The sequence below is a fragment of the Papaver somniferum genome, chromosome 7 (genome assembly GCF_003573695.1).
Source record: "Papaver somniferum cultivar HN1 chromosome 7, ASM357369v1, whole genome shotgun sequence".
In the NCBI taxonomy this organism is placed as follows: Eukaryota; Viridiplantae; Streptophyta; class Magnoliopsida; order Ranunculales; family Papaveraceae; genus Papaver; species Papaver somniferum.
Window position 1 is genome coordinate 157,992,507 of NC_039364.1, and position 72,089 is coordinate 158,064,595.

Genomic DNA, 72,089 nt, shown 5'->3' on the forward strand with positions numbered 1-72,089 from the left:
TAACCCAATCTAAGCGATTGGAGATCCCATGGTCTAGGTTCAAAAGGGCAAACTAAGTTGTGAGGAACTCGCCAGATAACACTTGAAGAGATTTTCTCTTTCCCATTCCCAGGATAAGAGTCAGTGTTGCATGTCACGTAAGAGGTTGATATTTTCTCTTAATGATTCCTATAGCTTAGTCTAACTAAGAAAAGTATGGCATGATACTTTCAAATAGGAGATCACCTATATGAGTGAGAAGTGGGGCCGCTTCTATGGTAACCTGAAAGGCTAGGTTAATCTAGAGCACTCATAGAATTCCAAGAACGTTTAGGGCCGAAATGAACACAACCGAGAATTTGACGATTATAAGGAGGTATAATGTGTGAGATTTATTGTATCGATTTACATCAACGGATGACAGTTCAACGACATCGCGTCCACTGATTGGCTAGTAAATCCGGTAAATTTTCACTAGGTTTGGTTCAAAGACAAAAGCTATCATTTACTGATGCATTATACTTTCTGCTTGTGCTCTTAAAAGTTTGTAAGTTTTGTTGAGTCCGTAATTTCACTCATGTGGGGGATTGTTGGAACTTTTAGTGAAAAATAAATATGTGAGTGAAAATTGGTTTTCAAGATTTAAATCCAAGAGATGTGTTTGGGTTATGCCTTTTCACCATAAGACACCTAGTCATGAATAGGTGTTATGTAGAGTCACCATTGGCCATGGAGAGTCACCTATTAGTGAAAAGACACCTTGTAGAGTCACCATTGACTCTATATAAACCAATATCTTAGTTTTGTTTTGTACGGGTTGTACAAGCTTTTAGAGAAGTAGAAAACAAGTTTTGAAGTCAAGAGTCATAGTCATTTAAGAGCACAGTAATTGTCAACATTCGCTGGCCTAATAGTATTGTAGTGCTACTTACTATAAGGCGTGATCTTTGTATCTTGGAAGGCGACATCCGTAGAACTGTGAGCACCATATGTGGGGATGAATTGTCTTTAAGGAAAGAGGAGTACCTCTCCTCGATCAACAATCCGATAAGTTTTCTAACTCTTTTCTTTGTTAGTATTTTGTTTGTCGCATGAACATATTTCCGAGAAACCGAAACCGCATATTATTTCCAACAAGTCTACTCATAAATCTATTTATGTGCACTGAGCGCAACAGGAGAACTTGCAAGTTTCTTCCGGGTAGTTGGGAATTCTAATTGCTTTTTTGACACACACAAAGTACTACACTCATCATAACCTGACAATGCATTTGAACCCATCATGTTTCATTAAGATTTTCAGTTCTGGATGCCAAACTTGAACCCACCATGTTTCATTCAAGAGTGGACCAGATTTCAAGTATCATGTTACGTTCCACCAATACGTCGAGAACCAAAGCACTATCCACTTCAATTTGCATAGAAAGATTACCTTCACACTCTAACTTGTCCTTCCCGATGTGCGGCAAACCATAATAGAATTCTTCACGAGATTTCATAACCTCCGGCATGCATAATCGGTGGGTCAAAAAGACTTTATTGATGATCTGTGGTTCCATATCGTTGTAAGACTTTTCTACCGCCACAATAAGCTCATCAATGTTATTTAGACTTTGACGATGTTGTATACTCTAAATTATATTGAAGTAGCCAAGGTCCAAAGTATTCGTCTCTGGACTTTTTGGAGGCTGACACATCAGTTGAATATCGAACCCATCCGGTGATGTCGCCTTCTTAAATTTTTCATCATCCGTAGACGTATTAGGGTTCGAATTATCTTGCTGAATAATATGAAACGTGTATTCCCAGTAGGCCATTTAACACGAATTTCCGGTAGGACTCTGTCAACTAAAAAATCCATTGAAATCTTTTATCAACCGGATCAATCGGTTTGGTTTCAAGTGTACCGGCTTCTCTATTCTTACTGTTTCGTGCTGCCGATACTTTTTCTACCATTGGCCAAATAACATTTTTCCCATCAAAAATACAATTCCCCAAGGAATCATATTGGGGGAGTGCAACTGCAGTTGTAAACATAATATTAGGAATAAATCTCTTGCTTTGGCACTCACAGTGAGGTTTGGGTTCATCAGAAAGAAGATAATATTTGTGCGATGTTTTTGTCATGTTAAACCACTTTTCGTAATCAAACATATCCTTAAACACTCGTTTAGAATCAAAAGTACTTGTATCAAGCATGTCAATACAGTAGTTTCATCGTCTTTCAAAACTCTTGAGTGTGGCTTGATGTTGCTTTCTTTTATCCTCTTATGCAATGTTGTTGTTGACATCTCTATATCTGCCGCAAATGTGCGAATATTGGTAGGGCGATGGTATGGAACTGCCAGTACCCGTCTCTATCGATTTCCACACGTTTGCGACCAACTCTTATTGGCTTCCTAGAAGATACATCAGCAGGCATGTTTGAGTTTTGATTTTCTTTTGATCGATTCCAAATGTGAGAAACAGTTCCAATTGATGTCTAGAATATACCAGCAACTCTTCCATTGTTGTTATGGCTCAATAGATAATGATGGATAGCTAAATGTTCCTCATTTTTGAGTTCTCTTGATGTTCTTATTATTGGATTATTAAGAACCACGTCGTCATCACTGGATACTGCCGCTTCATCACTAGTTTCTTCACCATCATAATTTGATAAAAAAAGGTAAGCTTGAGTATTTTCCATAGAAGAATCCATTCTAAAGGGAAGAAGGAAAAATGAACAGATGGAATTGGAAGAGATAAAAGGATACTTGGGTTTTATAGGCGAATGGAAAAGAATATGAGCAAAATAATTTGGGTCAAAAACATTTAAATTTTGATTAAGTATTCAAACTGATAATTTAGGCAAAATATTCAGAGGGAATTTTTTAGTGTAGATTTTCAAGTGGCGTTTTATCGTTCATCTTGTAATTCTACGAATTGGATTTGGAGGGAATATTTGGTCTAATGAGGATCCTTGGAGGGAGTATTTGGTTTATCCACTTTCATTTGATTAATTTTAGAATTGAAGGGAATATTTGGTTGAATCAAAACCAAAGATTTGGATGGAATATTTGGTAGTACCAGAACCAGAACCAGAACCAGAGCTCGTTTTCTAGTAACAAGTACCGGGTTGAGCGAAGATAAACCGCGTAACGATTTTATCTCCAGAGATGTGACTAAAGTTTTTACACAGGCTGCCTGCAGGCCTAGACGCAACTTATCCGAAGGCAAGAGAGAATATTTGGTAGTACATCCCAATTAAATTACTACGGGATTGATAACTTTTCCTAGAATCTAAAAACACAAAACGAGGTCATTTAACTCTTTATGTATGAATTAATATGGATATTATTGGAAAGATTTTACTCTCTCTCTAATATTTCTTAATATTCATGAAAAACTCTACAACGTCAAATAAATCGGAACGAAAGGAGTATAAGTACAAAATTGATGAAGTACATTAAGGTGACCTGGTGGAAGCAAGAATATCACTGAGACTCGCATACAAGTTTTAATTAATGAGTGAATGCTCAACAAAAGTGTGATATAAAATTGGTTAACTAATACATAATCCTACAAGAGAGTATTTTACTAAGATGAGTTGTACACTTCCAGAGAAAAAGAGGATTTTACCTATTATAGAGATAGTGTGATTTTATTTTATTTAATGTCCTCAATCTTACAAGTAAAGGCACACACGTGTTACCCAAAATATTTCTGATATTCTATAAGGCTAACCCCTATGGGCTAGATAGAACTGCTAGATTGGCCAAAAAGTGTTGCAAATCATGAAAAAAGTGTGGGAAAAAAGTTAACACTACCATTGGATAGTTCTCTCTCCTAGAAAGTGCTCGCAGTTCAACTAGCAGCGAGATTGAAACGCTGAATGGTTCAGCGCTCAAAAAGTGTTTTTAACGCTGAATGGTTCAGCGCTGGGAGAAATTTTATGATCTAACGGCTGAGACTTAAAACGCTGAACCAAACAGCGCTCAGGCTGAACCAAACAGCGTTCTATAGTGGTCCCAGATGACGTGGATGACCAATCTAGCTGCTAGATATCTAGCCCATAGGACTTAGGAGGTTGCCCTAGCTGACGTGGATGACCAATCTAGTTGCTAGATATCTAGCCCATAGGGGTTAGCCTAAGGATAACTTTAAGGTGGTCGGTTCTCTTTCAAACACAAACCTAAGTTTAAATATCAACATGATGATTAGATAAATATCTAAGAGCATGCCTAACCTTAACTAGTTAACAAATATTCTCATGGATTATGTTCTCGTCTCTTGCTTAAGAGTCAGATAGGAAGGGTGAATAATTTGCTAAGAGCACAAGACTTGTTGATACTAAGATCGATTAATTACGTTTTGGACTCAATGTTAGTGATATGGTAGCACCCAAGTCGCATTAACTTTCTTTTATAGATACCGGTGCAAATGAGACAAACATGGCACCACATAGGGATTTATGTAGAGTTACATCTTTATGGAACAATGCTCAACATACAAGAAGGATCTTTTAATGTCCACACTATTCGAAACAAGGGTCTTTTAATGTCCACGCTTCATTCGTTATCATGTGTAGAGTATCAGATAATACTGAGATCCCACTAGAGACACCTGATAAGATATAAAACGGAAAGATCACAACAAACCAAAAATATAACAAACCAAAAATATACACAAAAAAAATTAGGAGCTACTTATATGTTTCTTGCCCCATTTCAATCTATATAGATGATGGGATGGTGCCAAATTCTTGTTACCAAGAAGTTGGGTGAGCAAGAAGACGCTTCCGAACCATCTCAGAATGATAATATTCATGTCTCGTGCTTGGATCTTAATCAATTGGATGAGATTTATTGACTTAGCTTGATATCTTCTGTTCAGTTCCCTTTCAGTTGAAGATGTGATCAATTGATTGAGTTCCATAACCAATTGGAGTAGTCAATGTCCATGCAGTTTTCTTTTTAGGGATTGTGCAAGACTTCCTAACATGTTCAATTTACCCGCAATGATAACATATTTTGTTAGATTCGGAACTTTGCGAGGTATTAACCTCATTCTTGATCAAGGAAAGACGTTGTAAGAATTCAAGAGTATCTCTAATGGCATCGAAGAGATCTTCGTCCATAGACCATCCTTTATCGCATTCCTTTAAAAGATTGAGAAACAACCTTTTAAGACAACAAAGCCCAGTACTCTTGGCTGTAGATTCTTGATTTTACCCTTTGTGAGGGAACTTTTCTTTTATCCTTAGATTTTTTTTTCCATCAACTATTCGATCAGAAATCTTAGTTGAGTTGATAGCATCTAGAGGGACAAAACAATCAGTTGATCCCCTAGATAGAAGACTCTGAAAAATCGTTTAAGGTATTCTGGTGTACGTTATAGGTGAATGGAATAAGCCCCCCAAAACAGTTTCCTGTTAGGATAGAACTTTTGGGAACAATACAAACACATACTTATTAGGTCTAACTGTGGTTGCCTGTTTTGATACCAATTGAAAAGGAAAGGTTACCAAGTACACCACCAACTGTTTCGTTCGTACAACATATATAGTATTTCTCTTATATCTTTCACAATCAATATGTCCAGACTGATAAGTCTGTGAACCTGATTGTGTAGAATAGTTTTTGGACGATCTCACAAATCAATATTCAAGATCAATCTAGTCGTATCCAAATCAAGAGGATCTGAATTCTGACAAGTATGAAACTTGTAATATATCTTTCAAGATACAAATTCAACTAGAACAAGTTTCATTATTGATCAAAATTAATAAGGACGTAAACTACCTAGATTAAATACGTACTACTTATGTTATTCATACTATAAAGGAAAAACACAAGACACCAGAAATTTTGTTAACGTGGAAAATTACACCTACAGAAAAATCGTGGGACCTCACCCATCTTTGAACACCAAACTGTATTAAGCCGCTACATACACTAACATACTATCAGACTGGAATGTAGTTGAGACCGAATTAACCCTCCAAGAAATTCAGATGCAGTCAAGCTCCACACGTCTCCTGAACCTCAGTAGCTGACGTTAGCCTAAGAGTTGCTTCAACCTAAGTGGAGACTTTCGATACTATTTGATTTCTCTTTTGATTTTTCGTTATAGGTTTGTAAATATGTTTGCAACAGATAAATCCAGCAAACCTGACGAATCCGGAACACTTACACTTAACCAGTTGAGAAGCCTGGATCACTAACCACCTTTCATGAACAATCCATAAAAATCAAAGAAGAGTTTAGTTTTTTTATCTTGAGGAATCATAAAGTTTGAGGCAAAGAGATTTTTATGATTTCTATATATCTCGTTCGTAGTCTAAGATAACAAGAAATTTGAAGATCAATAAGTACAAGATCAGGATACACGAACTATCAGGTAAAAATTAATCGGACCTGGCTTCACGAATCCCTAAGTAAACTGTTTAAGTCGTAACCTAATTATATTTCTCAAAGAAAGCCTAGGTTTTAGAGGATGACTCTAGCAATAAACTGGGACACAAATGCCAGGGGTTGAGAAATCTTGTTGCATGAGTCTCTCTATTTGTAGATTTTAAAGGCTCTACGTAGCTTTGAATTCAAGCTAAAATAACTTGAGATTCAATGAAACACTTTCTCAGTTTAGATGAAATTCTTATTAGGAAATCATGTAAGCATATGAGAAGTTCACCTTAAAATTACATAGAAGAATATATATTATAGTTCAGGGTTCTGAAATTGTGTATAATGATAGTTCGTATTGGCAAATATACCTTTTGAACTTTCAAGCAAAAGTCGTGTTCATTAACAATCAAGACTTAAACCATGATTTATAAACACATAGTGATTTAGTGTACAAAGTTGTCTTATGGTGTTTACGAGAGTTGTAGCAATGTTCAAACGTATTTTTGAAAATAATTTATGAGCATCAGCTTAGTTCCATACTAGGTAGGTATGTGTAAGGTTACATATACTAATGGACCAGTCTGTAAACTCAGGCTGTTGGGTACGCGTATTGGATATGTATACCCTTAGCCGTTCACGAACTCGGATCCCAGGGGTATGCATACCGGGTATGCGTACCTCCCTCCCATTCATGAACTCAAAACTTTCAGGGTTCGCGTACTGTGCATGCGTACCTATCATGTGTCCATAATTCCAGTAAGTTCTGAAAATTCTCTTTAAACAATTTGGAACATTCCCAATCATCATAGATAGTAAATATCATTGCTTGGGCAATTTCCAGATGATTAATTAAAACAAAATAGTTCATGAATAATAAATTGTTCTTAACCAAGATTGTTAAGAATCCATGAACATCCATTGCTTGAATTATATTTAAAGAGATTTATCAATACAAGTTTGACTCGAAATTTCTTCTTTGTAATATTAGTTCTACTGTAATGATACAGCATAGTCTTGTAATATAGAATAATAAATGTCGTGAGTAATTAAGATGATTCAGTTTTCACACACATCTTTGTCAATGAAGTTCTCCAAATATCTACGTTTGATCGCCAGTCTTTAATCTTCGAGGGTTATTCAGTGATGTCTGATACTCAACTTATATACCATGCTGTAATCTTAGTCTGGGACATGACTTTAATAGACTATAAACCAAGATATAGTTTTGTGTCACTAACATCGACAAGATAGCAAAACTTGCGAATTCGACCAAGCAGTGCTCTAACAGTTTTCCTCGTTAACAAAACTTCTGGTCTCCTATGTTTTAGCTTTTCTGCATCATATTGTTTTATCTTTATGATAGGAAAGAACAAGTAGTACGTCTTTAATCCCAATAGTTTAGTTATTAATTAATTGGAATTAAGATTAGCTCTTGTTGAATTCGTATCTTGAAAGATAGATCGCAAGTTTCATACTTATTAGTATTTGGATCCTCTTGATTTGGATACGACTAGTTGATCTTGGATATTGATTTGTGATATAGTCAAAGAACTCTTTTACACAATCAAGTTCACATAATTTTTAACTAGACATATTGATTGTGGAAGAGAAAGAGAAAAACTTCATATTATCATACATATTGTTCAAGGACCTTTAATCTTTATCTACTTGCAATTATATTAGGTTTTGTCTATACAAATTGTCGAACGAAAAAGTTGGTGGTGTACTTGGTACCCTTTCCTTATCAAGCTCGACATGTGATCTTCATTTTCTCTCGGTCTCCAGGTCCTGACCATGACAACTTTGGCCCTATCTTCGCTTCCTGCATTCATGTCTTACACTTGTTATGATATCAGTTGTCTCGTTCTCATATTATGTTGACTTATCATCTCTAGTTGTTACTCGAGCTAAGAATTTATTATCTTTGACTCGACCCAAACTTTTTCTTTGCATCGAGCTCACAACTTTTAGTTGTTGGTAGATGTTATATTTGGTCATCAATAATGCTTTATGCTTTATTCGACTAAATACTTGGAATTGATGTATATAATTATAATGGCGAGGCAACTATATGGATAATACATTAAGCACCTAAAATAGGAATGGAAAACATGAAATGTACTATTTATACATTTTGAATCGCCTGGTAAACATATTAAGATATGCGAACACAACATCGTTATTTGACTTACAACGCTCATACATGATTAATTACGGTGAACGATAATCCATTGATAGTGATGATACATTATTCACTTAAATAGCGAGTGGTTGGCAGGTATTTTCTGGCGGAGTTTCACTCTCATCCAGAAAATAGATGATGCAGAGTATGAATGCCTTCAATTTGAAACTTGAAGCAACTACTTTCCCAAAGTGAAGGCTGCTCAAGATTTAGAACCTATGGATTGACTGCTTACGTGCTATGAGTAAGTTGAAGATAAACTCTCTTCTTGCTATCCCACTATATCTATGGATTACTTGCACCTAACTGTCATTATTTAAATTCCTAGTTACATTAGAAAATGTACATGCTTTCTTAGCTCAAATGACGAAGCACGTGGTTCTCAACCATGAAGTTTTGGGTTGGACTCCCACATACTGCATATATAGTCATTTGAGAACGCTAAAACCTTACATGCCACGCTTCTGAAGGAAATACTAAGCCAAAGTGCAACATATGCCTACCATATGTCAGCTTGGTCATGATTCATGCCTTGATGAATTCAATCAGAGTTGTACCGGTATCCAAGGAGCACCAAAGATGGAAATCCTAGCATTAACAAAGAAAGAATTGTTGCTTTCTTCTTTGACAATGAATTGCAAAATTTATAATCCCAGCCCAAAAATATCCTATTACGTCTTACTATATTCTTATTCTTGTGTTATTTGTGATGAGCAGCATCATGACCTGGAAAATGGTTTGAACTTAACCCAATGAGTGATATTTAATATTTTAATCAATTGAGCGGGAGAAAGGTTGATTATTATTTCTTATGGCAACATCGAAAATAGAATACTTACCTTTTAAAGACTATACCGTAGTTGGTTTACGTACAAAATGTAAAATTTTCTTAGCGATTAAACTATATATTCTTTGTAGCATCACTCTTACTCCCCGAATGAAGGACTGCACACTCTCATAGAACTCGGTTAGGAGAATTGATATGTGTTGTTGATGTATATATAAGGAATCCATGTTTTGGATGTGGTGATTATGTGGATGCTTACAAAGAAATGTGATAACTCCAGTTTTATTGGTCATCTTGTAGAGAAAATTGAAGATCCTTAGAATATTTTCATAATTCAAGTTTTTATTTATTTTCATAAAGGTAGTTCTCCTTATTTCCTATCAAAACATAATTCATTCACAACGTAATAAATTTAACGCCAAAATAATTAATACTAAAACAAAATTTTATTATCATTTTTACTTTAGCACGTACAAGTTTGGAAGATGGCGGCGTACAAACTATGTAAATCAGTAAATACTAAGGTCGGGGCAATAGTTGCACGAGTGCACCACTAGTTTCTCTAAGTAGGAAAATAATAGGATTTTTGTTGGGTGGCGTGAGAGAGATAAAAGGTGGTGGCCAAGTTGTTTTCCGTTACTTTCGGGCACAAAATGTTAAAAAGTCGATTTTATTAGATAAACACCTCAAGTTGCTTTTTATTATTTCCTGGCTTACGGGGAATCTACACAACTCTATATTTGGTATGAACTTCTTAAACATTAAAAATTATTGCTTGTTTTGATATAAAAAACAAATTACGAAATGAGTAATTGGTAATATTTTGTTATCTGAAATCCTGCTTATATTCACTTTCACTACATTATTAATATATAAACCATAGATAACCTAAAAATAACAAAAAAAAAAAAACAGAGTTGTGCTCCTTAAATATCTTCTTTCAAAGAACCTTTGCTTCCTTTAGAAATTTCTTAGTAAGTAGAGAATATGAGAAAGTATGGCATAACACTACTTTCATTCGAAGCAAAAGGAGGAGAGAGGGGTGCAACTCATGAGATCGTTAGAAAAGGTATTTTTCCTCTTCATTTTTTTTCCTTTTCTCTTCCAAAGAGCAAAAAGAAACAAGTTTTTTTGTTTCCCAAGAGGTTAAACAGAAGTTCTTACTTGATTTTAAGTTGGATCTGGGACCCCTAGGCGCCTATAGGCCCCGACAACAAGGTGTCCCAATATTATTACATTCTTTAATCAGTACTGCAAAAAATATTATAATAAATAATAGTGACAAATCTTGAATATGCGTTCGCAATACTGTAACTTATTTAGATTATACATTAATACTAACTTAATTATGAAAATGTGTCTGATGTGTTAAAGGAAGTATTTAATGTGAATTATTGATTAACTAACAAAAAGTGTCTCATATTTTAAAAGAACAATTTATTGAAAACATAATAAAGAGGCTACAACAAAATTGACTTTCGAAGTGATATTAAGAATGCTATTTTCTTTCTTAATAAAAGTATGGATCAGATTAGCTGGTTCAACAGCTCTATTTTAGAGGAATATTGTCACTTTATTCTAAATGATTTTAGTTATATCGAAAGTCGAAAATGAGTTTGTTAATAAAGAGTTTAATAGTTGGGCTAATAAAACAACTAAATATAATAGAAGATTCAATGTTTCAAGTGAATGGTTTGACAAACAATCCTCCATTTGGCATATATATGATGTAATCTTTTTCTATGTCGATATATTTTTCTTTCCTAGCAAAAATAAAAAATAAAAAATCTTGCAGGTAGAGGATCACAAAAAGGGGTCAGGACATTTCTCTTCGTGTTCGAGTTGAGTGATATCGTTGTATTTGGTGTTGATACTCGTGCTTTGCATGGTACAAAACATCACAAGTATGCAAAATATGAAGTAGTTGGTCACCATAGATTCGCAGTAAGTTACCCTTTAGTTTGTTTATAAGTTACAGTTTTATTTGTTTATCATGTATAGCAACGACATTGTAACACGTATTACTAAATCTCTATCTGTGATTAATAGGGGAAAAGGTGAATAAAAAAATTCTGGTTGCTGGAAGATTGGTGATGGAAATTTACGGAGTGGGGATTTTGCTTACGAAGTTCATAAGATGCTGCTTGGTACGGTAAATTCTAATATTTGTTATATTTTATGTTGGGACTTTAATATAGACTGATTAAACATTTTCGACATTAAGAACAAAATGAGCATTAGTCACTGAGTAATGATATGATGATATATACTTAAGTTTATATGCATATGTTGCGTACTTGTGTACACCAGTCAATGCGCATGCACTTTAGACTGTATCCTCGGTCCCTTGGACTTTCAAGTAAGCGTAGCTTTCAGTGATATTAATAGGTTATACATCAGGTTTTTGTAGCCTTGGAAGCAGTTTAAAAAAAGAAGAAAAAAAATGTACTTGGTTCCCAAACATCATGGAACCATTACACCACGATAATAGTATTAAAACTCATTTGGTGAAATCGATATTCCAAGTTCCACCTCTAGCATTAACAAGTTCCAGTTGCAAACTATGCCAGATCGATTTTCTGAATAAAATTCTAATTCACAACTTTCTTATAGACATGATTCTAGGTCTAGTAGTAACAGGGGGATCATGAATATTGATATAGATGAGACAAATGATGACTTACTCACTGGACCATCATATATGAAAAACCATGAGAATTCAGTTATGTTACCAAGACAAGAAGTAGCAAGTGTTGTCTTTATTATAGCTCAAAACTATTGGATGGATGATTTTGATTTATGGTTATATACAATTTTAATCACAGTGTAAACTCTTTTTTTTCTCGAGGATCACTTTCTTATAATAAGAAAAATCTATTTATTTGACTATGACTTGTAAGCTTTCTCGGTTTCTGAGGAATATAACTCTCGGTTAACATATCATTTTCTTTTAAAAAATAGAAAAATAGACAATGACACAATTGTAGATAATTTTGAGTGTGGATTGAATTTTGGATCGATTTTTATCCTACATACCAGGATTTTTCGGTATTAATGTTCTACCTAGTTTGTTTGACTGATTAAATGGTCTAACCAAATCAGATTAAGTTTTTGGTTTATGAGTTATTATAAATTCCATGTAAGTCCCGCCTTATGTGATTAAAAATCCACCTTGGTTTAGATTTGTGCTTGTCTTCAAAATTCGATCATAACTAGTTAGTCCACCTTGCTAGGATTGTATGTTGTGTATTATTGTTGTATGAAATCTTTACGTGTAACTCCTTTGTAAGAATCATTCCCCACTTTTGTGCTACTATTGTAACTCAGTCTTGTTTTTTTTTCTTCTTATACTTGATAACACTTGATTTCTAGAATGATACCATGAGCATCAAGAAGATCTACAACTTCAAACTAACTGGTCATGTCTCTTAAGTTGAACTTGACATATCTACCATATATTGAAGTGACATTTCTGCACATAATTAGATAACACAAGTTTGACTTTGTGAATCAGGAACCCTCCAATCTTTGTTAAAAATAAATATTGGTTTAAACTCTGATATTGGTTAATCTTTGTTCTTCAAAAGATCTCATTTATCTCTCTCTTTCAACTGCTTCACTTCTGTAGATGCTTTGTAATCACAATTATATCTCTTTTAGGTGCCTGATCAAGATACATCTCAGTGAAGAAGAAGTAGCCATACTTAGAAAGCACTGGTTTATTACTTGGTTGGTATGACTTTGATGTTCAAGGCCGGGATAACTGCCGTACTTTTTGATTGCAACTCATATGATTTGTAAGTCACTAAACTGATAGAGGATATTCATCTGGGGGTGCTTGTCACCGCGATATCCATTCATGGACACAACTCCATTATTCTCCCAACATGACACAAAATGCCACACTTAAATTGGTACACAATTGTGTCTTTATTTTTGCAGGGAGAGCAAATACTGAGAGGAGGAACAAAGCTACATGTGATGAGGATTATGTTTAAGGGATATACCATGCTCGAGTTTTGTTGGCAGTTAGAGAGGCTAGGCCATCTCCCTTAATAGATGGCTGACCAATTGTACCCCTTCTCATTCACCAACGAAATGTTTGGATGGCTTCGTAATCATAAGAATTGTGTTTATAGGCATTTTGATATTAAAAATGAAAAACAAAATTGATTATTAAAGAGAAGTAGTACTCCTTCTGTATTTTTTTTATCATTCCTATTTGACTAAGCCAAAATATTAAGGAGACTGGATAAAATGTCATCACTACCCTTATTAAATGCTAGATTATTACTAAAATTAAAAATAACATGTGTTGCATATAAGAAAAACATATATCGGGTAGTTGTATCATATTTGGGAATGTTTAAAAGAAGATAAAAACAAACATCTCCCCATTAATCTTGGTTATATTAATCGATCGTATAGGAAATAAAAAATATTAAATAGATTTGGTTCTTTAAAAGGAATGAAGATTAATAGGAAAGATATTGAATAAATTTGTTTATTTATATATTGGAGATAATACTGTCTGAGATTTGGGATTGGGTTATATCAAAAATGATTTTATATTATAAAAAAGTGAAGGTATATTAAGAAAAATATGTCTATAAACAGAAGTTGACAACCATTTTAAGAGGGACCAAAATAGAGGACGGAGGGAGGGAGTATACTTGAAAAACAATTATATTTGGCAATAATATTTTGAAACAACAAAGAGATTTTGTATCGGAATATTCTTAGGTTCTTTTAAATTATGGTGGTTAAACTTCTTTTTGGTATGATATTGTTGGAAAATAATAAGCAAAAATAATTTTTACAGCTTTTAAGAAAATATTAAATTCTTGTTTTCTTTTGTGAATGAAAAACTTATTAGTCCCACATCGAGGAATTCTCACTTATTAAGTTGTTTTAAGAGACTATATAAACTTATTAATCCCACTTATCGGGAATTCTCACTAATTAGATTATACATACTACTCCCTTCGTTTCTAAAAAATAGGCAGGTTTGTGTGTAAATTTGCACACAAACCTGCCTATTATTTAGAAAAAGAGGGAGTATTAAGATATCCGAGGAAAAGGGATTCTCTATATTTTTAGAGGGGCCAATAGAACAGTGTTTTTATATTTGTTTTTCTTAAGTTTTTGAATTTTTCTTTGAAGGATTTTCCGAGTTGCCAAGCTCAAGTTGAGCATTTACTACTGTTAGAGCATAGCTCGGTTGAACCCACCAAGCGTTGGTATGTCAAGTTTGGTTGTCATATTTTAGTGAATCAAAACTCATTTAAAGAGTCGCTTGATTACATACTAGAGTCAACTTCGTATAGGTTAGCTTAAAAGTGTTAGGATATGAGACTTACAAGTATTACATGAAGACTTGAAGAATGTGAAGAAGTATGAAGCTACAACGACAACATCATCCTTCCTCTTGAGGTTAGTAATATTTGACTTGAACTGTTTCTTTCCCTAACGTATCTTTCAAGTCGTGCATATTGAAAACATAACTGCGAAGTTGTGTATGAAACTCTAGTTAGACATAGTATTAAGGAATACAATACGAGATTTATTGCTTAACCATTAAACTTTGTATATAAGACATCGACATGATCGTATGAATGATATTGTGATTATGTATGGGTATGAGTGAAGATTTCATCATAGGAAACAATGTTTTACTTTCGTTTAAAGGAAGTAAGTTCACAAACTTGTTTTGTTAAACGAAAGGGAAATCGCTAGGCTTATTGGTATTGTTATTCATTGCAAATCTATTTTGAATTACCGATATGTGTGTTTAGTATAACCGCTCATAAACTTGTTTATGTATCTTGGTAATTAAAACTATTCACAAGGCCCGACTTATGTATTGGTATGACTTTTATTAGTGAAACCGATCTTAAGTAATCACTCAAGATGGTATGATTGATGCCTTGTAAATAGCAACTTTTATCTAGTCATTGGGGAACGGATCCTAGTAAGAGGTGCAACAAATTTGCAAGAGGGAATCGATCCTTGTAAGAGATGCAAAACGTTTTTAGTAGATGGGGGAACCGATCCTATGAACATGTGCAACAAGTTTGTAGTTTTGGGGGAACCGATCCTATGGACATGTGCAACCGAATACAGGTAGTTACCATAAGTTGTGGGGAACCGATCCTAGTACCTAGTCAACCGAATTTTGTTAACTAGCGTGACTATGCACAGTACTCACATGGAGGTAGAACCGAACTTGTTTTGGTAGAACTGAGAAACCCATAATTGGTGATTTGATAGGATAATCAATCACATAGTTCTTGGAATTCAGACGAACCAATTCTAAACTTGCTTGGAAGTGTGGCAAATCGTTTCCAAGATTGTAAGTATGAAAAAGGACTTGCAAAGTAAAGATGTCGACATACTTTGAACATGTGCAGTAACTCTTATCATTAATTGTTCAAAGATATTCCTTAATAGCTAAAGGAGAATCCCATGATCGAAATAAATTGAGAATATTTTATTTAAGGTTTCTTAGTTTTTACATGCTATTTAATCTCCAGCAATTAAATGCATATCTTTGGAAAATAATAATTAGTAATATGCATTTACTAATTATAGATTTTTCTATTGGAATTTCGGTCAATATTTGGACAGTGCATTTCCAGGAATTATGAAAACCGATTTTGTGTTTATTGCATATCTTTGAGAATATTCGGTTTTGGAAATTCCTTGGTGTCCAAACTTCTTTGTCTATAGATATTGAAGTTTGCATTTCTAGCAAACTAATCCTCAGAGCCAGCAAAACTACCTAGTTGTGTTGTTACTAATGGAGCCGCCTATTCGGAGAGGAAAGTAACCTAATTAGGTAAAATCTCTTGCAACCGCTCAATTTAAAGACTTATTTGGGATTGAGAAGCTCTATTAGTACCGTTGGTGGGAAACTAGATAATTGCGGTTTATTATTAGTTTTTGATTGATTTGATTGACTAACGGTTGTTGAACTTTGATTGCACCTAATTTGTTTATGCTTGCGAATCTTCTCTTCTGATATAAGATTCACTCAAACTAGATCGAAGTTTCGACGGGGATCTTTAGACTGTTTGTAGATCTAAAGACGTCTTGTGATAATCCAACGTTAACAGACTCCGTTCTGTGCGTGATTGATGACAAGAGATTCAAGTTGATTGTGTGCAGGTACTGATTGAAGATTAAAGAATATTTGAAGACAAGAAGACTTCGGTAGTTGTTGAGAGATTGATCTAAGGACCCGACAAAGGAGTTTATTGGTTAAACGGAAGATCCTTTGTCAAACTCATATCACGTTGTTTAAAAAGAGTTGTTACCGAACAGATTTGTTGTTCCTTTACTTTTTGGAATACGAACCAAAGGAATTGTTCCAAGTGCGTGACTTATTAACAAGTTGGAGGCGCAGGGATACTGAGGAAACTAGGTGAACTATAGGTTTAGTTGCTTGGTCTCAACTATACAAAGTTGGTTTGATTTTGTATAGCGGCTTAATTCTGGACTAGGTCCCGGGGTTTTTCTGCATTTGCGGTTTCCTCGTTAACAAAATCTTGTTGTGTCATTTACTTTTATTTTTCGCAATTATAATTGTTGTTATTATAATTTAAAGTAAATTACACAAACGTTAATTCCTATTTTACTTGATAGACAATCCCTAGAGTTTTGTTAAGTCCGAACCTATTATCAAGTTAACATACTTCGTTGTTGTATTGTCTCGATCTTGTATCCATAGTAAATCACACAAGTTATCTTGTTGTCGTATTGTCTTGATCTCGTATCCATAGATGATCACATGAAGTGTGAACCGATTAGTTGTATTGTCTCGACTCAGTCTATAGACAATCATTTTCGGAAAAATTACTATTTCATGCCCTTGTTTTGTCCTTATTCAGCCTTCAACAAAACTCCCACTCCATCCCCAACAATAGGATTCTCATTAATTAAAAAAAAATAAACATCATACCACTTCCTCAAAATCTGATGGGAGAAGAGAAAGTGACAAATAAAAACTTTGTATAACCGTCACATTTAAGCAAGTGGGATTAGCCCAATTGGCTAGGAGTCTGACTCTCAAATAGGAGGTCAGCAATTCGAGTCTCCGTTCAAACATAATTATACTAACTTTAATATGAGTTTAAAAGGGCCGAGTTTGCTCAATGAAAATAAGCCGGTGGCTACGTGCTATGAGGCAGGACGGACCTATGCCTAGCATTAAAAAAAAAACGTCACATCACATCTAGTGTTCGATTTCATTCCTCCGGTGTCAGTTGGTGTAACCTATGTGTGAGAAAGGAAAAAACAAAGATTACTCATTTGTCCCGAAGACAAAAAAGAAAACAAAACAAGAAAAACAACGTCATCATGCCACTTCAACAAAATCCCCGTAATAAAAAAGAATAAAATAGAGTCAGACGAAGACTTGTTTAACCGTCACGTCTAGGGTTCGACTCCTAATAATAATCAAAATCAATCAAAATCCAGGCATTTCTTTGTTTTTACTCATTTTTCTCTTATTTTTTTCTTACCGAAGAAAAACCAAATCGAAATTTAATCGCGTTAGATCCAAAGAGAGAGAAAGAGACAAATCAACCGACACATCGATCAAACAAAAGCGTTTCGATTTCCAGGGTTTCATCCTTCCCACACTTCAAAATCTGGTATGTATTTTAACTTCGATTCTTATATTCAGTATGTTCTGCTGTAATTATGACCGAAATTCTTTGAAGAAAACGATCCGTAGTGATAAAAGTTCTAAGTTGATTGGAATTGTTTGATTGAATTAGGTCTGTTTTGTTGTTCTCAGTGTTTTTTTTTCTTCGGAGGGGTGATTTGATGGTGAAGGAAGGATATATTTGATATTTGAAGTCTTGGGTAAAATTGGGGGTTTATAGATCTGATGGACAAGAATAAGAAGCAGGCTGATATGCTTGCCGCTGGAAGAAAAAAGGTTCGTTCTAATTGAATTGAATGCGTAGTGATTAAACATTTTGTTTCCACTTTGAAACTCTAGGTTTTCAATTGGCATAGCTTCGGCATTTGATTGATTGTTTTATTTTTTATTTTGTTAGCTTCAACAATATAGGAAGAAAAAAGACACTAAAGGAAGTAGTAGTAGTAGTAAGACTGATAATAAAAAAGAAGCGGATTTGCCGACTTCTAAAGCCAAAGACAAGAACCAATCAAAACAGGCTTCGACTGCTAAACTAGATTCTGTTGACTCCTCAACAACGAATTCTGTAGAAAACTCGGTTCCAGTAGATCATAGTGTGTCAGAGGTTGATACTTCTGTACCATCTGAAACTACACTACCGCGTGATGGGGAGTCGGGGAATGTTGATGTGGAGATTGCACAAGGTAGGCTGCAGGAGAGTTCTGCCGTTGCAGTGGATGTTGGAGGGGGGCTGCCATCTGATTCTGATTTGGCACAAGAGTTTGGAAAGAAAAATCAGGTAAGGAAATATGTTCTGCTCAGTGTGTTTGTAGTCTGTTATCGATTATTAGTCATGGAGCAAGTCAAGAGTGAAAGAAGTAATGTAATGCATGGATTTGATGTATAATTGAATTCTCATTTGTTGCTGGGTAGGGACAATGTAGGAAGCTGAAGGTTCAGGTTCGACTCAATATGATGGTGGAACTGGTGAAAAAGGCCACGATACTTTACAAGACGGTGACAGTATACAAGTTGGAGTTGTCATGTCAGAGGAGAATATAAGTGGCCAAAGTCTTGCAGGGGTATCTCATGACAGGGAGACGATAGGCGAGTCAAAAAGAGATCACGCTGATGGTTCTTCTCTTCAGTCTGATGCGACCCACAGAGAGGAAGGAACTCTTGACATGACTGCATCGGCTGAAACTACCATAGAGACAGGCAGAACTCAGGGCATAAATCTTACAGACGATCCAGATCTGCCTCCAGGAAATGCAGGGTCAGATTTGTCTTATTTAGAAAATCCGGAGTTCGCTGATGCTTTAGAGCATGATCCAGTGCATGAGTCAAAAGCAGATATTGAGTTAGAAGGAGCAGTTGGCTTTCCTCAAGAAGATGTTATAGTTGTTAGTAAGAGCCTGGATAAATCGCTGGAGGCGGAAACGGAGGTCTTATCTGGACGGCGGACTACTTGTTTCCTCTCAGACGCTGGGTCAGTGGATCTCTATCAACTGGCAGAAGTGCTTGGAGAGCTCAAGGAAGAAGATTATAGATTATTATTCAGCTTGGGACCATCAACTTTTAAGGCAGAATTGAAAATTGCGCTTCTAACCCAGGATGGCTTTGCAGATTCTATGGAGCAACTCAAAGAACAACTCTATGTATCAAATGTGGCAAAAGATTTCCTCTCTTTGCAACTTGCTGAGCAGAATGACCTCCAAATGGAGTTTGATGCACAGAACGATCAGTTACAAAATGAAGTCTCTAATCTCAGGTGTTTGCTCAGTGAATCTGTGGAGTCCAGGAAAACCCTAAGTGAGGAGCTTGGACAGTGTAGGACTGAGCTCCAGGCTGTGTCTGCTGGGAAAGAGGATCTTGAAACCCAGTTTCTTATTGCGAAGTCAGAGGTTGAGGAAATTTCATTTAGGTCTACTGAGTTGCAGTCGAAGCTTGAAAGGTCGAATGAGGAGTTGACGAATGTGTCAGTGGAGTTGGCACAGTGCAAGGATTTACTGGAGGCCTTACAAACGGAGAACTCAACATTAAATGGGAATCTAATTTCAGTGGCAGACGAAAGAATGATGCTTGAAGAGGGTAAAGAGTATCTTGTTCATGAAAACGAGAAACTTTCCACTCAGCTAATTGAACATCAAGAGCACTTTGCAGCAGAATGTGCTAAACATGTGCAGCTTGAAATCGATCTAAAAGAAGCAATGTTGCATATCGAACAACTCACCGAGGAAAACATTGTTCTCTCTAGCAATCTAGATATACATAGAGCCAAAGTAGAAGAGATTGAGAGTGATAATGTCCGGACTTCATCGCGCGCTAGGGATGTAACGGATCCCCAAGAAAGTACCCATGTGCCTACTTTAGTCCCATCTGGTGCAGTCAATGATGCATGTTCTCACCAAAGCACTGAGAGGTGTGAAGAAGAGGTTACTTTTGGTTTGGTGGCGGATTCCACAACTCTCAAGGGTACAGATGAGCCTGCACTTCAGCATATTGAAACAGAGGATGTTGATAATTCTGCTGATTTAGATGCCCTGAATATACAGTTTGAAGGCGCTAAGACGATCTTGCAGAAACTTGAAAAGGCAATTGAAGGGATGCAATCACGTTCTGTATCTTTAAGTAGGTCAAGTTCTAAAGTTCCTGCACCCGGGGTGTCAAAACTCATTCAAGCATTTGAAAAATCGAAGGCTCAGCATGATGACATTGAAGCTGAATCATTGCAAGTGGCTGAAGATGAACAACCAGCATTTAAGTCAGCAAAGGAACAAACAAGGCTTTTGAGAGCACTGTTGGCTGAGTTGGATCAGAATTCCAAGAAAGCCAATGAGCTATTCAGGGAAGAGCAGAAGGGTAGAAAAACTGCGAGCTTGGCATTAAGTGAGCTCGAGGATCTTTATGGAGCCTCCAAAAGATATTCTGACCATATGGAAGCAAAGAACAACAAGCTTGTTAACAAACTGGCAGAATATGAATCCAGAATAGAGGAATTGTTAACTCATTTACATGGAATAGAACAAAATGCAGACACAAAGAGGGATGTTATCTTAAATCAAGTAGAAATTATGCAGAAGGAAGTGGCAGACAAGGCAGATGCTCTAGAAAAAGAATGGAACTCTACTGTTGCTACAGTTTCTGATATGGTTGACAAGCTTGATGCTTGTACCGGTAGTCAGCTCACCTCCACAGGTTTAGCGGGCTCATCCCTCGATGTTGTTTCTCGTGTGATTGCTTCAGTCAATGCCGCCACTGAAGTGATTGCGGATTTGCACAAGAAACTCGAAGCAGCATACAAGGATCATGAGGAAACCCGTAGGTCGTATGAGGATCTGCACCAGAAACTTGAAGCATCCTACAAAGACCATGAGGCAACCCGTAGTTCATCTGAAGATCTGGACAAGAAACTCGAAGCAGCTTACATGGACAATGAGGCAATCCGTAGTTCTTACGAGGATCTGAGTGAGAAATTTTCAGACTTGAATTCGAAAAAAGAATTAGCCACTGGGATCCTGCAGACAATTTATGATGATCTTAGAGAATTGGTAATCAGCTCCCTTGAAGATGGAATAGGGAATGCAGCAGACTTAGAAGATAAGACTCCCCATGATCATTTGCAGCATAATAACTGTAAAAAACTCATTGAGAGGTTGGGTAAGCTTCTGGAAGACAGGATACTACTTCAATCTGCAAATAAAGAACTTGTGTCTGCAAAGGATGAGCTTGAATCCGAGAAGATTAAACTTGAGTCGATAAAGGATGAGCTTGAGTCTACAAAGTATGCACTTGAAGTGGAGTTGGTGAACAGAAAGCATGATATTGAAGAATTAGCGAAAAAGAATATTGATGTTAACCCTATTCTCAAGCTAGTGGAAGATGTAGAAGCTTTACTTCAGATGCAGGACACCGAGAAGGACTCGGAGGTGTCCCCAGTTTCACGCTTGGAGTCTTTGGTTGCTTTTCTTATTCAAAATTACACTAATGCTAGTCAGCAAGTGAGTTTGTTGAGAGAGGAGTTGGACTCTAAGGTGACAGAGTTGAGTGAATTACAAGGAAAGCTGCATCAGTTAAGCTCCTTGGATTCCGACCATGCTGATGAAACTCAGACTCTGAAGGAAAAAATAAAGAAGATGGACGAGGATCTTGAAGCTGCTCATGTCGAGTTACAAACAAAGGGAGCTGAACTGGAGCAGTCAGAGAACCGAGTGAATTCAATCAGGGAGAAGCTTAGTATAGCCGTCGCCAAGGGAAAAGGCTTGATTGTCCAGCGAGACAGCCTAAAACAATCCCTTTCTGAGATGTCGACTGAGCTAGAGAGGTGCTCAATGGAGCTACAGCTGAAAGAATCAAGGCTTTATGACGTTCAAACCAAACTCAAGTCCTATTCAGAGGCAGGTGAACGTGTTGAAGCTTTAGAATCTGAACTTTCGTACATACGGAATTCCGCTACTGCATTAAGAGAATCCTTTCTTGTTAAAGATTCTGCTCTTCAGAGGATAGAAGAGATACTTGAAGACATAGATTTGCCAGAGCATTTTCATCCCAGAGATATTGTCGAGAAGATCGAGTGGTTAGCGAGGTCAGTTGCTGGGAATTCATTGCCTGCAACTGATTGGGATCAGAAAAGTTCTGGAGGAGGAGGATCTTATTCTGATGCTGGTTTTGTTGTTATGGAGAACTGGAAGGAAGATGTGCAGCCAACCTCAAATTCTGGATTAGATGAACTGAGAAGAAACTACGAGGAGCTTCAGAGTAAATTTTATGGCTTGGCGGAGCAGAATGAGATGTTGGAACAATCTTTGATGGAAAGGAATAATCTTGTGCAGAGATGGGAAGAAGTGTTGGACAGGATTGACATGCCGTTACAGTTGAGGTCAGTGGAGCCAGAAGATAGGATTGAGTGGTTAGGGCAGGCTCTTTCTGAGGCCCATCATGATAGAGATTCGCTCCACCAGAAGATCGACAACTATGAAGCATATTGTGATTCACTCACATCCACTTTGGAAGAATCGAAAAGGAAAGTCTCAGATCATGAGGAATCACTTCAAGGTTTAGCACGCGAAAAGGAGCTTCTTGCTGAGAAACTGGAGAGCCTCACTCTTGAACTTGAGAGAGTGTCAGAGAAAGCCACTCAATTTGAGCTTGAGAAAGATAGGTTGCTGACTGAAATAACTGAATTGCGAGAGACGTTGGTTGATAATGTTGAGAAGAAGGATGGACCTCATACAGAAGATTACATGAACAGGTTTCAGGTTTTGATTAGCGAGGCATTGCAGGAAGGCAGTCCAGAACCAGAAGGGGCTGATTCTTGTACCAAGACCGACCGCTTAGAAGGATCTCTGAGGAAACTTATTGACAACTACATGGCTCTCTCTCCCAGGAAACATGTGCTTCAAGATACAGATAGAGACAGTGGTCCAGAGGATACATTTGGTGAGCGGAGTTTCGAAGATGTCTTGAACTCCAAAGAGAAGGACACTATGCTTCTGAAGGAACAGCTCGAGGAGGCTTTGGTTAATCTGGCGGAAGTCAAAGAAGAGAAAGATAAGATTCTTGAAAAATATCAGTCTTTGATTGTGGAATTTGAATCCTTGGGTAAAAGAAATGATGATCTGCAAGTTAGATTTAATCAAGAGGAGCAGAAGGTGGGTGCTGCAAGAGAGAAATTAAATGTTGCAGTCCGAAAAGGAAAAGCATTGGTGCAACAGCGTGATAGTTTGAAACAAAATATTGATGTATTGAACACTGAGGTTGAGCGATTGAAAGGTGAGCTGAACCAGCGGGAAGATGGTCTTGTATCGTATGAGCAAAAAATTCGGGATTTATCTGTGTACCCAGAGAAAGTAGAAGCTTTAGAACGTGAGAGTCTATTCTTAAAGAATCGTTTGGCAGAGACGGAGCAGAATTTGCTGGATAGTAGGCAGACCTTGACTCGATTATGTGATGTTGTGAATTCTGTGGATGTCGGCGATGGTTCGAATGTTAGTGACCCAGTTCATAAGCTGGAAAGGATTGGGAAAGTATGTTACGAATTACAGGCTGCGGTAGCCTCTTCTGAGAATGAGTCGAAGAAATCCAGAAGAGCAGCTGAGCTACTTGCTGCAGAACTGAATGAGGTTCAGGAAAGAGCTGATAATCTCCAGGAGGATTTAGCACAGGCAGAAGCTGCATTTTTGGATCTTGCCAACGAAAGAGACTTAGTAAATAATGCTAGAGTTGAAGCTCTTTCACGTCTTGATAAGTTCACTACTGTTCGCACAGAAGAAAGAAAGAAAGAACTTATGGAAATCATGAAGTTAAAAACTGGAATTGATCAGCTTAAAAAAGGATGTTTTGGTTTTACTGATCTGCTGGTCAATTTTTTCGCGATGGATTCGGAGCTTCTACGAACTTTGGGGACAGGTTTTCAAGCTTTCCTCCAACAGGACGGAACAAAAGTGGAACATCAACTTCCTTTTACTGCTCCTTGTTGTGTATTATCAAAAAACTCGGTGAATGAGGTAATTTTAGGTTTTATTTGTATGCCGTGGATTTGATTTTGAATTTTTTGTATCCCATAAACTGCTAGGATTTTGTTTCCTTTGTATGATGATTTACTCTTGTTTGGGCGCGTTTTATTAGGTGAAGTTTCCTGCTACTGGCTCATTGGAAGAACTTTCTGATGACAGTAGAGTAATTGAAGTGTTCGGTATCGTTGGCTATGGTTTGCAAGATTGCATAAGAGAAATTGATGATCTGAGCGAAAGATTATACAAACACTCCATGTCTTCTGATCAACAAGCAAAGGGGCTCTTTAAGGTCATGGAGTCTGTTTACAGAGACATAGGTTTGCAGAAAGATTCTTTTGAATTGATGAGGAGTAATATCAGTAATCTAGAATCCGCGGCCAAGGAAAAAGATGCCAATATCATTTCGATGCGTGAAAACTTCAAATTGTTGTATGAAGCATGTAACAATTCAATTTTGGAAATTGAGAATTGTAATGCACATATTGGTGGAAATGGTTTGCCTTCTGGAGTACGTGGGGTGGACTTGAAACTTCCGATATCCATCGATGGTCGAGAGTCTGTTGACAAGAACGCTCCATTTACGGAAGAGCGTATTAGGACTATGGCTGATACCTTATTGTTAGCTGTGAAGGAATTAACTAGTTTCGAGTTAGGGACAGTAGAGAACAGCCAAAAAGAACTGAAAACCACCATCTCAAATTTACAGAATGCACTGCAGGAGAAAGACGTGCAAGGAAACCAGATATGCACCGAGCTAGTTAATCAAATCAAGGAAGCTGAAGCTATTGCAAATAAATACTTGATAGATCTTGAATCTTCAAAAACCCAGGTTCATAATTTGGAGAAACAGGTGGAAAAACTGCAGAGAGAGCAAATTGCGCTCGAATCAAGACTGAAGGAGCTACAAGATGTGGAAACCTCCTCCAAAGAGTTGCATGATAGGATCAATTCATTGAATGGTGATATCACTAAAAAAGAACAGGGTAAGTTATGCCGTTTCTCAAATTTGCCGGTCTCGTTAATAATTAGTGTTCTGTCTTACGCCTTAGTATTTGAAATTTGTATTTGGTGAATTGCGCAGAAAATGAGGCACTTATGCAAGCACTTGACAAGGAAGAGTCTCAGATGGAAGAATTGACGAATAGGAATGAGGAGTTGGAAAAGCTTTTACAACAAAAGAATCTTGCTTTGGAACACCTCGAAGCTTCTCGTGGCAAGACCATGGCTAAACTTTCCACCACAGTAAGCAAATTTGAAGAGCTTCGTCAACTTTCGGAGAGTCTTGTCTCTGAGGTTGAAAATCTTCAATCCCAAGTACAATCGCGGGACGAAGAGATCTCATTTCTGCGACAAGAGGTCACTAGGTGCACCAGTGATGTTTTAGCTACATCACATGAGAGCAGTACTAGAAATTCAAATGAAATGCATGAGTTGTTCACATGGTTGAATCTGCTGGTCTCACGTCTTGGGGTGGATTTGAAATTTGATGATAAGGAGTGGAATGGTCAAATTCAGGCTTGTAAAGAGGTTTTTGAGAAAGAGATTACATCTGTTGTGTCTGAAGTAGAGGATCTTCGGGTAATGGCTCAAAGCAAAGAAGCTCTTTTGCAAGTAGAAAGGACTAAGGTGGAAGAGCTGCAACATAGAAGGGAAGCCCTTGAAAGCTCGTTACATGAAAAGGAATTGCAATTGGCTTCACTTCAAGGTGCTAGAGGTCCTGGAGAAACACCTCACATGACTTCCTCAGAGATCGTGGAAGTTGAACCAACGGTACTGTGATTTTAATATTTCTTTTTCTACACTTGCTTTGAGTAAACCTTTTTGTGAAATTATCTATGTTGGATTCGTTCTCTTGGGTTGTGGTCTATCCTCAAATGGGTATTGCTCAACGTTTAGCTTTAGTGATTGATTATGTTTCAGATTTTTATCTCGATCTCCGTTAAAATCACGGTTTTGCATTATATATGTATAGTCAGGAGTTAAAAACAAATCCAGAACTTAAAGGCTTCTGCACTGATAACTAAATTCGCTAACTGGGTACTTAACCTGCGTGTGTTACTGCAGATAAACAAAAGGGGGGTTGCTGGGGCCTTAGTACGTAAAGGAAACAGTGATCAGGTTGCCATAGCCATAGATATGGATCAAGAAGCCAGTGCGTTAATTGATGACGATGATGATAAAGGCAAGCTTTCTTGTTCCTTCTGTTTTTGGTAGTTGCATTACCCGAGTCACTGAATGAGTGAATTACTGAGAACTGTTATACCATTTCTCCCTTTATGTTGTGCAGTTCATGGTTTCAAGTCGCTTACTACTTCAAGAATTGTTCCAAGATTCACCCGACCTGTATCTGACATGGTGGATGGGTTGTGGTAATGATGAATCCTATATTTCATCTTCGTTTAAAAGTTTGTTAGAAATTCTCCCTAAAAGACTTCTTTTCTTCATTTAATGATGATCAGGGTTTCATGTGATCGGGCGTTGATGAGACAACCTGCTTTACGGGTTGGAATCATCTTATATTGGTTTGTTGTGCATTCTCTGCTCGCAGCTTGGATAGTCTGACAAAAGTCCCACATGGTAAGTGAATGCCTCTTTATCATGAACTAACTAAGAAACTCAATTATTATCATGAACTAATTAAGAAACTCAATTATCCAGTGTGACTTATTGACTCTTGACTCTATACTCTTTTGCAGTTGGGACAATCCAAATGGTCTCTTCAGTACAACTTGGAGGATCATGATTTCCCCTAAAAACCCTAGCGGACCGTATACTTATTTGTAGGAAAAATACCAATTCTTTGTTAGATTAGCGTCAGAGTTCATGTTGATTGATTATTTAGCTCAACCAGGCAGCTTCAGTTTTGTCACTGTTTCTGTGTTCTTTATTTTTTTGGTCACTATTGAATCACAGAGTGCCTGCGTTGCATTCAATAAGTCATGCCGCCATCTTCACGATCATCAATATAGAAAGAAAAATTTAGAGAGAGACAGATGAATGTTTTGTTACCTTTTACAGTCTAATCAGAAATGGTGTATATTGTTCATAGATATATTTTTGAGTTCTATACCTTGTCGTATATGGAAATAGTTCAGATACCTCAATCCGGTAATGGTTGGGATTGGTGTTTTTGTGTATTGTGCAACATTTCTGTTGTTTTGGCCATGGAATTTCTTGAGCATTTCTTATATATGTAAAACCAAAACAGAAAATTAGGGGATATGCGGTTAACTGGAAATGGAAGATGGCGAAATATGAATTTGTTCTCGTCTTCTAAACGGGTAAAGCCATTATGAGTGTAATGCACACAGGATGTAAAACTGAACCTGTTTGCTCATATAAAAAAGGCATCATGCTAATGCATGTTTACGGACAGGCTCTTGGAGGTCGCATTTGCCTTTAGTGATTAATCTGCTCCAAGGATAAATGGGAAAGTGCTGCCAGTGCACCACTGTTTCTAGAAACAATGTTGCCACTAGTAAGGGTGTCAATGGATTCGGAAACTCCGAAATCCATTCACAAGATATCAAAAATTATTCTAAAATAGTTTTCGGATTCAGGTATCTGAATTTTTTATCCGAAAGATGGCTATAATATGAATTGAAGTTTGAAGTGGCGACCCGCGACCACTCTCAACATTTGTAAGCGGACAATCAACGCTGTGGTTCCTGACCGAGTTAGAAACCGATTTTACTTTGTGTGAGGGTTTCAGTTGAATTCCTTTTGACATTTCTGTCCTTTGACGAAAGACCTGCTCACACATCTTGAACAAGGAATCTCTACTTTATTCTTATTCGAACCACTCCTCAACCAACTGACACGACGATCTTACGTGGCGCCATTTTAACCTGGTATTTCACAACAGAATCTGTCATATCCACGTGGCGTCATTTCATGGCCATTATGATTTTGTGTGGTTAAACACAATGAAAGAAATTGATTCGGTCTGCAGTTTCTAATAAATATCTTTCTTTAGTTGACGTCTAACCTAAGGCTCTGCTGCACCATTCAACTTGACAGGTTTTTGAAATGGGACCAAGAATTAGTTTTATGGATGAGATTGCAAGTGAGATCTCTCATATTTCAAAAAAGAAGAAGTTTTGAAATTCAATCCACTTTACTTTGTCTATTTGATATTCGATCCAGACTTTATATGAGTATCTGTTTTCTTCTTTTCTCGATTTGGGGAAGAGGGTGGCCAATCACAGCATCATAAGTATCACTCCTTCTGTCGGAGTTATCCTCGGCGGAAATGAGATCTTTTTACTTGTCAACTAGATACGTGGAGTTCATATCCAAAATCATGTTTAACATATACGCCCTTATTAATTCATCAAAAGTAGTTTGATGAGTCTAGTTGTTCGGAACAAGTGAAGGATAAAGATGATATAAATTTACGGATGTTAGAGCTTTTCTTTCCTAATCTAAGATTTTTGGATTTTTCGGCTGTACAACATGGACGAGAGAGCACGGTTATAACGTGTTTTGACGGGTATGAGCACGTTTAGATAAAAAACGCAGTGTTCAGGTGAAAGCGCGTTTTCTAATGTTTTTTTAAAATAACGGGTGTGATAACGGTTATATAGAAAAAATAAAAATAAACTATGATTTGAATTTCCTATCTAACGGTTTTAACATGCGTGAAAATGTTTATAGCGGGTCTAAATAACGTTGTTACTGCGTTTATAGACCTTATTTGTTTATTCATTTATTTTGAATTTTCTATTTTAATTTTTAATCATTTATTTTAGAAAAAATAATTGGGAAAAAAAATACTTTTATATTATTTCTTTCTAAAAAACAAGTATAACGGGTGTGAAAACGGAAAAAACGGTCTAAAACTTATGTTATAATGTTATCAGAAGAAAAAACGTAAAAATCAATTTAAAAAAAAAAAACAGTTATCATTCCCGTTATTTTAGGAAAAACGTCAAAGAAACATTTTTTTCACTATACAACGCATTTTTTACCTAAAACGTGCTCACACTCGTCAAAACACTTTAGAACGGTCCCGACCTATGACGGCGGCCCAACCTGTGGCCCGTTTTTCAAACCTTACGAGAGAGTAATAGTTTTTACATGCATATGCTCCATGAAGATTAAATTACTTCAAAATTCAGGTTATCCATATAAATATAGATGGATTTTGTAATTTTATCACATATGTTTTACGATCTATGCAAGCAATCTCAACAAGAGTTAAAAGCTGTAAACTACAACAAAAAAATCGTTTGCAAAAACTAATGAAATTTAACATAGTGTATCAATGAAAAAAATATACGTTATGAAATCATTTTAGCAGACTGCCTATTTGAATAACCTATAAATAATAAACTCAAATGGAGGGTAATGATGAACCATTTGGAAATAATGAGTCCATTTGAATGACATGGGCCATCTACTAACATTACATGTGAATGAGCGATTTTTGTGTTTCCAATTGGAACATCAGTCTAGATTTTTGATGATTATATTGGGTTTTCAAAATATCATCAACCATAAATAAACAAAATTATCTTTTTTTTTGTTTTTAGAAGGGAAAAAAACTTTTTAACAAGAAAAACTCGAATATCGTACCTTAAATATGTGAATAAACTCCTAGTCAACTAGATCCTATGAGCATAAGATTCTTTGTATCAAGCTATCGCAAGAAGAGGACAAGAAAAGAATTTAGGGGTGAAGGTCCATGGTTTATCAACAAACATCCAGGACGTACTTAGAATTGTTACCAAGATATTGGCCTTGATAATAATAATAAAAAAAACTACGTACTCGTATGTTTGTATGGGTGAAATTGCTTGAGCACATGGAAATTTTGGTATGAAAAGATTCTCCCATCAATCTGTAAAGTCGTATAGGAAAAACTAGAGTAAATGAAAGAACATTAAACATATGAATGTAACTACTTTGATACTGTTCTAGTTGATAATGATTTTTCTAAACATATTCCTGCTCAAATATGTGTTAATACTGGTCAAAGGAGATTTTGGAAACATGTTGAAATTCAAAAGTGACCTAAATTTTTATTCTCGTTGCAACATTGTAGGACTTACAGTTTCCGGATGCAAGGATGTGTATATGCAATAAAGTTAAAGGATGTGAATGAACACAAATACCTTACAAAAAAGAAGAAGATGGTTGAGATGGAACTTGAAGAAGCTCAGGAAAGAATGAAGGGTCAAGCAAGTTAGAATTATGGATGAAAAGGAGAGGGTACCGAGTACACCACCAACTTTTTCGTACGGAAACTTATATGGACAAAACCTAATACAATTGCAAGTAGACCAATTTAATGATCCTTAACAATATGTATATAGAGTTTATATCTCTAACTCCTCTCAATCAGAAAGTCTAGACAATGAAGTCTGTGAACCTGATTGTTAATAAGAGTACTTGGACAATCCCAAAAATCAGTATCCAAAATCAATCTAGTCGTATCCAAATAATCCAATAGGAATTCTGCCAAGTATGAAACTTGTTATCCATCTTTCAAGATATGAATTCTACAAGAATAAGCCTCATAATCGATCACAATTAATATGGACGTATCTACTAAGATTGAATGTGTACTACTTGTGTAAATCCTATTATGAAGATAAGTAATATAATGCGGAAAAGGAAAAACACAAGACACCGGAAGTTTTGTTAACGAGGATACCGCAAATAGCAAAAAATCCCCAGGACCTCGTCCTGATTCGAATATCGAATTGTATTCATCTGCTACATACACTATCCTACTATCAGACTTCAGACCGGAACGTAGTCGAGACCGAATCCACCCTCCAAGTGATTCAGTTACAATCACGCTCCTTACATCTGTTGAAACCTCACAAGGGTCTACACAAATGATTCCCTTAACTGAAATCCGTTACAGGCTAAGAGTTGCTTCAACCTAAGTGAGGACCTTTGATACCAATATGCCTCTAATAGATAAGCCTATTTGATTTCCCTTTAGATCAAAGATCAAGTCTTGGAAATCTGTTTGCAATAGACAAAGCTAGAAAAACTCACAATCCAGAACACTTACACTTGGTTAGCTAAGAAGCATGTATCTTTAACCACCTCTCAAGAACAAAATTGAACTAATCAATTAACAGAAGTTTTCAGATATATATCTTGAGGAATCACAAAGTCTTAGACGAAGATAACTTTGTGATTACTATCTATCTTGCCTGAAAGATATTACGAGAACCTCGATAATAAAAAAGCAAGATCATGATACACGAACTATCAAGATAGAGATAGTCGGACATGGCTTCACGAATCCCCAAGTGAAGTCTTTAAGTCTTAGACCTAATTATATTTCTCAGAGGAAACCTAGGTCAATAAAGGACAACTCTAGCTATCAACTAGGACACAAAAAGTCAGGGATTGAATTTCCAGGTCGAAAGAGCATCTCGATTAATAGATGTTCAAGACTGAGGGTTGCATAGAATTCAAGCTAAGATCACTTGAGATTCAAGCAAATACTTTCTTTGTATAGATGAAACTCGAATTAGGGTTTTGAAAAAGCGGGGGTCTAACAACCCCACCCAATATTTCGCTTAGCAATCTGTATGGACAAACTCCAATATACTTTTTATGAGAATCAACTAGACAGTTAGACTCAATCAATAAAAAGATATATCAAAGAGTTTATATCTCAATCTCTCGATTTGATCTTTACTCAAGCAAATGGAAATCTTCGAGTCTTTATTAAAGAGAGATAACTTGGACGGTACCAAAGACCAATGTCCAAGGATCAATCAATATCAATCAACAACCAAAGGTTGGATTTCCAATTGATAATCTTTAACGCACAACCTGTATTATTTCAATTATATAAAATATAATGCGTAAAAGAAATAACACAGATACCAGAAGTTTTTTTAACGAGGAAACCTCAAATGCAGAAAAACCACGGGACCTAGTCCAAATTGAATACACACTGTATTAAGCCGCTACAGACATTAGCCTACTCCAAGCTAACTTCGGACTGATCTATAGTTGAACCCCTACCAATCTCCCACTGATACAAGGTACATTTGTACTCCTACGCCTCTGATCCCAGCAGGAAACTGGGTACTTGATTCCCTTTGCTGAACTCACCCACAACAAAGAGTTGCTGCAACCCAAAATCACAAACTCGATGATAAACGAATCTGTCTCACACAGAAAAGTCTATCAAAAGGATAAATCTGTCTCCCACAGATAAACCCTAGGTTTTGTTCCGTCTTTAGATATAAAATCAAGGTAACAAGAACCAATTGATAATCCGGACTTATATTCCCGAAGAACAGCCTAGATTAATCAATCACCTATCTACAATCCTTCCTGACTACACAAGCGGATTTTCGAGGAATCACAAACAGTGAGACGAAGATGTTTGTGACTTCTTTATCTTGCCTATCGGAGAACTCTCACGATCTCAAGCCAATCAATCGATTGTACTCGTACGATAGAAGATGCAAGATCAGATCACACAACTACGATAAAAGTAGTATCGGTTTGGCTTCACAATCCCAATGAAGTCTTTAAGTCGTTAACTAGAGTTTAGAGAAGAAACTCAAGAGTTAATGGAGATCGACTCTAGCAAAAACACAAGTAGCACATAGACGTGTGGGGATCAGGTTTGCTCAATGCTAGAAGTCTCCTTTATATAGCCTTCAAATCAGGGTTTTTCCTTAGGTACAAAGCAAACTCTATTCACCGTTAGATAAAAACCTGATTTAGATTCAAGCCAATATCTCTGAATTGTTAGATCGAAAGACATAGCTTGTCATACACACTTGGTACACGTTTACTGGGTTTGAGAAAAACCATGCCCAAACGAGTATACGTATGTTGGTTCAACATGATAACCCAAAAGGTCAACCATATGAGCATCTCATATTAATCATGTTCTTCTTCACCATAACTAGTTTAATTGACTCAAATGAACTATTTAAGAGTTGTTCAATTGCTATGAGATCTTATGTAACTACACAAGACACAATTGAAACAAAAATGATTCGATTCGATTAGAATCGGCTCATGACCACTATAGCCACGGTTTGCATAAAGCATTCCTTAATAATTAATGTTTCATGTTCAGAGCACATCTTTAGATCATAACCTCTTAAGCTCACAAACAAGTTCGCTGACTTAGGTTAATCTGTTGAGTTTTACAAACTCAGCAGAAATTCTCGGGTCGAGAACTTCCTCCAGTTCGCGGACTGGGTTCGCGAGGTTAGCACACAAACGAGTTTTGGAAATCCCAGCAGAAATTCTCGGTCGAGAACTTCCGTCAGTTTGCGGACTTGGCAAGCCAATTCCACAATCCTACCGATTTCTCTTGATCAACAAAGTTCGAAAACTTCGGTTCAAGGAATACATGGTTATATAATCTAAACTCTCATTTCAATCATTGAAACATTCTCAGAGGGCGATATTCAGTCGTGAAGAACAACAGACCTTTCTCGTCAGAGCAATTTCCAAAGTGATTGAAACTTTCATGACTTTCGTCACTAGGTGAAGATAAACCTGATCAAAGCGAAACGCTTTACCAACACATGATTTCGAGTAAAAGATAAGCAATGAATACTCAGCTCAAAATATCAAGTGTATATGATCTAGTCTATATAGCATACGACTTTTGTCTCATAAGAAGTAGGAGAAGAATAGATAGACTTTCGAGTGATAAATAAGTTCAAGTCTTCACATACCTTTTTGTTGATGAAATTACACGGTTCCTTGGTGTAGATCTTCGCCGTTGTCGTTGAATCACCATGAAGTCCTTGAGCTCAACTACACTTTTCCTATCCTAGTCCGAGACTTAGCTAATAGGATAGAAATCAAGACTTTATAGTTTTGATCACTAACATTGACAAACATGCTTGATATAGCAACGCATGCGAGGTTGACCGATCTATGCTCTAACAATCTCCCTCTTTGTCAATTTTAGTGACAAAACTATTAATACATATGGAATACAAAAAGATAAACTTTAGTGGCTCCTATTCCATAGTCCAATCTTCAACGTTCCTTGAAATCTTCGTCCTTCCAAGTACTCCAATGATCCCAAAGGTTTTAAGTTTAGTATCACCGTTGTTGAAGATCCATAGCTATAACAATGAGAGAAATCGAGATTCTCGGTCATTATTATACATTGTCATAGTATTATTATGAACATCAAAGTCCAATTGCATCACGACTTTAACAATTATACTATGGTGATATGTATAACCCCCCCTTAGTCAATACTCCATCTCGATCATGGAAACCACTCCCCCTTACATAATGATCCGAAAACCATATGTATTTGTAGTGTGACATACAATATTTCTCCCCCCTTTTGTCAATAAAATTGGCAAAGGTACAAGAACGGGTTCATAATGAAATTTCCACAAGAGACATTTCATGACCAAAAGAAAGACAACATATCATCTTAATTTAGATGCAATCTTATAGCCGAGGCTAACAACATTCATCAAGGAGTTTTAAGATGCAAGATAACCCCTATAAAATTCCACAGCGGCACTCCCCGCAAGATATTACCATTAAGCACAAGTTCAAAACAACTCTCCCCCATTTGATGTCATTCCCAAAGGAACAACAAAAGCGACCTTAATTTCGAAAGAAAAGAAGGATTTTTATTTTGACACCAAAAACCATGTGAATGATTTTTTATATCCAAAACTCAACCAAAATACTCACAAATAAACCCATGAATATTCTAATTGGAATACACAATTAAATCAAAACCACAAAAGTGATCAATTTAATTCAAAGTGCTCAACATAAGTAAACTCACGGAGCAATAGGATACGACTAAGTTAATCATATGGAGGTGACTAACTTAACCGTTCAAGTACTCGACATAAGGAAAACCTTACGTAATACGTGACTACATTAACCAAAAGAACATGATAGTGTAGTGTTTCATATACTCAACACAAGAACTTGTGGAATATATGAAAACTCAATTAGATTAATTACAATAGAACCTATAATTAATCTAATCGGAAAACAAACAAATAACCAAACTAATCACTGAGGTAATCAATTTAATTATTTTGGGATCAACATGAGAGATTATGGAACCCCGACTAAGATTATGATGGAACATGACCAACTTAACCGCACATGTACTCAACATAAGAAAGAAAACTTATGGAGTACAAAACTAAATAACCAAGGATGATTAATTTAGTTCATAACGCTCAACATATAGCATCTTACGGAACAACCAACAAAGCCAAGGTTAATCGACTTAGTTGTAAGGTGCTCAACATAAGACACATAATGGAGCCTTCACGGTAAAACATAATAAAATGGATCAATGAAGATCAATACAGTGGATAACATACAAGTATCTATTCTATCTTTGCATCATTATATGCATAACAACATAATAGACTTTATCCTTGTCATACAAAAGATTTAATCCTATTTTCCATCAAATACATGATTGCATAGGCATAACTTTTGTATATGTCAAAAGTCCATTCGTCCTTTCATCAATACGAATACCGATTCATGAAAGACTTTACTTTTGACCGTAATATGAGACCTTCAAGTTCACGCACGCAAACAATACATATCCCATAAAAATATTGCAATATCACAAAATCATAAAGATCAATATTGCAATAACATCATCCTCCAAATATTTTTAGAATTTGAACCAATAAATCTAAAAACATGAAGATGAAAATATTGGCCATAGCTATGTGTAATCACAATAATTTCTATTCCAAACTCTAGTAATCCTTCTCAAAAACAAGAATAAATTCTCATAAGAAGTTTCCTAGGCATCAAGACAAACTCGTAATGCATATATAAGATGATTTGTCCTTAGAGGGTAGAATCTATCTTTTCCGCCCGGATTTACACCAAGAATAGCTACCAAAGGCGTATAAAAAGATTTTCACAAAGAAGAACATACAAAGTCACGAACGACTATGCACCATAGTTCACAAAGGATGATTGTGAACATTCAAGAATCTCATAGCAATGCGTACTAATTTCCATTCTTGAACTTCCTTCTTTGTGATTCACCAACAACATTCTAGTAAAAGCTACCAACTAACTTATAAGAGTATTACTCCAAGAATCCAAGTGCCCAAGTCCAAGAGAAGTGGAACAAGTGCGACGAAATGGAGCAAAACACTCAAAAATAAGAGGCAGGACAAATACCAATCTTAACTCATCCAAAATCAATAATTCTCATCTCCATTTTGAAGAGAAATCAAAGAGGAAGAGAATGCAAAACGAATGAGTTCATTCCGAGTTCGGACGAAGAAGTTACGGCCAAGACAAGTTTACCGAATATCGATGTCAAGTATGCATACGGGTTTGCAAACGAATTTTCATCAAAAAATGTTTGCAGACTGGGTTTGCAAACTTAAACCCCTGGATTTTGATTTTAAATGATGGTATGCATCCCTGGAATGTGTACCATGAAGTCCAAACATCTCGAACAACTATTTTAAAACCTAAACATATAAGAACCTTAAACACGGATCAAGTTAGGTAGAAATGAACGATAAGTAAGGTACATGGATCATAATAAGTACTTAAGCAAGTAAAAACACAAATATTGCTCAAGTTTATAGACATACCTTTTTAGATGAATCCAATCGAATTCTACCGCCTTACCGAACATAATATGTGTGCCTCAATTCTTGTGCTTCCCTCACCGTATACAAAGCAGGGCATTCCTTGGTGAGGATGCACTTTCAACACAAACAAGTTGTGTTGAGGTGAACGATGTCTTGCTCACCATGACACCAAGAAAGAGTTTCTTTCCAACAACTCTTAAATCTTGTAGTGTTGAGAAACACCCAAGGAACTGTTTTTATAAGTCTATCAAAGAACTTCAAAGAACCCAAAGAGATTTGTGTTTCCGGTTTCTTGTTTTCCAACTTATAAAAAACAGTTTCTGCAGATAGTTTTTAGTACTGCGAAGGGAAACTCTTTTGATAAAAAGAGACGTCCTGGATTCTCCATAAAAGAATACAATACTACTATCTTGATAGGAAGTATCAGGAATTGAGCAACGAATCAATTCATGCTTTGAGGTGATACACTCAGATGACTGAGATTTAAACTCCTCTTGTAATTCGTTTAGTTTATCACAACTAATTGGATTACGCAGAGGAGGAGCATTGCTCTCACTAATTAGTAAATCAATATCAACCTCAACATGAATATTATTCATCATAACTTGATTTAGCCTGTCAAGAGATTCTTGCTCTTTCTCGAGGTATAACTCAACATCAAGAGATAAGCTCTCAAGCTTCTTTTTAAGCCCTGAAAACACTTCAAGGGATTTTAAACCTGGTGGAGGTTTAGATAGAATTTCTTCTACATATTTTATTAAATCAGTCATGGAAGAGAATTCTGAAATCCCTGGATCTGGTGGTGCATTTATTGAGATAACACTAATGTTCATAGAGTCAGATTGCTACAAACACAGACTTATAAGGTCTTGAACGTGTTTGCATGCTCTGATACCAATTGAAAAAGCGGGGGTCTAACAACACCACCCAATATTTCGTTTAGCAATCTGTATGGACAAACTCCAAAATATACTTTTTATGAGAATCAACTAGAAAGTTTGACTCAATCAATAAAAAGATATATCAAAGAGTTTATATCTCAATCTCTAGATTTGATCTTTACTCAAGCAAATGGAAATCTGCGAGTCTTTATCAAAGAGAGATAACTTGGAAGGTACCAAAGACCAATGTCCAAGGATCAATCAATATCAATCAACAACCAAAGGTTGGATTTCCTATTGATAATCTTTAACGCACAACCTGTATTATTTCAATTATATAAAATATAATGCGGAAAAGAAATAACACAGACACCAGAAGTTTTGTTAACGAGGAAACCGCAAATGCAGAAAAACCCCGGGACCTAGTCCAGATTGAATACACACTGTATTAAGCCACTACATACACTAGCCTACTCCAAGTTAACTTCAGACTGATCTATAGTTGAATCCATACCAATCTCCCACTGATACAATGTACAGTTGTACTCCTACACCTCTGATCTCAGCAGGACACTGCGTACTTGATTCCCTTTGCTGATCTCACCCACAACAAAGAGTTGTTGCAACCCAAAATCACAGACTTGATAATAAATGAATCTGTCTCACACAGAAAAGTCTATCAAAATGATAAATCTGTCTTCCACAGATAAACCCTAGGTTTTGTTCCGTCTTTAGATATAAAATCAAGGTAACAGGAACCAATTGATAATCCGGACTTATATTCCCGAAGAACAGCCTAGATTAATCAATCACCTATCTACAATCCTTCCTGACTACACAAGCGGATTTTCGAGGAATCACAAACAGTGAGACGAAGATGTTTGTGACTTCTTTATCTTTCCTATCGAAGAAATCTCACGATCTCAAGCCAATCAATCGATTGTACTCGTACGATAGAAGATGCAAGATCAGATCACACAACTACGATAAAAGTAGTATCGGTCTGGCTTCACAATCCCAATGAAGTCTTTAAGTCGTTAACTCGAGTTTAGAGAAGAAACTCAAGAGTTAATGGAGATCGACTCTAGCAAAAACACTAGTAGCACATAGAAGTGTGGGGATTAGGTTTGCTCAATGCTAGAAGTCTCCTTTATATAGCCTTCAAATCAGGGTTTTGCCTTAGGTACAAAGAAAACTATATTCACCGTTAGATGAAAACCTGATTTAGATTCAAGCCAATATCTCTCAACCGTTAGATCGAAAGACATAGCTTATCATACACACTTGGGTACACGTTTACTGGGTCTGAGAAAAACCATGCCCAAACGAGTACACGTATGTTGGTTCAACATGATAACCCAAAAGGTCAACCATATGAGCGTCTCATATTAATCATGTTCTTCTTCACCATAACTAGTTTAATTGACTCAAATGAACTAGTTAAGAGTTGTTCAATTGCTATGAGATCTTATGTAACTACACAAGACACAATTGAAACAAAGATGATTCGATTCGATTAGAATCGGCTCATGAACATTATAGCCACGGTTTTCATAAAACATTCCTTAATAATTAATGTTTCATGTTCAGAGCACATTTTTAGATCATAACCTCTTAAGCTCATAAACAAGTTCGCGGACTTCAGTTAATCGGTTGAGTTTTCCAAACTCAGCAGAAATTCTCGGGTCGAGAACTTCCGCCAGTTCGCGGAGTTAGCACACAAACGAGTTTTGGAAATCCCAGCAGAAATTCTCGGTCGAGAACTTCCGTCAGTTCGCGGACTGAGTCTGCGGACTTGGCAAGCCAATTCCACAATCCTGCCGATTTCTCTTGATCAACAAAGTTCGAAAACTTCGGTTCAAGGAATACATGGTTATATAATCTAAACTCTCATTCCAATCATTGAAACATTCTCAGAGGGCGATATTCAGTCGTGAAGAACAACAAACCTTTCTCGTCAGAGCAATTTCCAAAGTGATTGAAACTTTCATGACTTTCGTCACTAGGTGAAGATAAACCTGATCAAAGCGAAACGCTTTACCAACACATGATTTCGAGTAAAAGATAAGCAATGAATACTCAGCTCGAAATATCAAGTGTATATGATCTAGTCTATATAGCATACGACTTTTTGTCTCATAAGAAGTAGGAGAAGAATAGATAGACTTTCGAGTGATAGATAAGTTCAAGTCTTCACATACCTTTTTGTTGATGAAGTTCCACGGTTCCTTGGTATAGATCTTCGTCGTTGTCGTTGAATCACCATGAAGTCCTTGAGCTCAATTATACTTTTCCTATCCTAGTACGAGACTTAGCTAATAGGCTAGAAATCAAGACTTTATAGTTTTGATCACTAACATTGACAAACATGCTTGATATAGCAACGCATGCGAGGTTGACCGAGCTATGCTCTAACAGGTTTCAAGTAAGCATGTGAGAATTAGTCTTGAAACTTACATAGAAGAATACACACAGTAGTCCGGTTATGGAACCGTGTACAATGATCGTTCTTTGGAAAATATTCCTTATGAACTAAAGCAATTTGAAGTTCATTTAAACATTTAAGAATTTAATCGTGATCCATATACACGAGTGTTTTAGTGATCAATGATGTCATAGAGGTGTTTATTAGAGTCATATCAATGCTAAACATATTTTTTTAAAAATAAATCTTTGTGAAAACGAGGGGGTATTACAACCACACCCAATATTTCGTTCTGCAATTTGTATGGACTGAACTCCAATATAATTCCCAGAGTACCAATTTAAAAGTGAGACTCAATCAAGAAATATATCAAAGAGCATTATCTCTTTCTCAATACAATCAGTAAATCAACTAGATATAAATCCATGAGACTGATTGGTATGAGAATAATTCGGATGGTACCAAAGAATAATGTCCGAGAGTCAATCAAGTTCTATCAAACAAGCAAGGTCGTATTTATCAACTATGATTGAACTACGCACAACCTGTGATATTTCAATTATATAAACAAATATAATGCGAAAAAGAAATAGCACAGACACCAGAAATTTTGTTAACGAGGAAACCGCAAATGCAGAAAAACCCGGGGAACTAGTCCAGATTTGAACACCACAATGTATTAAGCCGCTATAGACTCTAGCCTACTACAAGTTAACTTCAGAATTGAATGTATTTGATCCCTAACCAAGTCTCACACATATTAAGATACATTCGCGTTCCTTACGCCTCTTGAATCCCAGCATGACTCTGTGCACGTGATTCCCTTAGCTGATCTCACCCACAACTAAAAGTTGCTACGACTCAAAGTCGTAGAGTTATAAACAAATCTGTCTACCACAGATATGTCTATTCTGGCTTTGTTTCCGTCTTTAGATAAATCAAGGTGAACAAGAAACTCAACTAATAATCCGGTCTTATACTCCCGAAGAGCATCTTAGAAATACTAGTCACCTCACAATAACCTAACTTATTAACAGAAGAAGTTATTGCGGAATCACAAGAGTCTGAGACGAAGAACTATTGTGATTACTTTTTATATCTTACATATCGGAGATAAATCTCGAGTAAATATTAGATAAGATAAAACTTATAACGATAAAACAAGTAAGATAAGAATACACAACTACAAAGAAAATAGTTGGATATGGCTTCACGAATCTCAAATGAAGTCTTCAAGTCGTTAACCTAATAATGGTTTTGGAAAACCTAGGTTAAAGGAGAATCGACTCTAGTTTGGAACTAGGACACACGAGAGTGTCGGGATTAGGTTTCCCGGATGTTAGAGTTCTCCCTTATATAGTCTTTCAAATCAGGGTTTCTTAAAATAAAAGCTAAGATATCTTAGTAACAAAGCAATTGATATTCACCGTTAGATGAACTCTCGATTTAAGATTCAAGCTAAGTCTGCTTAGAAATTAAGCAATCAATCTCCACCGTTAGATGGTATTATCTTGATACACACAAATGAAATATACCTATATTTAGATATGTATGAAGCGTACCCAAACGTGTATACCTTGTTGGCTCAATAATAATTAACCGAAGTTAGCCACATGAATATTTATAACTTAGCCAGATTCATCTAACACTTCTAGATCAAATATGATGATCAATCAATCATGATAGATAATCAAATGAATCTAAATGTGTTTCAAGAGAGTTGTTCAAATGTTCACTAGCTCATAGAAATATATATGAACCATTTAAAACAAAATCGGTTTGGTTTGTAATTGTACATAGTACTTATACAAGAACCAATTCATAAGCATAATCCCACGGTTTGTAAAACAAGTTCACATACCTTATTTCATTCAAGTTCCAGAGACTTTAGTTCGCAAACGAACCTGAGTTCATGAGTATGTATCTCATACTTACCGATTTTAGAACCTAACCATTGTGTTCGCAAACAGAGTACGCGAACAATAGTTCCGGACTTTAGCCTTGTCATGCCATTCGCAAACGGAGTACGCGAACAACAGTTCCGGACTTAGCCTTGTCTAGCCGTTCGCAAACAGAGTACGCGAACAACAAATTCGGACCTTTTCACAGGTAAATCCGTTCGCAAACAAGAGTTCCGGACCTGAACTAGAGCTACACAGTGCATATACAAAGTATACATGCTGTGCTATATCCATGCATTGGTGTTCTAAACTCTCATTTAATCGTTGACACATCCTTAAAAGACAACAATGGTAATCTTACACATACCACTTGCTTCAAGTAATTTCAAAGTGATTAATCGATCAATACTAAACTTCCCAAGTTAAAATCACATGATTGTCTCACACAAATCATGTAAGATGTTCAAGGTAATTTTCATATGATCACCTTGACTTAATATTTAGTTTCCAACAAATAAATTGTCTCCAACTAAACTCGTCAAGTAGATGATGAACTTTATCTAGAGCTAAAGGCTTCCAACATGTATTTCGAAAAATATATAAACGAGATAAACTCGACTCAAAATTTTAATTGTGTATAATGTGAAAGTCTATACAGCTATACGACTTAGTCTCTTTAGAAGATTGAATAGAATAGACTTCTGAGTGATAGATAAGTTTTAGCCTCCACATACCTTTTGTTGATGAAGTTCCTCCAAGCTCTTCAGTAGATCTTCTTCTTCAATTGGTGAACGTCGTGAAGTCTAAAGCTCAACTACACACTTCTATCCTAATCCGAGACATAGCTATAAGTAGACTAGAAATCAAGTATATAGTTTTGATCAACTAAACTTGACAAAAAAGCTTGAGATAGCAACGCTTGCGAGTTCGACCGATCAATGTTCTAACACTTTGAGCATCTGCTAAAGTTTACTGGAACCGTTGGTGAAACGGTTCGCGAAGCGTAAGGAATAGTTCACGATTCAGGATGCAATGGTTTGTGAATCGGGTACACCAACCCTACTCGGTTCGTGAACTCAGATGGACACAGTTCGTGAACTGGGTTAGCCAAATGTTAGCCTTTTTCACCAATATACAAAATTCAGATCGCCACGGTTCGTGAACTGTCTCGTTTTTAACTTGCGGTATGCGAACTGGTTCTCCAACCTTATTGTATTCTAGGAACTCTGATATCCATGGTTTGCGAACTGGTTCTCCAACCTACCTTGAGTCGAAATAACAGAAGTTCTGAATTTCTCTCTTTGATGTTTGAAACATTACAAAATGATAAAATCATTGTTGGGCAATTTTCAATTGATCCACATAATTAATTATTGAACAACAAATGATTTCGAACTAATATTATTAAGGACCTTTGAATACCCAATGCTCGAATCATATTTCAAGATGTTTATAACAAGACAAGCTTGACTCGAAATTTCTTCCCTGCAATAAATCTACTGGAAGTCATACGACATATTCTCATATAGATAGAATAGTGATGCATGTGAGTAGATAGAATGGTTCAGTTTGCACATACCTTGTTGATGAAGTTCTCCAAATACCTTCGACGATCTTCAGTCTTCAATGGTGATGTATGATACTCACTTACCAACTTCTATACCTAATCCGAGACTTGACATAGTAGACTAGAAATCAAGATATAGTTTTGATCAACTAACATTGATAACAAGCTTGAGATAGCAAAACTTGTAGGGTCAACCAAATAGTGCTCTAACAAGGGACATGACTAGGGATGAAATTATGTGTCAGTAGGATGAAAGCACTGTAAGTGATAAGGTTATAATAGATAGTTGTAAAGGGTATAATTTAGACTTGCTCTGGCTTATCAGATAACTGAAGCTATAACTAATTAGTTTTTTAAGGAAGTTGTTGAAAAAGTTATGAAAGAAAGCTTAGTCTAGCCCTAGCAGTAGATTAGCTAAACACAGTTATAAAAATTGATTAAATATTATATACAAGTTCAAGAAGTTACGCGTCATGAAAGGAAGAAATAGTTACAAAACATGGGAAGATTATAGCTGATTTGATGCAACCATTGTGAGAGTTAGTCAAAGAAAAAGATCAAAAGATCAACTTGCTAAAAGAAATTGAGTCCCAAGATATTATAAGCTGGGATGATCAGATGGACAAACAGAAAAAAGAAAAAATATTGAATTCAGCCAAGAATTTGGTTAAGAAGAAGAGACGTATATATGCAATTAAGGCAGCACTACTACCAAGAGCACGTTGAAGAAAGGATTCTTGAATTCTAAGGGTTCATCTAAAGATTCTGAGTGATTCTTTTGAGTTATTCGAGGTTTCCATTTTGAAGTTTTCAATCTCTAAAGGTTTAATCCTCTAATCTTGTTTAATTTTTCGGACCTAAAAAAATGAATTTAGATTACTAACTTGATACACGTCAAGTCACGTTTATGCAATGGAATTTATCATACACGTCACGTTTAATCCACAAAGGAATACAAGTCACGTTTATGTAATGGAATTTATCATACACGTCATTAATTGTGTTGTACTGACACATTTATAACGTAATATAATTCACTAAAACTTGAGCATACCATAACACAACACACTTTCTAGCACAATATGATAATTTTTTGTAGTGCTAAAGAATGAATAGAAATGAAATCAGAGAGACTTACCAACGACGTCTTCTCTTCAATATGGTATCAGACACCTGAAAATCCTAAAGTCGACCTTCAAATCTATTCAATCTTTTAATTCAATGGCATAATCCTATGAACACATAACATTAACCTTTAAACCCCCATCAAAATTATCAATCTCAAATTATTCTTTAAGGAAATCTCAAATCGTACCTCTGCTTCGTAGCTACAATTTATTTCGGTTTGTTGATGGATCATTCCAGTGTCCTGCAAGTATTATTGATGTAATTCTCATGTTGGTGCTGCAATTTTAGCCGATCCTTTATTTGTTGAGTCAGATCCTGAAAATGAATTAATCAAGATCCACCAATATTACCCTGGTTATTCACCGCTTGCACTGAAGAAATTCATTCACAGGTCATTGATTGCACCTTTTTTCACGAAATCTGGATTCGTTTGGATTCTTAAAATAGATCTTGTATCATTAAAGAAGAGTTCAGATTCGATGCTTGTCTACTTCAACAAGGCACGCTTAATTTCTCATCAACTAGCTCAAATCGATAGATCAATCTCAAATGAGGATCTAGTTTTCCATATCTTACTTGGATTGCAGTCTCAATTCAATGCTTTCAAAACCTCTATCTGCATTTAACAATTGAAAAGTGAGAATCAAATTACTTCATCTGAGCTTTTAGGACTTTTACTTTCTGAAGAATCTCGAGCTAATGCTGAATCTGCAATTGATCTCACCGTTGCTGCTGCAAATGTATCTCAATAATCAAACCCTCCTCAACATCCTCCTGACAATTACTTTGCAAGTTCCTCATCATGTAAGAAAGTTGCAAAAATCTTTGTATGGATTCAAACAAGACCCTGAGGCTTGGTTTGAAAGACTTAGCCAATTCTTATTGAACTGTGGATTTCAATCCTCTAAAACTGACACTTCAATTCACTGTTCTTTAAAGTCACTCCTACTTGATGTGGTGTATTTTCTCATATATGTAGATGATACAGTTCTCCTTCTATTATTTTATTGATGGTCTAATTGGTGAGAGGGCTATGCGGATCCTCGGACATATATGAAATGGAATAAAGATGGACCAAGCTACTTATGAATGTAACCACAATTAACATTACGACGGTCAGGCTATCGAACACGGAGTCAGAAGTGAATTACGAGTCAGACCAATATGCGAATCGAGCGAGTTCCGCGGCTCTCATTCTAATTCAGTGCTCTCCGAACCGTGCGGGAAGGTTGACCTTCACACGGCTCACCAACTTGATCTTTCTGCAGTCTGAACGGAAAAAGAGGCCTCGCTTAATTAGGTGAATATTAAGGAACTCGCAGTCATTACTAGGTTGCCGCCACTAGTTATGGTGGTGAAGAAGGGGCCAATTTTAGCTAAAACTTATCCCGTTGCCAGTTGGAAAGGCAGGGAACAATTGAAGTTCCGGAAGAATTTGCAAATTGATAAAACCCGGAGGACGAATTTTCCATCTCCAAGGAAAAGCACTATGATCCCCTATCAGAAAAATTCCTGGTGTGAAGATTAGATGCACACAAAACACTTGCAAGTATACAAGGTCAAGATTTATAATATAGTGATGAGTAGGGGTTTGTCCACAGGGAGAGGAGCATATAAGAAGTTTTCCTAGGCTAATAAGAGTGGCAATGCACTATGGCAGGCAAGGTTTCAGGCATACAAACAAGAATGCAAGGTAAAGCAATAGAGAAACAGGCTAAGAACCACAGCAGGGAAAGATAACAGACAAGGAACCAAGGCTTGGAAAGTAAAGCAGCAAAGAAACAGCCAAGAAAAGCAGCAAATAACCAAGGCTTGGCAGCCAAGGGCAGGGTGAGGATTGTGCACTGACTTCAGTGCACAAAAGCTACAAGGTGCAAGAAAATAAAAAGCAAGAAAATTAACTGAAGAAAATAACTGATCAGGAAGCAAACACACAGGACTGAAATTATAATTGACTGAAAGAGAAGTGGTGGGTAAGCCAAGGCATATGATCCACCTTGTGTCCTAATCAAGTGACATGTTTCTAGGTTATGTTTGTTCCTAAGCATACAACTAGAAATGAAAGAACACCAACTTGCTCACTAGTCTACCCCTAGCATTGGCTGTCTTTTGACAGTACAGCCAATCACAGGCTCTATGAGCATTGGCCTCTCTCATTTACACAATCAAAACATAGCAACAGGAAGTAACTATCCTAGCTCATTCACACTTGACAGTGCACAAGGCTTCACTGAGCCTTGGCCTGAGGCTGATTAGCTCATGCTAACCATGAAGTGGCAACATACATACACTAACATAGATAATTCATACATAACTAGCAACATATCAGATAACTCAACACATAAGCAACTTGCAACTGTTAACTGAGAAAAACACTGAAATTTGAAGTTCATAAAATTTTAGAAAATTCTCTACTGGCTAGTCCAGAGAGGTAAATAGTGTCCTCTACACACTTCACACAACACCCATTTATACCCAATACACATAATTTTGGTTTTCCCCAATTTTTCCCCAAAGTCAGTAGAACTAGGGTTTGGTGAAATTGATTTACCTACTGTTGATGAGATACTCGCTCCATCTCGTCGACCCAATCTTCTCCTGCTTCTTCTCGTTCCTCTCGAGCTCCAATTGATGCTTTAATCATCATATATATCCCCAATTTCTCACCTAGGGTTTCAGGCAGAGAGATGAGAAATTGAGGTTGTAAATGATGATTAAAGAGATGGTACGTGATGGGTTTAGGTAGAATAGAGTTGGGGAGAAATTAGTGGAGTGATTTGGGGTGAGGTGGTGGTGATGGAGACGGACATGGTGGTGGTACGGGGCATGGCGGTTCTGCAGAGGGGGTGATGGAGGAGATGGTTCGATGGAGAAGGGAAGGGTGTGTTTGTTTGAGGTGTAGGTGCTCGGTCGCTAGGGTGTGAGGCGAGTGTATCGAGTGTGATGATATGCGACGCTTAGCCGTGGGATAGGGAGATGAAAGATCAATCGGACGGTGAGGTGAAGTGAAGCTTGTAGCGACCGCTGGATTTTTTTGATACAACGAAGTTAACGGCTCTAGATGGGGTTAGGTATTGTAGTGTAAGGCGGAGATATCAAACGTTGATGAACAGCAAGGGAGCGACCGCTGGATCCAACAACCATCTAATCCGAAGGCTTGGAATTTCAGCGCTGTGGTGCTTGGCAGAGACTTCAGATTTTGATGCTCTATGAAGGAGCGACCATCGGATGCTTCTGAGAACTGATCTGACGGCTGAGAACGGAGGCGCTTTTGTGTGTAGAAAATGAGGTTGTGCGCACCATTCTTCGCGGCTTCCTTGCGTAATTTCTCCCGGCTTTTCACTACTTTTCTGCTCTTTTCGCTCCGCGACTCATCCGAACTTTATTTATTACCTAAAAATGCAAAATTAATTAATAAAAATATTTATTCTTGAAAACAATGAAAATACAGAATATGGGATAAAATGTAGAATTAATGCATAAAAGATGAGTTAAAATGCCAACAAAAAGGGATAAATATATACAATATTTGGCACTCATCAATTCCCACTTTTTTATACCACATATCCTCTTTTTACACCAAGAAACGAAGTAGTTTCTCAAAAAGAAAGTAATTTTAAGAAATTCTTTTGTAATAAGATTCTTTCGTTACGGAAAGGCAATTTTATGTAGGGAATTAAAGTCTGTAAGTTACAAGATCTCCTTTTTTTTGGAACCTTTTGCAAGCATTCACTGGGTCTTTACTGGCTGACTTATAAAACCGCTCGAAGAGGGCCTATCCCATTTAGGGACTGAAAGAGGTTTTATAATTACACGCCAGAGCCTAGAAATCGTGTATGAAAAGAAGTATAAACATCGCCATATACTAGACGTTCACTAATAAGTACGGCGTCTTCAAAATTGTAGCCTTCCCAGAAATTATAGAAGATCTCCTTTAAGATCAAACAATTCCATCGAATTGAGTATGATTGTATGTGTGATAGCATCTACTATACCAGGGTTCAAATGGCAAAGAGGATCTTAGTCAATTGACACCGACGGATCCATTTGCTCTAGCTTGCAAGGAAATGGGAAGTGTAAACTTGACGACCTCTCGCAACATCTTGCTTTGATCAAAATGAAAGAAGTACCAATGATGATCCAATCCTAAAGGTTCAGAAGGAGTCTTAGGTGGGCGATCGACGTTGATTTCTTGCTTCGGAGAGATCAGCGGCTCACGAGGAATGGAAAGAAACATCTTCTATTTTCTCTCGAAGTCTTCATCTAGCACTTCTGTCAATCCTGTATGGGGAATGCCTTGTAAGAAGGACATAATGCTAATCCACGTTCTCCACGGTCAAGGAAGCATCGTTCTTTAAATAATGAATCCTTCACATCGTTCGTCGGAGCTTCTTAAAGGAAGGGCCCTTTAGGGACCTTAGACACTCGATCGTTAGATCGGCCACGCCCAACCCTCGACCTATGGGAATTTACTTACTATCTTGTTCCACAAGGCAGGGAGAGGCTCTTTAGAGACTCGAGCGTATGCGAGAGGCTCAAAGAGACTCGACTGAAAGGAGTCTAGAAAGACTTCTACCAACATCATGAAAGAACCTTCCCACCTTGTACTGTTAGAGAAAGTTTTGATCCCAAAGAGCCCTTCTCAGTTTAGAAGGTGTTCTGAAGAGGGAAGTGGGAAGGTTTATTACAATGAGTCAAAGTTTTTATGTCAAACGAGTTGCTCCCAGTAGTAATTCCATATTGCAATTGTTTTTTCTACGATGTATTGCCTAATCCTTCTATGGAACTGCCTAATCTTTCTGCGGCACTACCGAATCCTTCTATGGAACTTCCTAATCTTTCTGCGGCACTACCGAATGTACCATCGCACCGATGCCGGGGGTTCTCCCCTATTTCGAGATGACAAGGGGTCTGATGCGAGCTGTAGATCAACAGACAACACTTCTAGCTCTGATTACCGAGCAAATTAAATGCTTATATCTATTAGATAGAAGGTCTCCAGTCATTCTAGAGTCAGATTATAGTATTATGGCGCATTTTTTTCTGACAGTGTGCCCACGGTGCGTCAGTACAGAAAAATCCTATTCAGCTTGCTAGATGAGGGCACAAATAGCTATTATTACATCAAGTTTACTAGGTTGATAATTATGATTATAGCAAATTATATTATTAATAGTTGATAACTATAGCATAATTATGCTCTAGCCCTTCATTGTCATATTCATGTAGTCTACAATCTTCGGTTGTTGCACATCTTCGGTTTCTAGCTCTCCATGCGGGGGAATCTGGATCCTTTCATCCTCTTTATCCCGTTGCTGTAGTTTCTGCAAATCTCCGGTTGGTAACCAATAAACTCTATTTAGTAGAGGAAGCTTTCCTGTTGTCAAAAGAAGATATGAAACTGAATAAAAAAAGGAAAAATTGGTCAGTATTAAGTTATGTTAGGCATGGGGCCTAAAGGGTATATAATTTTTTCATCCATGAATCTTGGGATGCAAGAGAAGAAAGTTGTCCATATCAGAGGCTCGGACGATTAATACGCAGAAGTAAGCATCCTCCAATCATCTAGTCGACTTCCACATGGTCATCGGCCCAGAAGGCTTTCTACACTATTTCTCGGCTTGAATCGGTTTGGGTCCACTTCTCTTTCTTCTCTCGTTCCGACATCACTGACTCTTTAGCTGACTTGCACTGATAGAGGCCTATTTGGAATTAGGCGCCCATCTTCAACTAATCTCTGAAATCTTCGACTCTGATGTGAATGTTATTCCGATCTAAGAGGAATTCGTTTCTGGAAGTAGCGAGAGCATTTTAAGAGATAGCGTCTGTGATCAGCAAGGTCATTCACTAGCTAAATTGAGGGTTTTCCTTTGACTTGGTTGTCGATTGAATTGACATCGTCGCGTTGGATTGGCTCCATAGAGTTATGGCTCGATTCGATACCGGAGTTCCATTCTTCATATTTTATTTGTTTATATAGTTTGAAATCTCTTCGTGCCTGAACGCGAGAAGCCTTGCATTAAAGAAAACTGGAGGTGGGAGAATCTACTTTTTCGCATTTCGTTGCTTGCTACGCCCTTCCTCGTCTCTGGGTGCCTAGGTATCCACCGTAAGCCTTTCCTCGTTTGAACCTCGCCGTTAACACTTTCAGATCCATGAAATAACTCTCAGAGATCTTTTTCCCTTTTGGAAGATAGAAGAGCGAAACAATCAACCTATTAATATTGGAAGACCAGATTCCAAACATTCATGATATGTATGTGAATGAGTCGAATTACTTATCCCTCGGTCTATTAGTGAACTATCTCTCCAGGGATTGTGAAAGATGCTCTTGGAAGAGAATTTGCTATTAAGGACTTGGGAGAGTTACATTTGTTTTTGGGTATTCAAGCTTCTAGTACTCTGCAGGTGTTCTCTTATCTCAAAAGCAATATATCATGAACTTGCTCACCAAGACCAAAATGCTCTCTGCAAAGCCTTTTTCTACTCATGTTGCTACCGTTACTTCTGATGGTGTTACTGCTAGTTTTGATGATCCTATTCTTTACAGAAGTAGAGTTGGGCCCTATAATATGCAACTATCACTAGGCATGACATTGTTTTTGCAGTCAATACAACACATCATTTTATACATGCACCTACTGAAGCTAATTGGTATGCAGTGAAGAGAACATTAAGATTTCTTCAGGGTACGTTGTCTTATGGTTTACAATTTAAAAGATCTAATTCACCGTAGTTATATGCCTTTTCAGATGCAGATTGGGCAAGTGACATGCTTGACAGAAGATCCACTAGTGGGATGGCTATCTTTCTGGGTCCTAACTTAATATCCTGGTGCTCAAGAAAGCAAAAGACTGTTTCCAGGTCTAGCACAGAGGCCGCGTATAGAGATTTAGATGATGCAACTTCAGAACTTGTTTGGGTTCAATCTCTGTTAGCTGAACTGGATTTTACTTCTCATAGAACTCCAGTGTTGTGGTGTGATAACATGGGCGCAACTTATCAAATAACGAATCCCGTTATTCATAACAGGATGAAGCACATTGAAATTATGTCAATTGAAGATCAGATTGCTGACGTTTTTAACAAGGGGTTATCTTCTAATCGGTTTTCCATTCTAAGACCCAAGCTCAGTGTCTCTTCTCCTTCATCGACACTGGACTTGCAGGGGATGGGTTGGGGTGGGGTGGTGGTGTTAGAGAATAGAGTTTTGTCATTTTGTGTGTGTGCCAAAATTGTGTACAAGTGATTTGTGTGCTTGTGTTATGTGTACGTGTGAGACTAGCAGGTGACAGTTAACATGTACGTTGGTCACCGATTATGTGAGTCACCAATTATGTCTGATAAATAGTCTTGAGTCATTTGTAATCTGTAATGAAAATTGAAATGAAGAAAGAATATAAATGAAATCAGAGAGACTGTCCAGCGACATCTTCTCTTCGATCAGAATTATTCACACCTTTATTATTTTAGTAATACCATATCGAATTCTGGAGTGTCATTATATAAAATTTTAGTTGATTTTGCTAATTTTATTATAACTTCAAAATTCATTAAATTAGTCGATGCACAAAACGTGGAATAAGTATCCCGACATGATACAACGCGATCATTTACTTGTTGTGCTACTATTAACTTTTGACAAGAAAAGCACAAGTGCACAACCCAACACAAGACTTTATCTTAGCATGTCCCGAAGTATCTGGATGATATACCAGCACGTTTTACACTTCCGTACTCTCATGAACAGGGTAACGGCGGCTATTAGTCTTAAGAAGGGGGAGCTCTTTAGCTGTCTATCTAAACAGACCATGCAAATGAACATAAATGGTTTTTCCATTTTGATACTCCTCCGGGACACATTTTCATGTGATCGGTGACATTTGCCTAATTTAGGTTTTATTAACTTTGTAAGTTGCATTTTTGTTACTGATTGTTTTTTCTCAAGATGTTGTTCGTCTGGAAGGACATCTAGTTATTTTCAACAGTAAAATTCCTTTGTGTGTTTTAACTTTTACGTATGGTAAAATTCCTTTGTAGCAGCAGTCTTGAATATGACGGTTCATTCATTAGTCATCTTTTTTGATCTGTGAATTTCAAAGATTGAACGTGTCTCCACAACTACGGTTTGTGTTGCAAAATTCAGGAAGCAAAACCTCTGTACGAGAGTCTCACTACCTGTCACTCAGCTAGAGATGCACTTACTGTAACTATTTGTTTGTTGTAACGTCACTGCCCTAGATCTTTCTCTTTCTTTCTTGCAAACCACATTTTACCATTCATCGAGCAACACGTGGCTCCTTTTACCCGTCCATCCACAGAGGTTACTTATTTTCTTGTGGTTATTATGTTACCATCCACAGAGATCTTTACTGTACCATAGTACAATGTGGGACCCGCATCCCCCTAAGTGTATGGACGATCTTGCATGCATGGCTTTTACTCAATCAGAACAGAAGACCAAAGCGGCAAGAGTGGCAAAATCGTAAAACAACGACTGCTTTGCGATTTCAAACGGTTGGTGGCAGATTTCGTAATTATAACACCGAAGAAGATAGAACTCCTGGTCGAGTATGTTGACGCGTTAACGAATGACTGATTTGCGGTGTAGCTTATCCACGTGTTGAGAATGTAGAGGGGTTTGTGGACCCTACATTTTTCAGTTGGTGGAATAAGAACTCAAAGAATGAAGATATTTATGGGACCCTGTCTAGCTACCACATGCATGTAGGGTATTTTGATATCGTCTCTCCCTTTTTGTTTCGTAGAGCAACTGCATTGGTGCGAGTATAACCAAAGAGAAAAAAAAAAGATTAAATTTTGGGTTTAATCTGGTGTGTGACCCTACTGTGGAAAAACTAAATTTAGTCAGACGGATATTATACCAACGCCTGGTATGGGGCATAGAATATACCAAGCCTGGTGTGGGGTGGGGAGTATACGTTCGTCCGGTGTAGAAAAAAAAAATAAAAAAGAAAAAAAGTGGAGCGGAGGTATTATGCCCGCCCCATGCATTTGAAGTTTGTAAAGAGTGGGGCGGAGGTATTAAGCCAGCCCCACACAAAAGATTAAAAAAAAAAGACGGGCGTGCATTATACGTTCGCCTGGTGTGGGGCATGGACTATACGTCCGCCTGGGATGGGACGTGGACTATACGTCCGCCTGGTTATGGGGCGTGGACTATATAAACGCCCGACTATATTTAGGTTTGGTCTGGATTTTAGTCTTTGATCAAATTTTGATTGATGGTCCGTCCCACTACGCCTATCAACTGGACACTATATTTGGATTTAGTCGTCCATTGTGGACGCTCTTAGCACATAAAAGAAATTTAAACGCTGATTCTTAAAACATGGCAAACTGTTTTAAGTGCCGTAATGTACTAAATAATGTGGTTAAAAAAGACATCAATCTGTCATTTGTCTTAAACCAACCACAAAACGAATATAATGTTGTCATGCAACAGATGACATCTAAGTAGTTGGACTGGTTATTTCATGCAGAGAATTGTACGCTAAGTTGTTAAGAACCGTTTAATGTAGGAATTACCAATAGGTATCATTATAGTGTTCTTAGTTAGTGGCAGGTCCATCCATTAAAGCCCACTAATCAGAGGTCCATAATTAAGAGAAAACATGAAAATGGACCAAATTTTTTAAGCCCAGGTCCTGTACACGTGCGGGACAAATTGTACGAAATTTCTAAATACCTAAACTACCCTTCCAATCCTACATATATTAAAGCAGTCTATTTCAAAGTTTCTAAAAAAAATTTCAGCCGATTATTCTTGGGAAATTCTGCTCTCTTCTTCTTCTGGATTTGGGACTAGGGTTTCTGAAGATTTCTTCTGCGATTTTTAACAGGTTTGTTGCTTATCTTTCGTTTTCTTCTTTCTGCTACAGTTTAACGGAGATAGGTGTTGTGTTCTGTTTTTTTTTTTTATGATTCTTGTTCGTTTTATTCAGTTATTTGGTTAGATTGTTAAGTTTTTAGTTTATTTTAGCTTTCGATTTGATTATCTTTCTGTTTTCTTTTCAAAATCAGTTTTGTTTTCACTTTCAGATCGTATATCCAGCAGTACATATATGACATACTCATTGTTTCTGCTACAGTTTTTGAATCATTATAAGATTTGAATTTGAATTTGGATCATGGAGATCGGTTGTGTTCTGTTTGTTTTTTATGAATCTTGTTCGTATTTATTCAGTTATTTGGTTAGATTGTTAAGTTTTTAGCTTATTTTAGTTCGATTTGATTATATTTCTGTTTTCTTTTCAAAATCAGGTTTGTTTTCACTTTCAGATCGTATTATCCAGCAGTACATATATGACATACTCATTGTTTATGCTCTTGGATTCTGTTTCTTGCATAGATCTTTCACTTTTTTAGTTTGACCCATCAGTACGTATGTGAAATACCGTATTACGTGCTTCGATTCTGCTGTTTCTCCTAGATTCTTAATTATTCTTTGTCATGCAGTTGATTTTGTAGTTCATGAATCTGCAGTACATATATGGCATACTCATAGAAACTGCTCTTAGAATCTGTTTCTTGCATAGATCTCTCACTTTTTTTAGTTTGACCCATCAGTACGTATGTGAATACTGTATTTTAATACTGTTACATCTTTGTGACATTTGCAGGTTCAAAACATGTCTGATGCAGAGTGTTCCAATCCGAATACTTACTGCTATGCATACATTATTATAATCATCATCATTTTGCTGTCAAAGTGCCTGTGATTGCTGACTTTGCTGTGTTTTTGCTCCTTTTTTAGTCTTACCCTTCAGTACTTATGTGAAATACTGTAATATGTCTTTCGATTCTCTTATTTTTCATAGATATGTCACTTTGTTGTCATACTGTTGATTTGTAGTTCATGAATCTTCAGTACATATATCGCATACTGATAGGAAGTGCTCCTTGTTATGTTTAAGGAGAAGTGAAGTAGATGCAGGCATACAGTGGAGCTGCAATAATGGGTGCTGCTGTACAACAACCAATCTTTTTACTAAAGGTTCTTCAACTTTTTTCCAAGTTGGGTACTACTACTGCGGGATAGATTACCTTCTCAAGTTAGGCAGACCCTGAAGTACGTTCAATAATTGATAGTGAGAAGAATCGTCAGTTTAACAGCTTGGAGCTCATTGCTTCAGAGAATTTTACATCTCGCGCAGTGATGGAAGCTGTGGGTTCTTGTCTCACAAACAAGTATTCAGAAGGGCTTTCTGGTAAAAGGTAAAGATGGTGCTTAATGTTGTATTTTTTCCCTGTATTTGTATTGAAATGCATTTGATCATTTCATTCTGCAATGTAGGTATTATGGTGGCAATGAGTACATTGATGATCTAGAGACACTTTGTCAACAAAGGGCTTTGTTCATGTAACTGGCACAGGGTCTGGATCTTCCTCATGGAGGTCACTTGTCACATGGATTTATGACTCCTAAAAGACGGGTATCTGGGACTTCGATTTATTTTGAATCGATCCCTACCGTCTTGATGAATCAACAGGTGCTGCTCTGCATTCTTATATTGTGTAATGACTATGTGGTCTATTGTTGTTCATTTATAATTCGTTGATAATTTGCATTCATTACCAAATTCACTTGCAGGCCTTATTGATTATGATATGCTTGAGAAAACTGCCACCCTCTTTCGACGAAAACTCATCATTGTTGGTGCTAGTGCTTATCCTCGTGATTTCGATTATCCTCGAATGAGAAAGGTATACACATATATTTTGATTGTCAACAGTTGTTATTCTTAGTGATCAGAGAATCAGACTAGTTAACCCATTACGCACACCTAATTCCCTTTCCTGCTATGTTTCTTGAATATTGCAGATTCTGTTGGGGCTTTTCTCATGATGGATATGGCTCACATAAGTGGTCTCGTTACTGCATCTGTACTTGCCGACCCATTTGAATATTGTGATGTTGTAACAACCACCACTCACAAGGTACACCTAGTCACATTCATGAAGTCTGCAAGACTGCAACTACTGACACCAACACAAGCATCATTTGTTTTTATTGGTTTAGGTTCAAGGGTCATGTTGTTTACTATGTCTTCTGTTTCAATTTACAGTCATTACGAGGTCCCAGAGGTGGCATGATTTTCTTCAAGAAAGATCCTGTTCTTTGGGTTGATATGGAATCTGCGATTAATAATGCTGTTTTCCCAGGGTTACAGGTAACTAAAACTGTAGCGGTTATTTGTGATTTATCATTGGTTCAACATTATAACATTTTTTAGGTTTGTTACAGTTGTTTTTCGTGTATGAATTGACAGTACATATATGGCGTACTGATACAAAACTCTTCTAATTTTGTTTTATTTGAAGTTTTTCCAATTTTTTTGGTTCGATCCATGAGTATGTATGTATAATACTGATAGGAAGTGCTATTTGCTGTGTTTTTGCTCCTTTTTTAGTCTTACCCTTCAGTACTTATGTGAAATACTGTAATATGTCTTTCGATTCTCTTATTTTTCATAGATCTGTCACCTGTTGTTGTCATACTGTTGATTTGCAGTTCATGAATCTTCAGTACATATATCGCATACTGATAGGAAGTGCTCCTTGTTATGTTTGATTCAGTACGTATATGAAATACTGAAATAGATGCTCTTTGTTACGTTTGATTCAGTACTGGAATTGGATATGGAGATGATCTGGAGCTGCAATTCAGAACTTATTGCAAGAAATGACATATTTTGAATGATAGGAACAGGAGTTGTTGTTGGTTCAGATTTGCAAGCTTGTGAAATTGGTGGTGGTCTTGATGAAGTTACAAATTGGTTGTGACGTGTGTTTGAAAGAAGGTGTGCTGCAAATGGATTTGGAGGAACATAGAAGGTTGGGTTGCTACATTGTATGATCCTACAATGTATGTGATGTAATACGTTTTCTAATTTATTTATCATTGATTCTTACAGATTTGTACTCTACCTGGAAGCAGTGCAACAAATATGTACTCGAATTTGTAAGCATTCAGATATATAATCGGATTTGTAAGCAGTACGACAGATATGTACTCAAATTTGTAAGCAGTGTAGCAAATATGTACTCGAATTTTTAAGCAGTGTACCAGATATGTACTCAAATTTGTAAGCAGTGTAGACACACACGTTTGGTAGTAATGGGCATTATGGACATTTCCATGTTTTAATTAATTTTGGACCTCCGGATAAAAAAAAGTTCCGGTTGGACCCTACTATAAATAACTATATGGGCCTAGGACCAAACAAGAATTTTTCCCTGTTTAATATCCGAAATCACATAAAATAACCACAAGCATTGATATACGAGGAAGGATCCCTTCACATTTTTATTATCACACTATCTCAAATTAGACGTCATTTTTGTAAATAAAAACCAAACGGTAACGGATTTGAAGCTCATATTTTGAGGATATGTTCCTCTTACAAAGTTCTACTTGTCTATCAAAAATGAGCACATTTCGAAATGTAAAACCTCACAATCTACCGGTCTTAATTTCGACGGCCAGAAATCCACAAATTTTCAACGGTTCATCTTCAAAGTAGTAAATGATGATGTATACATCTCGGAATATGCTCATTTTTGGTAGGCATGTCCTCAAAATATTAGCTTCAAATCCGTTACAGTTTGGTTTTAATTCGAGAAAATGAGGCCTAACATGTGAGATAGTGTGATAATAAAAGTGTGAGGGAATCCCTCCTCTTGATATATTGATGGAAAACAACAAATATACATATGATGGCAAAACTAAGTTACAACCAGAGTCATTATAGCGCATTAATAAAGCCGTCGAATAATGACATTAATAGCTTGAATTTAAAACTCGCTAGCAGCAAATTCTCAATTACGGTCCAAATAAATTTTTGAGAACCAAATCTTCTTTACAGGATTAAGATAATTTCCGAATCTGCATTCTTATGTTGAGCTGGTGATACTTGGTTCTGAGAAAATGTCCATGATGTCGGGTGGCAAATAGTTTCAAGTGCTTAAAACATGACAAATAGTTTTAAGTGCCGTATTGTACTAAATAATGTGGTTAAAAAGCCCTCCGTCATTTGTTTTAAACCACAAAATGAATATAATGTTGTCATGCAATAGATGACATCTAATTAAGTAGTTGGACTAGTTATTTCATGTAGAGAACCATACGCTAAATCGCTAAGAACTGTTTGATATCCGAAATCACAAATGCTACGAGCACAAGCATCCATGCATGGATGGAGAACAAATACATATAATAACAAAACTAAGTTACAGCTAGTGTCATTACACTGCAGGTGATGATATTAATAACCAGAATTTGAAATTCGCTAAGTACCAAATTTTAAATTATAGTCCAGATTTTCCATGATTTATAAAGGGGATATCAGTCCTACTAAGTACTGATACCATTTATCGATCCAACGGCCAGGATCGGTGGAATCTTTTTATCATATATAAAACGGTATCAGCACTTAGTAGAACTGGTATCCCCTTTATAAATATGAGAAAAATTGTCGCAATGACTTCACTATATTTTTACGTTGAGCTGGTGATACCTAGTTCTGAGAAAAACGTCGCAGTGACTTCATTTGCGATATTGGCAGATCATCGGTTTTCCTTTTTGGGTTGGTTTTTTTTTTTTTTGGATACATGCACAACAAGCTTGAAGCAACGTGTTTAAGATATCCATGCGTAGTCTATGGTAATCTTCGGTCGCCAATTTGTCATGGGATCATCAGTCTGATGATGTCTATCATGACTCATGAGCCAGAATGATGTCTATCCATTGTTTACATTGAGTGCAGATTAGATCGAAGATGGGAACTTTTGTCATGGCCACCTCACAGATAATAACAATGTATATATAAGTAAAAAAAAATTAACACCACGTAAAAAATACTAACATAGCATTTCTCCAGAATCTTTGGGTAATTATATGCTCGGAAAAATAGGTGTATACGATTGTTTTCATTCCTCTAAACGTGTGGTAATGGTTGGATCAATGACTCAGTGTGTTTAGAGTCGACGTTTCTTCCACTTTTTCTGGGTAACTTTAGCGTTGCTTGTTTCCAGTTGAAGTGTTGAACTACCACAACATCATTTACTGTGTTAACGTGGGGCTATGCTCGAATTCAAATTAAAATAAAAAAAGTAATTCTTAAAGAAAATATCTAACAGAAAGTAGTGGTCATAACAGAACCAAGACTGAAACTAAAAAAAAAAATTAATGACTTTAATAATTCCAAACAATATTATAATTTGTGAGATACAAGGTTTTTGTGGCCAAGAAACAAGTTAAGTTGAGCCACACCCGAGAGTAATACATATTTTAATATATTTATATATATTTGATTGAATACGATCGTCTTCTTCTTGTCTCTCCTCCTATCACCGTTCCTTCCCATCACCAATCAATATTCTCTTTCTCTTCTTCTCCTTCAAATTTTTTTCTAATAATCACACCACAAACTTAAAACCACACAAAAAACTCCCACAAATACCAATCATTATTCACTTGTCTCCATTTCCATCCACCACCAAACCACCACACAATACTCTTATAAATATATATAAGCTTTCTTCATTTCTCAGATCATTTTAGTTTGCAAATATATAAGAGTTTTGAACTGAGATCATATCAAAGATGGCAATAAAAAGGTTATGTGAACTCTGTAATGGAGAAGCGAAACTATATTGTGAGTCAGATTCTGCTTATCTATGTCTGAGCTGTGATTCCAACGTTCACGAAGCTAATTTCTTAGTAGCTCGTCATATTCGTCGTACAATATGTTCGAAATGTAAAGAATATGATGGGAATATCATCTCTGGTATTCAGTTTTATCCCGTATTCGAACCCTACACCTGTTCATCTTGTTCATCATCGACATCCTTGTTAGTTTCTCATGAAGATATCGACTCTTCTTCATCGTCTTCTCTGGACTGCGTCTCTGCTGCTGAATCATACAATCAGAACAAGAAGAAGAAGAGAAACATCAAGAAGATCGATTTAAACCGAAAACTTATTTCACCAAAGGTTACGTGTTCAAGTTCGGTGACGGACATTTCTGGCAGTGACATATCGAGTATCCCGGTGTCTTTTTCAGGTGAGAATGCAAGCTTTCGGGTGAATTTAAACGGTGAAGAATTAGTGAGAAGAGAAGACAGGAAACGGAGCTTGACCAAAGTTGACTTAAAGGTCGAGGGCATTTTAGTCAACTGGTGTAAAAAGCTGGGGCTGAAAAACTACTGTAAAATTATACCCTTAGCTCTGCATGCATTACGTGTATGTCTAGAGAACTTGAGGTTTTTACCGTTTAGGGTTGCAATTGCTTGTTCATTTTGGCTAGCTTTGAAATTTTCTAGTGGTAAATTGGTAACCACGTGTCAAAATCTAAAAAGGCTCGAAGAGATTTGTGGTGTACCGGTGAAGATGATTGTGTGTGCAGAAGGCAAGATATCTCGCGTATTGAATCTAAACCGTAGATCTCAACTTGAGGATCTTAAAGAAGGTTGTGATGAATGTTAGTAGAGTTGAGAAAATTTGTAAACAAAGTGTAAGTGGGTGTGACAAATGTAGGTTGATTAAGGAAAAAAGGTTAATGTAGAGGTGAAATGAACTGAGTTTCAATACTTTTGACAAAATTATTTGATACTATGTGTTTGCATTTTGATGTTATAATGTAATTGGCGTTTTTATTTGATTAAATGATTCTGTAGTTGTGTTGCAGTGTATGTCTAATCTACATAAACATATTCAGATCAAAATCCTTCACGGAATCAATAGGATGGGCCTTCTTTTACAATTTTTTGTTGATGCCATGAAGGGATAATAATTCAGTAACTGGTTAAGGCCTTAAGGGACATGCTAACTTTTAACGCACGCCGGGCTTTAGCTGTGCTTTGCTCTGTCAAGGCACATGCCAAAATGCAAATCAATAACTAAGGCTCAACACTTTCCGTGGTGGAAGATCAAACGAGGGAATTTGGTCCCGACATTCAAAGTGATCATATGATGAGGATGCAACGAAATACTGTAAAGTTTCTGGCCCTTGCAAGAAAAAGAAATCTTCAAATTGCTTGCTTAGAAACATAAAGTCCACAAGCGTTTTTACGACAGATAGCTAAGACGCGTGGGTTTTATCTTTGAAGTGTCGAGTTGGTAGTCACATGCCGGGAAACCTCCTTTGACTGTTCAAAATTTTCTTCTCTTCTTGTTTAGAAAATTAGAAGCTAGGTTCTCGTTTTTTTCTTTCTTTTTTTCTCACTTCTGCTCAAGTTCTATCCTAAGTTGGGCCTGTCTGCCTTGTTGACCCGGTTGGGAGCTTGGGGCCTTCTTCGAGCGCACATTCGGCTAACCCCCTACAAATTAGTTTGGCGCTTGGCTGGGTATAATGCGCCGGATAGCTTAGTGTCTGAGAAAAAACTAAATTACTACCTTTCTGGGTTCAACATTATACTTAAAAAATGGCACATAGAGGACACCGCACCAGCTAACATGTTTGTGATAGGTTATCACGCCTTAAAAAGACACCGGTTTCTCATTGTTATAAATGGGGCGCCCGCATGATGCGTAGATATTGCAACATCATTCATCACAATAACTTCAAAACTGATAAACATGGAAACCAAATCCAGAGGACTATATACACAACTCTTAACTTAATTTACACGATACAAATATATGGAGTACATAGCCAGAGAAGTGTGTAATTAATGGTAGTACATATGTACATGCATGTAAACTGGTGATCATTAGTGTATAAGTAAGATAATTAGATAAACACCTCCCGAAGAGTATAAGCAGAGAAACAGCTCCTAACAAGCTCCCACAGAGAAAGCTAAAAGACTTCATATGACAAACATGCAATACTAGTTTTACCCGCTTTTTCACGAATGTTATACCTGGAAACGACAAGTAGGGATTATACTGAGCAACACAAACGCATTGATTCTTATCCATCAGATAAAACTTAAGATCCGATAGGGTAATACTCTGGTGCAGGTTGAATTCATGTACCACCAACGTCCTAACAAGCTTCAGCTGTAGAAACCCATTTAACTCTATATCTCACAGCATGATTGAGCTGAAAACAGAGTACATTCCATTCAGTTAGTTGTTAAACAAATATAACACAAACCAATTCGGGTTTGACAAAGTAATAATCAAATACCTCAAGTGAATAAATCTGGATACTTGGCTCGAAAGTCTGACTCTTCCTCCCATGTTGCTTCTTTAGCATTGTGATGAAGCCATCTTACTTTCACAAAAGGTATAACTTTATTTCGCAAAGTCTTCTTTTTACGGTCCAGGATTTCACTTGGCGTTTCCTGATACGAAATATCATCTTCTAATTGCAACAACTGCCAATCTAATAAATGAGAGGGATCGGACTCATAACCACGTAACATTGACACATGAAATACATCATGAATGTGACCCATGTGTGCAGGTAATGCAAGTCTATATGCTACCTCGCCAATCTTCTCAATGATCTGAAATGGTCCTATAAACCTTGGTGCTAGTTTTCCTTTCAACCCGAGACCCTTCTTTGGTGATACTCGAAGTACTAAATTCTGCCCAACCTCGAAATGTAATGGACGACAACTATGGTCTGCATAACTTTTCTGTCTACTCTGAGCTTCTCGAAGACGCCCTCTAATGATTCTAATGCTGTTTGTAGTTTTTGCAACTACTCTTGGTCCAACTAACGAGTTCTCTCCGACCTCTGCCCAGCAAATTGGTGATGTACATGGTCGCCCATATAAAGCCTCAAATGGTGCCGTACCTATACTTGCTAGGTAACTATTATTATAAGCAAACTCAGCCAACGGTATATGAGTCTTCCAATTAGCTTGAAAATCCAGCACACAAGCCCTGAGCATGTCTTCTAATACCCAAACAACTTGTTCTGATTGCCCATATGACCGTGGATGAAAAGCCGAGCTAAGACCAATATTAGATTCAAAAGCTTTCTGAAAACTCTTCCAAAATGCTGATATGAATTGAGCACCCATATCTGATGTTATAGACAATGGAACACCGTGCAGTTGAACAACATCTAAAACATACAACTGTGCTAGCTTATCTACTGAATAGCTAGTCCTAACTGGTACAAACTGAGCTTCTTAGTTATCCTATCCACCACAATCCATATGGAATCCATGCCATCACTAGTTATAGGCAATCCTCTAACAAAATGCATTGTTATATGTTCCCATTTCCAGACTGGAATAGGTAAAGGTTGGAGAAGACACGATGGTTGTTTATGTTCCGCTTTTATTTGTTGACATGTCAAACATTTCTTCACAAATTCCGCAATCTGTTTTTTCATTCCTGTCCACCAAAAATTTCTTCGAAGATCTCTGTGCATCTCAAGACTACCTGGATGGATAGTATAATGTGATCGATGAGCTTCATTCATGATTCTCTTCCTCAGTTCTGCGCCTGTTTGCCTTGGTACCCAAAATCGATTCCTAAATCGAAGACTATTGTCTGAATGTAGCTTCCAGTCTTTGTTCTCTTTGTTGTTAGCCTTATTCAGATACTTTTTGAATTCTCGGCATCTACTTTGAGCTTTGACTATCCTCTCAATCAAGATAGGTTCGACTTTTATTTGAGACGAATAACTATTACAGATCATATCTGTTTCTGAGATCTGACAAGTATAAGTAACAGCAATGTGTAACAGTAACCATTCTTTAACCATCAAATGAGCCATATTCTGCTCCTTTTTGCGGCTAACTGCATCAGCACTGACATCTGCTTTACCTTGGTGAGATAGTAAAGAGATATCGTAATCTTTCAAGTACTCCGTCCAGTGTCCCCGTCTCATATTCAATTCCTTTTGAGAGAACAAATATTTCAGACACTTGTGATTTGAATGTAGCTCAAATTTCTCATCAGTAAGGTAGTGCCTCCAAATTTTCAAAGCAAAAACAATCCCTGCCAACTCTAGATCATGCAACGGATAATTCTTCTCATGAGTCTTCAGCTTTCTAGAAGCATAAGCAATGACCTTCCCATTCTGCATTAACACACAACCAATCCCGATAATAGATGCATCCGTATGTACAACATAAGATTCACTGGTGATATAGTAAGACGAGTTTTGAGTTCTTGAAAAGCAGTTTCACATTCCTCCGTCCATTCAAAGATAACCCCTTTTTCTGTTAATCTAGACAATGGTGAAGCTATACCAGCAAATCCCTGCACAAAACGACGATAACAACCAGCAAGCCCTAAGAAGCCTTGAATTTCCATAACTGTTGTTGGCTGTTGCCAATTCAGAACGCTATCAACATTTGAAGGATCTATCGAAATTCCCTTACTTGAAACAACATGCCCAAAAAACTTCACTTCACTCAACCAAAACCCGCATGTACTAAACTTTGCATATAAGTGATGTTCACGCAAAATTTGAAGAGTAATTTTTAAGTGTTCTTCATGGTCTTCATGTGTCTTAGAGTAGATCAAGATATCATTAATAAACACGAGGACAAACTGACCTAAATACTTCCAAAATATTCTATTCACCAAATCCTTAAAGGCCGATGGAGCATTAGTCAAACCAAAAGGCATAACAAGATATTCATAGTGTCCTAGTGGAGTTCTAAATGCTGTTTTCTGAATGTCTTCATCCTTAATTCTCAGTTGATGACAACCTGACCTAAGATCTATCTTGGAGAAGTATTGGGCCCCTTTCAGCTGATCAAACAAATCATTTATTCTTGGAAGTGGATACTTGTTCTTAATAGTAACTTTATTCAACAGACTGTAATCAACACATAACCTAAATGCATCCTTCTTTTTCACAAATAAAACTGGAGCACCCCATGGCGAAAAGCTGGGTCAAATAATTCCTAAACTTGTTAATTCTTGTAACTGCGTTTTCAACTCTTTCTTTTCTAGCGGAGCCATTCTGTAAGGAGTCACTGAAATAGGAGAAATACTTGGCAGTAAATCAATAGAGAAATCTACAACTCTCTTTGGTGGTAATCTTGGTAGAAATATATCCTCAAACTCTCGCACCACTGGTATTGTGTCTGCTGTTATCGAACTTTCTACAGAAACAGCTAGCAAACCAATACCATTTTCACCACTTGTCTTATTCAGTTTCTGAAAAGGACGTTGGGGTTTTCTGGAACCAGTAAATGTAAATGGCAACTTTCCTGGCATATGAAATATTACTGTTTTTGCATAACAGTCCACACTTGCATGGTATTTGGCTAACCAATCCATACCAAGTATGACGTCAAAACCCTGTATATCTAGTACTACCAAGTCTACCATCAATTCTTGGTTATCAACCATCACCACACAACACTTGCAAACTCGGAAAGGAAATTTTTTACTCCCAAATGGTGTTGCCAGTGACAACCTCTTATCACCAAATGTCATTTTCAGCCCAAGTTTCTCGGCTATGCATAGGCTAATAAATGAGTATCTCGAACCAGTGTCAATCAAAACATGGACTAAATGACTGAATAGTAGCATGTTACCTTGCACAACTTGATCAGTTGGGGACACATCCCCTTCTGCCCTCCTATAAATTACTTGACCTTCCTGTGCCTCTTGCTCAGGAGTTTCCCCTGATTCCGCATATACCATTCCTTTCCTTAATACCCCTATTTCTTGTCCCGCTAGATTTAATTTTGGACCAGGTTCTTGACGGTTAAAACATGTAATCTGATTAGGATTTACTTGCCCCCCAGGCTGTGTTAGATGAAAACGAACAACCATCGGTCGTATTTTTTTTCCTGATGGTGCAACTGTAGCTGTTCCCACCCTTGGTTGTATAGATGACGACGAAGAAGGTCGTGACACCAAACCTACTCCCCATCGTTGTCCGGGTAGCCTGAAAAACGTTAGATTTGGAGTAGATGTTGTCATTTGTCTTTTAGATGGGTCTTGTCTTGCCGTAAATTGTTGAGGCAGTTCCCTAATCCGTGTCGATTTTTGATCTTCCTCTTCTCTTTCAACATCAGTGGATGATGGACTCATCAACACCTCCTTAAAGGTCTGAATTTTGATACGCTGACCAGATGCACCTTCCATTCTCTGTATCAACATAAAAATACAGAAAAATATCAACTTATGTGGCTCTGATATCCTGTGTATTTATATATCATTTTTTCGAATAGCAATACCATTATGGAATTAGCCTAAAGTAGTTCAAATCATAAGAGGGTAATACACTGCCTCCAACCAGGTCTGACAGACAAATCCTTTCATTGAAACATTTTAACAAACATTTCTATATCACCATCACATTAACACAGTAGCTAAATACACATCTGTAACTTGCATCTGCTTAAACAAATTGCAATCAGCAGTTTCAGTAGGTTTTACAAACCCTTTGTCTATCATAACCTACCCTTTAATATATGGCTCAATAAAATTGTTGGAATATTTTCAACGCCGCTAACCAAAGGGGGGTCCTGGGGGGCATTGCCCCCCAGGCTGTGGTCGACAAAAGCCTGTTCGAAAATTTCGAATCCAAAAGACACCATTGATGTCTGTTGATGAAGGAACCTGACGTTTCGTGAATAGAAACCTGTTGGCGAATAAAAAAAACCTATTCCCAACAGGTGCAAAACCCTTTATAAATAGCTTCTCCCAGTTTCGTTTAACATATAAGAAAAATCAATCTGTTTTCTCTATTTCAAAAAGCATCATCAGAAATCAGAAATCTCTTTGTGTGTTCTTGATTGAATCAAGGGGTACAAACCTTGAATTCAGTTTTCGTTGCAGGGCTTTCATTGTATCCTGAAGGCAATATTTCGCATACCTGTTGTAATCGCCAATTGTTATTGGGAGGGTAGAAATATTTGTCTAAAAGAAATTTATACAAGCCTTGAAAGTTTTGGAGTGCAACAATTTCTTCTCTGTGTCATTCATCCTTTGTGAAACCCATTTTTTTCCAACAAAAATTAGCTAGAATCGAAGTTGAACAGAATACACATACCTTAAGATTAAGAAGACAATTCTTAATTTCTTTCTGCCTTTGTTCTCTCACTCTACTTCTGAAGTCAGTATCCACTACTTCACCCCCTTTTCTTCGAAGTTCAAGATCATCAAATTCATAGGATATATTTAGCTAATAACACTGATGAAATTTAGTCTCTATAAATTGTTCTATGTTTCATTTTCATCACCTTTGATTTTGTTCATTTTTCTTTCTCTCTCGCTGTTGTTGTGTTACTACTTGTGACGACAGGTGTTAGTAAGAAAACTACGGACGCCTAACCGATTCTTCTTTATAAAAAGCATGGGTACTAATGGGGTACCGCTTATTGGACAGGGTAACCAAAACACATAAAAGCAAATTAGAAAATCCTCTAGTTTATATGATTTTTGACGCCCTCCCCTGAAATGAAATCTGGCACCCCATTAACAATGTCGATAAAAAATACGGTTACTTTTCCTGCCTAATTTGGGGCCTAGTCCTCTTATTTGGGGAATGTTACTAGATGACAAAAAAATGTCATTAGAAATAAATTTCACACAACCCTTTATCCAACTACTATGTAAGTACCTATTTTACCCCTCATTTATTAGCGTTAATTAATCGTATTAGGTATTAATTATGTTTTAGATGTGAGATCGATCTTCAAAACATCAAACAACTTAATATTTTTGATTTTTTTCGTAAACAATATCCATAATCGGTTTACGTTCATGCACTCGCAAATCGATTATGGGTTGGTGTTTTCGAAGTTAACAAAGGACTTCCAATCGATTAAAGTATGCACAGATAAAATCTGATTCCTATAATCGGGGTTTTGTGGGACATATATAAACCGGTTGTTATCTTTCATAAGATTTTTTTTTCATTCATTTCAAAATCTACTCCGTGCTTACAACCGGAATAGTAAGATTCAAGAACACGCATTATCGTAGTATTCTTTCTTTTTCATTCATTTAATTATCGTAGGAATCACGGATGCATTTAGCACATGCATCAAGCCTTTAAACCCCTAGGCGACCCTAGTAGAAGAGTTATAGTCTCATGAGGGTTTACATAGAGATCTACCCAAAAAAACCTACACAAAAACTTCTAAAACCATCAATCTTCGTCGGAGGAATCCGAGTCTGATTCACCCACCATGAATTCCGGAGAATACTCCGAAATTTTGGATACCATGAAGTGATAGCTTGCATCAAATGTGAATGCTTCCCCCTTTTCCTCCAAGTAGCGCGCTTTCACGACTTGGTGCTACAAAAACACGTCACAAACTTACTTTGTTAGTGGTGTTTAATTGGAAGATCAAACCACATGGATTACGTAAAATAAACCACAAAAACACTTACAAATTTTTCAATGGACATGCTAAAGTGGCTAGCGTTCAAAGTCCGATGTTGGATACATAAATGAGCAAGTATCGCATTTTCGATGACTTGGTGCCTATCATGGACTTGTTGAACACTTCTTCCATCCGTATTCCCAAAATCTTGCCTATATTTGTTATATACCATTGTCCAAAAAGGTTTCAGAATCTACCCTTACGGAGGACTGTTTTTTAATTCGAGTTTCGGTGTACCATGCTTTGGTGATTGCCAAATCTTCGGTAGAGTCAAACGATGCATTTCTTGTATATGAAGGTATGAAATGAGTAGTTGTAGATTATATGGAGTGAGAGAGAATAAAATGAGCAATTTTGGGGGAAATGGGGTCCAAGGATGAGGTCTCTATATATAGAGAAAGACCCCAATGACTATTTTTTCCGAAAAAAGTGAAATAATTTGGTACAATCGGTCTTCTCGAAGATCCATATAGTACGATTATGTTTTTATGCCACCACGAATCGGTCTTTATGTTAGCCGATATAAACCGATTAAAGACAAGTAAAATATTTGAATTTTCACCGAAAATAATCGGTTTATATAACTTCACATGTGATCCGATTCTAACTGGAAAAAGATATAGAAAAAACAGCATTTCTTAGGAATGAAGAATCGGATTATACTGACCCCAAACATAAACTGATTACGTGATGGACCCTAGATAATCGGTTTATGTTGACATATCGAGTAGCCCGATTGTTGGCATGTGTTCGGTTAACAGAATTATTGAGCATGCATAAACTTGTTTTACGATACACGTAATTATAATTAAAATTTGAAGTGCATTAAGTTCAAACCAGGATCATCCAAAATATAAACCTTAAACACCCCAAAAGAGTGTTAAAAAATTGAAACTTAAACTACCAAGTCTTAAAAAATTAAACTTAAACTTAAAAACTTAAACTTATAAATCATGGAGCACCAAGATCAGGAGCAGCAACACCAGGAGCATTTGTAGCAGCAGCAGGAGTAGCAACAACAAGAGCATTTGCAGCAGCAACATCTTCTGCATCAGCCATGGATTGATATTCAGCCATTTCTTCAAACATACCTTCCAAATATATTTTCCAATCCCTCTCAGCTGAAATCAAATCCCTCCTTCTCCTCGCGAACCTGATGACCTCAACGAGCTCTTCCAGTGCAAGCTTGTCTACCAGAGCGAGGGTTTCTTCTAGACGGGTCTCACCGCCATAGGAGAACTTGTAGAGGCTTCTTTGTGGCACGCGTTGTGGTACCCTGTAAATATCCTCATGGGTGAGCTCTCGAGAGTAAAATGCTAGGTAGCCGAAGACCATACCTACAAAAAAAAAAATCTAGTTCACAATCGGTACATAATTAAACATATGTAATCCGATTCTCAACAACAAAACAAACAAGTCAAACATTCACAATCGGTTTATGTAGTACATATATAAAAACCAATTGTGAAAAGGAATCTGAAGAGATAATTCACAATGGTACATTAACAAGCAAATAAAATCCGATTAAGGAAAACTAGAGTTCAAAAGAATTTAGTACCCAGAATCGGGTTATGCTAATGCACTTATAAACTGATTCTGGTGATGTCTTTTCATATTCCGATTCAGGTCCCAAAATCGATTTATGTTAATCATCATATAAACCGATTACTCTGCATGCTCTTCATGGCCGAAGAACAAAACCCAAAATCGGTTTATACGATATGTCAACATAAACCTCTGGGTAAGATCAGAGATTTTGATTTTCAAAAATCGTAGATTTAAACATGTAAATCATTAAAGAAATGCGAATACTAGAAAGTCTTAATGGAGATTTCCCTTTTTCTTGGTTGGATCGAAGATCGTTGGAGAAGATGATCAATTTTTATATTTATTTTTGATTAGGGTTTTGAGAATTTGGAAAGATTAAGATGAAAATCGAAAGTTCTTTTGGTTTAGATTTTTATGTTTTTTAGATTTTTAATGAAAATGGTAATGGATTGGTATTTATATGAGTTAGTTTTAGGAATTAATTTGGGGGTGAATTAGACTTTTTGTGAAATTTGGCACCCCATAGCCATTTGATAGAGTTGGGAGAGAAATTTGATAGGCCCCAAATAAGTGGTCTAGGCCCCAAATTAGCCAGGTTCTCGTTAACATCGCCTAGATGGATCATTAGCGAAATATGGATCCGTGCATGAAAAATACCTGGTCGTCCATTCTTTATTATTTTGGACGATAAGAATTACGCCGTACCAAAGCTAACCCCCATACCTAATCATATCTAATCATTGTATGTGCGGCTAAAATTAGCTCAAGCTAACCATTAATCTAATAATGATTGATCTTAATGTGGGGCATGTTTGACCTTCGATTTTTACAATCCACAAGCGAACTGCCAAGGTTTTGTGGCCTAACTTCGCGAACTGTCATAGGTTTGTAAACCTGTCCAACTCCAATATTAGCTGAAGTCACGAACTTTTCTACATGTTTGTGTTTGCTAAGATTCTGACAGATAGTTCTAAGACAACTTTATTCACTGAACCACTTTATGCTTATGGATCATTGATGAAGTATTGAGTAATTTCATTTATTTATTTTTTGATCAGACAACAGCGGGAATTGAACCCCTAGCCTATCACTTGGGAGTTCAACCCCTAGCCAACTGGGCTAATCCCAGTTGGTTAGTATTGAGTAATTTCAAAGGCTACTTAGCTATATGAATCATCATTGTGCATGGTTTCAGAACCTTGCACCATAATGCATATTATTTTTGTGTAATTTCAAGGAAGACTTCTCACACGCTTACATGAATTCCTAATAAGA

At 36.8% G+C, this 72,089-nt stretch overlaps 2 protein-coding genes across 3 annotated transcripts; both read left to right on the forward strand.

The window, feature by feature from the left end:
• Positions 1-17,836: 17,836 nt before the first annotated feature.
• On the forward strand, positions 17,837-27,642 carry LOC113298876 (COP1-interactive protein 1-like). Of its 2 annotated transcripts, XM_026547742.1 has the most exons (10): positions 17,837-17,987; positions 18,134-18,277; positions 18,399-18,779; positions 18,925-24,486; positions 24,608-25,478; positions 25,577-26,265; positions 26,560-26,677; positions 26,783-26,864; positions 26,955-27,072; positions 27,192-27,642. In XM_026547742.1, the coding sequence occupies exons 2-9, from the start codon at positions 18,227-18,229 to the stop codon at positions 27,055-27,057; spliced, it is 7,857 nt and encodes a 2,618-aa protein (XP_026403527.1). In that variant the 5' UTR covers positions 17,837-17,987; positions 18,134-18,226; the 3' UTR covers positions 27,058-27,072; positions 27,192-27,642. The 2 variants fall into 2 exon arrangements, with proteins under 2 accessions (XP_026403527.1, XP_026403528.1); XM_026547743.1 differs by lacking the exons at positions 17,837-17,987; positions 18,134-18,277 and having other exon boundaries at positions 18,656-18,779; positions 18,914-24,486.
• A 32,964-nt stretch (positions 27,643-60,606) lies between these two features.
• On the forward strand, positions 60,607-61,488 carry LOC113295430 (B-box zinc finger protein 32-like). The gene has a single exon (XM_026543771.1). The coding sequence runs from the start codon at positions 60,607-60,609 to the stop codon at positions 61,486-61,488; it is 882 nt and encodes a 293-aa protein (XP_026399556.1).
• The last annotated feature ends 10,601 nt before the right edge of the window (positions 61,489-72,089 follow it).

What these genes read in the sequence shown, in the direction of transcription:
- LOC113298876 (XM_026547742.1), top strand. Translation starts at nt 18,227, where the DNA reads ATGGACAAGAATAAGAAGCAGGCTGATATGCTTGCCGCTGGAAGAAAA. An exon ending in TTGCCGCTGGAAGAAAAAAG is followed by an intron (nt 18,278 to 18,398) that starts GTTCGTTCTAAT and finishes TTATTTTGTTAG; the next exon opens with CTTCAACAATATAGGAAGAA. An exon ending in TGATGACGATGATGATAAAG is followed by an intron (nt 26,678 to 26,782) that starts GCAAGCTTTCTT and finishes TATGTTGTGCAG; the next exon opens with TTCATGGTTTCAAGTCGCTT.
- LOC113295430 (XM_026543771.1), top strand. Translation starts at nt 60,607, where the DNA reads ATGGCAATAAAAAGGTTATGTGAACTCTGTAATGGAGAAGCGAAACTA.